The sequence below is a fragment of the Coregonus clupeaformis genome, chromosome 37 (genome assembly GCF_020615455.1).
Source record: "Coregonus clupeaformis isolate EN_2021a chromosome 37, ASM2061545v1, whole genome shotgun sequence".
NCBI classification, from domain to species: Eukaryota; Metazoa; Chordata; class Actinopteri; order Salmoniformes; family Salmonidae; genus Coregonus; species Coregonus clupeaformis.
In genome coordinates, this window is record NC_059228.1 from 17573768 (window position 1) to 17632916 (window position 59149).

General features: G+C 43.1%; 2 protein-coding genes across 6 annotated transcripts; both read left to right on the forward strand.

Moving 5' to 3' along the window:
• Positions 1–19657: 19657 nt before the first annotated feature.
• Positions 19658–43800, forward strand: nphp1 (nephronophthisis 1). 5 transcript variants are annotated; one of them, XR_005997553.1, is made up of 20 exons: positions 19658–19852; positions 19981–20045; positions 20161–20224; positions 20377–20507; positions 20796–20994; positions 21100–21201; positions 21298–21386; positions 21610–21646; positions 21781–21865; positions 23352–23446; positions 26138–26266; positions 26457–26531; positions 26663–26776; positions 26980–27062; positions 27512–27588; positions 27734–27836; positions 27946–28058; positions 28567–28660; positions 42843–42916; positions 43090–43134. XR_005997553.1 is itself a non-coding variant. In XM_041866908.2 (20 exons), the coding sequence occupies exons 1-20, from the start codon at positions 19787–19789 to the stop codon at positions 43683–43685; spliced, it is 2004 nt and encodes a 667-aa protein (XP_041722842.2). In that variant the 5' UTR covers positions 19658–19786; the 3' UTR covers positions 43686–43800. The 5 variants fall into 5 exon arrangements, 4 of the variants coding, with proteins under 4 accessions (XP_041722842.2, XP_041722843.2, XP_041722844.2 ...); XM_041866908.2 differs by lacking the exon at positions 28567–28660 and adding an exon at positions 43428–43800; XM_041866909.2 differs by lacking the exon at positions 28567–28660 and adding an exon at positions 43428–43800 and having other exon boundaries at positions 26666–26776.
• Positions 43801–55666: 11866 nt separating this feature from the next.
• LOC121553455 (myelin and lymphocyte protein) lies at positions 55667–58595 on the forward strand. The gene is made up of 4 exons (XM_041866569.2): positions 55667–55915; positions 57052–57216; positions 57702–57833; positions 58314–58595. The coding sequence occupies exons 1-4, from the start codon at positions 55838–55840 to the stop codon at positions 58389–58391; spliced, it is 453 nt and encodes a 150-aa protein (XP_041722503.1). The 5' UTR covers positions 55667–55837; the 3' UTR covers positions 58392–58595.
• Positions 58596–59149: the final 554 nt, after the last annotated feature.

Below are 59149 nucleotides of genomic sequence, written 5' to 3' on the forward strand. Positions count from 1 at the left end.
AATACTTGGTTACAACAAACTACCAATAGTGTGTTAACACACTAAACAGATAATTCGTGTCCGTGTCTAGTTCCTTTCATAACGCGGCAATAATTAAACGTTGGCTAACTAGCACAAATATATTGTATTTAGCTGCTACAGTACAGCTAGCTGGTCGTGTTGGCTAGCTAGCAATGGCTGCTGTGTTGACTTTGTTTGAAAAACGGCGGCGCTGCGAACAAATGTAGTTGGCTAAAAGGATATTGTATTTAGTTGCTACCGTTGCTAATAGCTACTCGCCAGCTAGTCCAGGAGGTGAGTTAGCTAGCTAGATAGCTTCGTGCTACACCCGGCACCGCCGAATACAATGCTAACTTACAATAACTACCCACAACAGCCCACGATGCCTACCTATAATACCTAATAATATACAGTCCACGATGCCTACCTATAATACCTAACTACAATCTAAATACATAGTTTAAGCCTTACTCGACAAAGCCCAAGCTATGTATAAAGCCAAACTTACCCGACGCCAGCTGTCTGGGGGTCTTCTGCAATCAGTAGCTGTAATTAAGTACAGTAGCTACTAACTACCTAACGTTAATGCCTCGGATAATGAGGTTAGAAAAACTGTCTCTCCTCTCTTCTCCTCTCCTCTCTGATGCCATTCGATTTGTTTTGTCCATCGTCACACTCACTCACAGGGAACCTTAATCAGCATGAGTGAAGGGACAGAGAGGGACGGCACTCTCTCTATCTCTAAAAATTGTGCACACACAGATCATCCTTATCGTTGTACGTTGTACTGACATGAATGTACTGATAATGTAACCTGAACAACACCAACAAATCCCACAAAGATCCAAAGGGAGTTCTTAAAACAGAAATACCTCAAATGTTAGGAATGTGAATCCCCCCACTTTGTATCTGAAATCCCCATCACCCACTGATTAACATGTAATTTTAGCAGATACTTTTTCTGGGAGCTAGTACTATGTCTTGGATGGAAAATTGCTGAGGATAATAGCGGAAGATATTGCCACTCCTATTTGCCATATCTTCAATTTAAGCCTACTAGAAAGTGTGTGCCCTCAGGCCTGGAGGGAAGCAAAAGTTATTCCCCTACCTAAGAATAGTAAAGACCCCTTAACTGGCTCAAATAGCCGACCAATCAGCCTGTTACCAACCCTTAGTAAACTTTTGGGAAAAGTTGTGTTTGACCAGATAAAATGCTATTTTACAGTAAACTAATTGACAACAGACTTTCAGCACGCTTATAGGGAAGGACATTCAACAAGCACAGCACTTACACAAATGACTGATGATTGGCTGAGAGAAATTGATGATAAAAAGATTGTGGGGGCTGTTTTGTTAGACTTCAGTGTGGCTTTTGACATTATCGATCATAGTCTGTTGCTATCTAACGGAACACATAGGGTGTTCTTTAATAGAAGCCTCTCCAACAAAATCCAGGTAGAATCAGGAATTCCCCAGGGCAGCTGTCTAGGCCCCTTACTTTTTTCAATCTTTACATGACTCAACACTATACACGTCAGCTACCACAGCGACTGAAATGACAGCAACACTTAACAAAGAGCTGCAGTTAGTTTCAGAATGGGTGGCAAGGAATAATTTAGTCCTAAATATTTCAAAAACAAAAAGCATTGTATTTGGGACAAATCATTTACTAAACCATAAACCTCTACTAAATCTTGTAATGAATAATGTGGACATTGAGCAAGTTGAGGAGACTACATTTCTTGGAGTAACCCTGGATTGTAAACTGTCATGGTCAAAACATGTTGATACAACAGTAGCTAGGATGGGGAGAAGTATGTCTATAATAAAACGCTGCTCTGCATTCTTAACAGCACTATCAACAAGACAGGTCCTACAGGCCCTAGTTTTGTCGCACCTGGACTACTGTTCAGTCGTGTGGTCAGGTGCCACAAAGAGGGACTTAGGAAAATGGCAATTGGCTCAGAACAGGGCAGCACAGCTGGCTCTTGGATGTACACAGAGAGCTAACGTTAATAATATGCATGTCAATCTTTCCTGGCTCAAAGTGGAGGAGAGATTGACTTCATCACTACTTGTATTTGTGAGAGGTATTGACATGTTGATCGAGGGAGATTATCAGTGGTCTTGTATGTCTTCCATTTCCTAATAATTGCTCCCACAGTTGATTTCTTCAAACCAAGCTGCTTACCTATTGCAGATTCAGTCTTCCCAGCCTGGTGCAGGTCTACAATTTTGTTTCTGGTGTCCTTTGACAGCTCTTTGGTCTTGGCCATAGTGGAGTTTGGAGTGTGACTGTTTGAGGTTGTGGACAGGTGTCTTTTATACTGATAACAAGTTCGAACAGGTGCCATTAATACAGGTAACGAGTGGAGGACAGAGGAGCCTCTTAAAGAAGAAGTTACAGGTATGTGAGAGCCAGAAATTTTGCTTGTTTGTAGGTGACCATATACTTATTTTCCACCATAATTTGCAAATAAATTCATTAAAAACCCTACAATGTGATTTTCTGGAAAAAAAATTCTCAATTTGTCTGTCATAGTTGACATGTACCTATGATGAAAATTACAGGCCTCTCTCATCTTTTTAAGTGGGAGAACTTGCACAATTGGTGGATGACTAAATACTTTTTCCCCCACTGTATATGAATAATAAAATAAATAAAAATTCAAGTATTAATTACTAAAATTACCATAGATTGCCATAGATTACTGGTTAATTACCTAAATTAACTTTGGTAAATTAATGGTAGCTTTGCAACCATAGTTACCATATAAACAACAAACATAGACATACCCAGCTGGCCATTTATAAAAGGAACTGCCCTTATTGTCACGTTCGTTGAATGACGGGTCAGACCAAGGCGCAGCGTGATATACGTACATGTTTATTAACTATTAAACACAACGACAAAACAACAACGGGCACGGGCCGTGCCGGACTGGACAAACGCACCACTGGTCTGGTGCGAGGAGCAGGCACGGGCCGGACCGGACTAGGAACACGCACCACTGGCTTGGTGCGAGGGGCAGGAACGGGCCGGGCCGGACTGGTGACGCGCACCACTGGCTTGGTGCGAGGAGCAGGAACGGGCTGGGCCGGACTGGCGACGCGCACCACTGGCCTGGTGCGAGGAGCAGGAACAGGCCGGGCCGGACTGGCGACGCACACCACTGGCTTGGTGCGAGGAGCAGGAACAGGCCGGGCCGGACTATGGAGGCGGACTGGAGGTCTGGAGCGGAGAGCTGGCACAACCCGTCCTGGCTCGATGCCTACTTCCGCACAGTATGTGTGAGGCATCAGCACAGGACGCACTGGGCTGTGCACGCGCACTGGCGATACAGTTCGTAGAACTGGCGCAGGATATGCGGGACCGAGGAGGCGTAATGGAGACCAGGAGCGTTGAGCCGGCACACCCCGTCCTGGCTGGATGCCCATCTTCGCACGGCACGTGCGTGGTGCAAGCACAGGACGTACAGGACTGTGCCGGCGCAGTACGTAGCTCTGCATAACACGGAGCCTGCCCAGTCATACGCTTCCTCGCGTGAGTACGGGGAGTTGGCTCTGCTCTGACACTAGGCTCCGCCAACCACCCCGTGTGCCCCCCCAAATGTTTTTATTGGGGCTGCTTCTCGGGCTTCCTCCTCGACTGGCCTCCTCCGTGTTGCCGTTGCTCCTCTCCTGCCTGGGCATCTACCTTAGCCCATGGTCCTCTCCCCGCAAATATCTCTTCCCATGACCACAAATTGCCCACCTGTGACATGGCTACTCGCTCCACCTGGGCACACTGCTTGGTCCTCTTTTGGTGGGATCTTCTGTCACGTTCGTTGAATGACAGGTCAGACCAAGGCGCAGCGTGATATACGTACATGTTTATGAACTATTAAACACAACGACAAAACAACAACCGAAACGTGAAGTCCAATGTAGAACACACAACATACCTTACAAGGAACAAGATCCCACAACTAGACAGTGCCAATAGGCTGCCCTAAGTATGATCCCCCAATCAGAGACAACGAGCGACAGCTGCCTCTGATTGGGAACCACACCGGCCAACATAGAACTATACATACTAGATCCCACACATAGAAAAAGCACAACAAGGAATATACACACCCTGACTCAACACATAAGCGTCCCCTGAGTCAGGGCGTGACACTTATGGGCATGCCTCTGTCAGATAGATATGGAAACAGTCCACCGAGAAAAAGGTCCTCTGTCAGAGTTTTGTCTTGCAATGGTTCCCAGGGAGTGTTGTTTAAAGCCATGTTCGCTATGGATACAACACAATACAACTCCATTATCCTCAGGTTACTGGCTCTGTTCTCTATTGTAGAGATATTTGTCAACTGTACTGTACTGTACTGTACTGTACTGTACACACACACACGCACACACCTGTACACTTTTTTTTTTTTTTTTTTTTTTTTTTGGGGGAATGGATCAGCTTAATATTGCAGATAGATTGTATCTTCTATCAATGTAATTGTCTGCATCACTTCCAATCCCCCATTTTTTTTTTTTTTTTTTTTTTTATATATATACTCCCCTTTATTACTTTTCAACCCCACCATCCTTTCCCTACTTGGAGTAAATTAGTGAACAACAATGCCCAGGTCTCTACTTCCGGTCTATACTTACTATCTACACCTTATGGACACAGTTAATTTTACAATAATTCTATTATATATATACATATATATATACATATACATACATACATATATATCATTATTATTCTTATTATTATTTATTAATTTTTTGCTCCTGAACTACTTCTACTCTCAACCTCTCCGATCGTTTTCATGATGTCCATCCGGTTTGCTTCTATATGCCATATCTTTCTAACTGTGCTCTTTCCCCAAAGCTCCCAACATACAGCCTATATACTTATTATGGACACAGTATGCTTTACATTATTAGCTATCTTTGTTATTATTTGTTGTTATTTGTTATTAGTCCCATCCTTCAACTCTATTCAATACCTCCCATCTATCTCTTAACACCATCCATATCGGATTTCTATTTGCCATATATATTTCAACCGTGCTGTGATGTTTTACAATAATTCTGAACCTTTCTATTCTCATTGCTTCTACAGATTGAGAGTTAAAAATAAATAGCTTTGCTAAAAGTATTATTATATTATTGATTGATTGACTATGACTTTTCAGATCACCCAGTAATGCTATCTGCAAGGTTAGTTCCAGGTAAATATTGCAATCCTTTAGCCATTCCTGGACCAGTGTCCAAAAACAAGCTACAAATGGACAGAACCAAAACAAATGGTCCAATGATTCCGTCTCTTCACAGCAAAATCTGCAGAGCTGGGAAGATTGTATCCCCATATAAATAACATTCTATTGGTAGCAAGGATTTTATATAGTAATTTAAATTGAAAGATTCTAATTTTTGAATCCGGTGTCGTTTTGCGTGTCAGTTCATAAACACTATGCCATGGGATCGGTACATCAAAGATCTCTTCCCAACTATTTTGCAATCTATATGGGACGGCTGTCAATCCTTTGGTCCTTAAGTGAAACTGATATATTTTTTTATTTATCACAGTTTTCCTTAACCAATTATGTTCTTTAATGCAAGGCCGACAGACAAGTTCCTTACTTTCTCCCCCTTCCACTTTCCTCTTCCATTTTTGCGGTAATGCTGCCATTATTTGGTTGTAATTTTGGGTAGAGCAGACATTTCCATATGTTTTTGTTAGCTGCATGTGCGTCATAACTCCACCAGTCCTACCGATGATATCATTTACAAAGATTATACCTTTTTTAAACATTCTGTCAAAAAAATAAAGGTTTTTGTCAATTAGTATATTTGAATTTAACCACAATATTTGTTGCATTATTTGTTCTGTCGTTTCTGGAGGATTAAATTGAAATTGCAACCAACTTTCTATGGCTTGTTTTAGAAATAGTGACATTTGGGAGATTATTTCCTTTTCAAATAACTGAAAGTGTGAGGTTGTAATCTGAATAAAGGGAAAAAGGCCTTTCTTGAACATTGGGTGAGACAATCTTACTAATTTGCTTGAGAACCAGTTCGGATTTAAGTATAACTTTTGTAAGACTGAAGCTTTTAGTGATAGGTCTAATGCTTTAATATTTAATAATTTCTGTCCTCCGAATTCATATTCATTATATAAATATGCTCTTTTAATTTTGTCTGGCTTGCCGTTCCAAATAAAATTGAATATTTTTTTCTCATATAATTTAAAAAACTGTTCGCTAGGCGTAGGCAAGACCATAAGCAAATAGGTAAACTGTGATAATACTAATGAGTTAATCAGGGTGATTTTTCCACAAATTGACAGGTATTTTCCTTTCCATGGTAGTAAGATCTTATCTATTTTTGCTAATTTTCTATTAAAATTTATTGAAGTGAGTTCATTTATTTCCTTTGGGATATGTATTCGAGTATATCCACATCACCATCAGACCATTTTATTGGTAAACTACATGGTAATGTAAAAATTGTATTTTTAGTGATCCAATACGTAATATAGTACATTTGTCATAATTTGGTTGTAATCCAGAGAGGTTAGAAAATGTATCTAGATCCTCTATGAGGCTGTGGAGGGATTCTAGTTGTGGATTTAAAAAAAAACATGAATCATCAGCGTACAATGCCACCTTTGTTTTTAAGGTCTTTATTTCTAATCCTCTGATATTATTATTAGATCTGATTTTAATCGCTAACATCTCGATGGCCACAATAAATAGATATGCCGATAGTGGACAACCTTGTTTCACTCCTCTTGACAGTTTAAAACTTTCTGAGAAATAGCCATTATTTACTATTTTACACCTAGGGTTACTATACATGATTTTGACCCATTTTATAAGAGATTCTCCAAAATTGAAATGCTCCAGGCATTTATATATAAACCCCAGTCGAACTTTATCAAATGCCTTTTCGAAGTCTGCTATGAATAGCAGGCCTGGTTTCCCATATTTTCCATAGTGTTCTAATGTTTCCAATACTTGCCTTATATTATCTCCAATGTATCTTCCATGTAAAAAACCTGTCTGATTAGAATGAATAATATCCGGCAATACCTTTTTAATTCTATGCGCTATACATTTTGCTAGGATTTTTGCATCACAACACTGAAGTGTAAGGGGCCTCCAATTTTGTAAATGGACTGGATCTTTATATTTTCCACTTGTATCCTGTTTCAGTAATAATGAGATCAGTCCTTCTTCTTGAGTGTCAGATAATCTACCATTTACATAGGAGTGGTTAAAACATGCTAATAACGGTCCTCTTAGTATATCAAAAAAGGTTTGGTATACCTCGACTGGTATGCCATCCAACCCTGGAGTTTTCCCAGACTTAAAGTCTTTAATTGCATCCAGAAGTTCCTCCTCTGTAATTTCACCTTCACATGAGTCTTTCTGTGTGGCTGTTAATTTGACATTATCAATAGAAAAAAAATCTCTACAATTAGCTTCAGTTAGAGGAGATGGAGGTGACTGAAAAGAAAACATATGCTTAAAGTACTTTGTTTCTTCCTTCAAAATGTCATTTGGTGAATCATGGGTGACTCCGTCAATTGTAACCAGTTTCATTAAGTTCTTTTTGGTAGCATTCCTATGTTGAAGATTAAAAAAGAATTTTGTGCATTTTTCCCCATATTCCATCCAGTTTGCTTTATTTTTATAATATGTTACACTTGATCTTTCTTGAATAAGTTTCTCCATTTCTTTTTGTTTTTCCTCTAATTTATTCTGAGCCTCTATGTTACAGTTTTTATTGCCATCTATCTGTTCTGTTAGACTTTCTATTTCCTTTCTTAGTATAAACTCTTTTGACCTAAATTGCTTTTGTTTTCGAGATGAGTACTGAATTGCATAGCCTCTAAAGGCACATTTAAAGGTGTCCCATACAATAAGGGGATTCGCTGTACCTCTGTTATGTTGGAAAAAATCAGTTATAAATTCCTTTGTTCTAATTATAAATAAATTATCATCCAATAGGCTTTGATTAAATTTCCAATATCCTCGCCCACGTGGAAATTCAGTAAGAGTAATATATATGCCTATTACATGATGGTCTGACCGCATTCTGTCCCCTATCAACACTTTTTTTACTTTTGGTGCCAACGAGAATGAGATAAGAAAGAAGTCAAGACGACTAGCTTGATTCAGTCTCCGCCATGCACACCTGTACACTTGGTGAGAATTGTAACGTGGCTCATATTAGCGAGGATAGCTACAAAAGCTAGATTTTGTCCCACCAACGTAAGCTGTTCTACCACAGTGCACACACAGATCATCCTTATCGTTGTACGTTGTACTGACATGAATGTACTGATAATGTAACCTGAACAACACCAACAAATCCCACAAAGATCCAAAGTGAGTTCTTAAAACAGAAATACCTCAAATGTTAGGGATGTGAATCCCCCCACTTTGTATCTGAAATCCCCATCACCCACTGATTAGCATGTAATTTTAGCAGATACTTTTTCTGGGAGCTAGTACTATGTCTTGGATGGAAAATTGCTGAGGATAATAGCGGAAGATATTGCCACTCCTATTTGCCATATCTTCAATTTAAGCCTACTAGAAAGTGTGTGCCCTCAGGCCTGGAGGGAAGCAAAAGTTATTCCCCTACCTAAGAATAGTAAAGACCCCTTAACTGGCTCAAATAGCCGACCAATCAGCCTGTTACCAACCCTTAGTAAACTTTTGGGAAAAATTGTGTTTGACCAGATAAAATGCTATTTTACAGTAAACTAATTGACAACAGACTTTCAGCACGCTTATAGGGAAGGACATTCAACAAGCACAGCACTTACACAAATGACTGATGATTGGCTGAGAGAAATTGATGATAAAAAGATTGTGGGGGCTGTTTTGTTAGACTTCAGTGTGGCTTTTGACATTATCGATCATAGTCTGTTGCTATCTAACGGAACACATAGGGTGTTCTTTAATAGAAGCCTCTCCAACAAAATCCAGGTAGAATCAGGAATTTCCCAGGGCAGCTGTCTAGGCCCCTTACTTTTTTAAATCTTTACATGACTCAACACTATACACGTCAGCTACCACAGCGACTGAAATGACAGCAACACTTAACAAAGAGCTGCAGTTAGTTTCAGAATGGGTGGCAAGGAATAATTTAGTCCTAAATATTTCAAAAACAAAAAGCATTGTATTTGGGACAAATCATTTACTAAACCGTAAACCTCTACTAAATCTTGTAATGAATAATGTGGACATTGAGCAAGTTGAGGAGACTACATTTCTTGGAGTAACCCTGGATTGTAAACTGTCATGGTCAAAACATGTTGATACAACAGTAGCTAGGATGGGGAGAAGTATGTCTATAATAAAGCGCTGCTCTGCATTCTTAACAGCACTATCAACAAGACAGGTCCTACAGGCCCTAGTTTTGTCGCACCTGGACTACTGTTCAGTCGTGTGGTCAGGTGCCACAAAGAGGGACTTAGGAAAATGACAATTGGCTCAGAACAGGGCAGCACAGCTGGCTCTTGGATGTACACAGAGAGCTAACGTTAATAATATGTATGTCAATCTTTCCTGGCTCAAAGTGGAGGAGAGATTGACTTCATCACTACTTGTATTTGTGAGAGGTATTGACATGTTGAATGCACCGAGCTGTCTGTTTGAACTACTGGCACACAGCTCGGACACCCATGCATACCCCACAAGACATGCCACTAAAGGTCTCTTCACAGTCCCCAAGTCAAGAACAGACTATGGGAGGCGCACAGTACTACATAGAACCATGACTACATGGAACTCTATTCCACATCAAGTAACTCATGCCAGCAGTAAAATTAGATTTAAAAAACAGACAAAAATACACCTTATGGAACAGCGGGGACTGTGAAGCAACACAAATATATACACATGCATACAAACACACGATAACATGCGCACTATACACACATGTACACATGGATTTTGTGTTATAGATATGTGGTAGTAGAGTAGAGGCCTGAGGGCACACTCCTAATATGTTGTGAAATCTGTTATTAATGTATTGTAGTGTTTTTTAAATGTATAACTGCCTTAATTTTGCTGGACCCCAGGAAGCGTAGCTGCTGCCTTGGCAGCAGCTAATGGGGATCCATAATAAATACCAATACAAATATTTATCTGTATGACTAGAGCCTGACCGATAGGGTTTATTTGGGTCCGATACCGTTTCCAATTTTTTGGGAGGACAAAACTTACTGATACTGATATATATATGCCGATATAATAACTGTTTTACAGTGGGAAATTAAAAAGTGACATTTTTCTACACCGAGTTCTCATAAATTGCCATACAACAGAGCAATTATCCAACAAATATGCTTAAAATGTGGATATCTTACATTGTGACAATAATGACAAATCAAGAGAAAAGCTGCAAGTGTTCAGATAAGTGTGAGATTCCCTTTTTTCACATTATTTATTGAGTATCGGTTATCGGTATGGAATTATCATCCTATATCGATGTAGCCTAAAAAGGCCAATATTGGCCGATAAAATTGTTGAAACTATACTAAACTATAAAGTTTATGGTATATCAATTGGTTGTTCAAACCACCTAAAACCAACTTGTGCGTAGAATGTAGATGATGGTAATAGTTCAAACATGCTGTAACGTCCTCTAGTTCCAAAATTCTAATACTTGTTTTTTTACTGTTTTGCGTGCTAAGGGTACTGCACGGCGCTTTGTGCCCTAGGGAAAAACTGTCATGAAAATACAGTAGGTCTGTTGAGAATATAGGTGATTCTGTTGGAACTTGCAGTGCCACTCCTCTGACTATCATTGTTATGATGCCAAGAATCATAATAACCTGTATTCAAAACAGCCATGGATTATTTCACAATTTCATGAACCAAATCAAATCACATGTTATTTGTCACATGCACCGAATACAACTGGTGTAGACTTTACAGGGAAATACTTGCTTACGAGCCCTTCCCAACGATGCAGCTTTAAAATAATAATACAAATAAAATAGTAACACAAAAGGAATAAACTAAATACACAAGAATGGAGCTATATCCAAGGAGTACCAGTACCAGATCAATGTGCAGAGGTACGAGGTATTTGAGGTAGATATGTACATGAAGGCAGGGTAATGTGACTAGGCTAGGATAATAATAAGAGTAAAATAAAGAACAGAGTAGCAGCAGCAAATGATGAGTGTAAAAGTGTGTTAGTGTGAGTGTGTAATGTGTATGTATGTGTGTTTGTGTTGTGTTGGTATGCGTGTGTGTGTTATGTGTGTGTGTGTGCATATGTAGTGTATGTGAATGTGTGTGGGTTTTGTATGGGACTGTCAATGTAGTGTGTTTGAGTAAGTGTGTATAAGGTGTGTATGTAAAGTCTAGTGAGTGTGCGTAGGGTCAGTGCAAGATAGAGTCAGTGCAGATAGTTTGGGTAGCATTAATTGCCTAGTTAGCAGTCTTATGGCATGGGGGTAGAGCCTGTTGGTCTTATGGAGAATAAACTATTTTCCTGACAGTTTTTCCAGAGCTAGCGGCATAGGTAATGGCATAGCAGAAGAAGAGCTGAGGGCCAGCATCAATCCACACCTAGGAACACCACATGATTGAACACACATGAACACACAAACACACCCAAACCCACACACAGATTCAGACAACATGAACACAAACATGCACACACAGTCAAATAATAACCCCTGGGTTTTACGGGATAACACTGCTGCTGTGCAGTCACTCCTTCATGGCTCTATGACATATAAACTTGACTTGACTGTGCTAGTTTACAGCTCAGTTCTCTTCCCTGAAGCACATGCAGATTTGGAACCAGGCTAGGTCTGTGAGAGGTTTTGTTGAGAAAGTGACTTCCCGCTATTCTGTGGTAACCTCGTATTTGAGCCTCCTAACCGTAATGATAAAGTTGAGAAAAAAATAACATATTTACCTTTTCTAATTCTATTTATCGAATATCGGTGGAATGAATTATCGGCCGATATCGATATATCGGTAAAATACCAATATCGGCCAATAATATCGGAAACGATATATCGGTCGGTGTCACGCCCTGGCTCTAGGGACTCTTTTATGTTGAGCCAGGGTGTGTAGAGTCTATGTTTTGTGTTCATTGTTTTAGTTTCTAGTTCATGTGTTTCTATGTTGGCCGGGGTGGTTCTCAATCAGAGGCAACGTGAATCAGCTGTTGCTTGTTGTCTCTGATTGGGAACCATACTTAGGCAGCCGTTTGGCACTTGTGTTTTGGGGGATCTTGTTCCGTGTTGGTTTGTGTATGTACCCAAGGACTTCACGTATCGTTTTGTTGTTTTTGTTCGTGTGGTGAATAATAATAAAAGATGTTCGCATTCCACGCTGCGCATTGGTCCACTCCTTTTGACGATCGTGACAGAAGATCCCACCATAACAGGACCAAGCAGCGTGTCCAGGAGCAGACAGCCTGGACTTGGGAGGAGATATTGGACGGGAAAGGGTCCTGGACTTGGGAGGAGATCCAGGCCGGTATGGATCGCCGTCCGTGGGAGGAGACGGTGGAGGCGCGCCGTAGAGAGGAGCAGCGGCGCCAACCGGGCCGACGTCGGACACGCAAGAGGCAACCCCAAGAAATTTTTAGGGGGGGGCACACGGCATGGACGACGGGGCTGCTGGAGGCAGCTACAGGGCGAGTTTGGGGATTGGGAGAGGAGGCCACCGGGTTTGGGGGGCCGGAAGGGAGGTTGGCGGAGCCTAGAGGTAGAGCAGAGCCAACTCCCCGTACTCAGGCTAGGCAGCGTGAGACTGGGCAGGTTCCGAGATATGCGGAGCTGCGTACTGTGCCGCGAGTGGTCCGGCACAGTCGGTATGTCCTGTGTTAGCACCACGCACGTGTCGTGCTAAGGTGGGCATGCAGCCAGGACGGAGTGTGCCGGCTCAACGCTCGTGGCCTCCAGTACCCCTCCTCGGTCCCGGATATCCTGCGCCAGTGTCACGTGCTGTTGTGCCAGTACGTGTACACAGCCCTGTACGTCCTGTGCTGATGCCTCACACAGAGTGTGTTAAGATAGGCATTCAGCCAGGACGGGTTGTGTCAGCTCTTCGCTCCAGACCTCCAGTCCGTCTCCACAGCCTGGTCCGGCCTGTTCCTGCCCCTCGCACCAAGCCAATGGTGCGCGTCGCCAGCCCGGTCCGGCCTGTTCCTGCCCCTCGCACCAAGCCAATGGTGCGCGTCGCCAGCCCGGCCCGGCCTGTTCCTGCTCCCCGCACCAAGCCAATGGTGCGCGTTGCCAGCCCGGCCCGGCCTGTTCCTGCTCCCCGCACCAAGCCAGTGGTGCGCTTCGTCAGCCCGGCCCGGCCCGTTCCTGCTCCCCGCACCAAGCCTGTGGTGCGCATCGTCAGCCCGGTCCGGCCCGTTCCTGCTCCCCGCACCAAGCCAGGGGTGCGCGTCGTCAGCCCGGTCCGCCCATTCCTGCTCCCGCACCAAGCCTATGGTGCGCATCACCAGCCCGGTCCGGCCCGTTCCTGCTCCCCGCACCAAGCCAGGGGTGCGCGTCGTCAGCCCGGTCCGGCCCATTCCTGCTCCCCGCACCAAGCCTGTGGTGCGCGTCATCAGTCCGGCACAGCCCGTGCCCGTTTCACCGGTGCCTGGTCAGGTACCGGTCAGCTGCTCCACACCGGAGCCTAAGCAATCCGCTCCACCGATGTCCAGTCCAGCTCCAGCCAGCGGGACCAGACCAGGGGCACTACGGGGGGGTTATTAGAGGGTGGTGGTCACGCCCGGAGCCGGATCCGCCTCCGAGGAGGAATGCCCACCCGGCCCTCCCCTGTTCGGTTTATGTTGGCGCGGTCACAGTCCGCGCCTTTGGGGGGTACTGTCACGCCCTGGCTCTAGGGACTCTTTTATGTTGAGCCAGGGTGTGTAGAGTCTATGTTTTGTGTTCATTGTTTCAGTTTCTAGTTCATGTGTTTCTATGTTGGCCGGGGTGGTTCTCAATCAGAGGCAACGTGAATCAGCTGTTGCTTGTTGTCTCTGATTGGGAACCATACTTAGGCAGCCGTTTGGCACTTGTGTTTTGTGGGATCTTGTTCCGTGTTGGTTTGTGTATGTACCCAAGGACTTCACGTATCGTTTTGTTGTTTTTGTTCGTGTGGTGAATAATAATAAAAGATGTTCGCATTCCACGCTGCGCATTGGTCCACTCCTTTTGACAATCGTGACAGTCGGGCTCTAGCTATGACATAGACATTTATTATTGGACAGCTTTGTATTTCAAAAGCTTAGAATTTTCCCCTCTCAAAAGTCAACATTCTCTGATGACTGGACCTCCAACCATCTTTATGATGCCATTGGAAAGTTGAATTCCCATTTTGGTACATTTATCAACCAAAACAGGACACTCACCCTGTATTCAAGAGCATGTGATGTCTAAACCGATGGCGGGCACAACACAAAAACCTTAGATGATGTAAAATAGGGTCTAAGCTACAACATACAGTACCAGTCAAAAGTTTGGACACACCTACTCATTCCAGGGTTTTTCTTTATTTTTACTATTTTCTACATTGTAGAATAATAGTGAAGACATCAAAACTATGAAATAACACATATGGAATCATGTAGTAACCAAAAAAGTGTTAAAAATAATCAAAATATATTTTATATTTGAGATTCTTCAAAGTAGCCACCCTTTGCCTTGATGACACCTTTGCAAACTCTTGGCATTCTCTCAACCAACTTCACCTGGAATGCTTTTCAAACAGAGTTCCCACATATGCTGAGCACTTGTTGGCTGCTTTTCCTTCACTCTGCGGTCCAACTCATCCCAAACCATCTCAATTGGGTTGAGGTCAGGTGATTGTCGAGGCCAGGTCATCTGATGCAGCACTCCATCACTCTCCTTATTGGTCAAATAGCCCTTACACAGCCTGGAGGTGTGTTGGGTCATTGTCCTGTTGAAAAACAAATGATAGTCCCACTAAGCGCAAACCAGATGGGATGGCGTATCGCTGCAGAATGCTTAGACTACAGTGCAGCACACAGTGTGTATATTTCAAATATTTAAATATTACATTTCAAGACAGACTAGAGAGGCAATGATTATATTGCATTCTACTGTATTATATTATATTCTACTGTATTATATTGTGTTTTACTGTATTGTACAGTATTCTATTGTATTCTATTCACTTATGAATGAGAAGGAATAGAAGTAGGCTACAGGTCTGATGTCATTGGTCAGGGTGACAAAGAAACTTGTGGAATGTTGCCTGCCCAACATTCTCTCTGAAAGTAGTTTATGGCCCCTGTTCAGTAACTGAGTTTATAGGTTTAACTCTTCTTTAGCCTACTCTTACCGTTTGTCTGGCTCTTCAGGTACGCTACACATTCACGGTTTATTTGGGGTAAATTTGAGGAGGACCCAAATGAGACAGGTACGGAGTTTACTGATAACCTTTCTCTTTGTGTTTACAAAGGTAGACTATGAACAGGATGACAGCAAACACCAACACAGAGAGTAAGAGACCAGGCTGGATTTACAGACAAAATGGCTGCATTTACACAGGCAGCCAAATTCTGATCTTATTTCCACTAATGGTCTTTTGACCAATCACATCAGATATTTTCTAATACTACATTTTTCAGAGCTGATCTGATTGGTCAAAAGACCAATTAGTTAAAAAAACTAAACTGAATTAGGCTTCCTGTGTAAACGCATCCAGTGATGACCACAGAGGTACTGTCAGGGCGACGTGTATGCGGTGAGCGAAGTCAAGCGCAGGACACCGAGCTACTGGCAGACAAACTTTACTAGCACAGTAATATAAATACAAACAAACCTCCAAACAGGGAGGAAACAAAATACGCATACACCCGAACACTGCCGACCTCACGGAAAACAATCACACACAATAACCAATGAGAGACAGGGGGTTATAAAGGGAATACAATATAACATAATGGGAAACAGGTGAAAACAATCATGACAAACTAGACAAACACCGAAACATAGATCGGTGGCAGCTAGTACTCCGGGGACGACGAACGCCGAAGCCTGCCCGAGCAAGGAGGAGGGGCAGCCTCGGCTGATTCCGTGACAGGTACCTGAAACACACACACACACACCACACAGAGCAGACCACATCCACATTGCATACAGTCCTTCCAGTGTAACTTAGTGAATCAATAAGCAGTGGACCAAACTTTGAGACTGGAAGTCAAACTATTTTCCTAAAGAAATTGTAACTCCTATGTAGGCTTATTGGCAAGCTATTAAGAAGAGAACCCAATTTACTTATGCCACTTGTATCTTATCTGTACCATCCCATGTAAGAGCCAATCGCTGACCATTTACACATAGCTCAAATGGGCTACTCCACTTCTCTGAAGGCTTTGCCCAAACTTAATTAATTAAATTAATTATTTTATTAATTAATTAAACAATGTAAAATCGAATTCCATAGCGAATGCCTTAGGAATAATTCACACTGAAATGATTCTATCTGTTTAGCAGCAGCAGCACGTGTTCCACTTCAGAAAGTATAGGCATTACCTAGTTGGTAAACAGTTCTTATTCAAAATGAATCCCTTACATCACCTAGCAGTGTTAAAGAAACTATTAAGTCCAGTTTTTAGACGTTAACCCCCCTCTCCATATAAAAATCTAATATGGATGCCAATGTTATGAATTGCCTAGTTTGGGCAATCTGTAGGCTGCTCACTGTGCCTTCTATTTCTGTACGGGATGAATCTATCTTACCTGTTTATTATACTTTGTCTTGTGTCCTTCTTCTGTATATTTCTAAGGTTTTAATAATCACACTCTACTAGCCTACACACCAGTAGCGGTGCGTGGGTAAAATCACTGGGGAATCCAAGCAAATCCAGTAATAAAAGCCATATTACAACCTATGTTATGATAATTGCAGTGTTTGCTATATAACCCATTCGTTCATACGCCACCATGATATACAGTCGTGGTCAAAAGTTTTGAGAATGACACAAATACTAATTTTCACAAAGTCTGCTGCCTCAGTTTTGATGATGGCAATTTGCATATACTCCAGAATGTCATGAAGAGTGATCAGATTAATTGCAATTAATTGCAAAGTCCCTCTTTGCCATGAAAATGAACTTAATCCCAAAAAAACATTTCCACTGCATTTCAGCCCTGCCACAAAAGGACCAGCTGCCATCATGTCAGTGATTCTCTCGTTAACACAGGTGAGAGTGTTGATGAGGACAAGGCTGGAGATCACTCTGTCATGCTGATTGAGTTAGAATAACAGACTGGAAGCTTAAAAGGAAGGTGGTGCTTGAAATCATTGTTCTTCCTCTGTTAACCATGGTTACCTGCAAGGAAACACATGCCGTCATCATTGCTTTGCACAAAAAGGGCTTCACAGGCAAGGATATTGCTGCTAGTAAGATTGCACCTAAATCAACCATTTATCGGATCATCAAGAACTTCAAGGAGAGAGGTTCAATTGTTGTGAAGAAGGCGTCAGGGCGCCCAAGAAAGTCCAGCAAGCGCCAGGACCATCTCCTAAAGTTGATTCAGCTGCGGGATCGGGGCACCACCAGTGCAGAGCTTGCTCAGGAATGGCAGCAGGCAGGTGTGAGTGCATCTGCACGCACAGTGAGGCGAAGACTTTTGGAGGATGGCCTGGTGTCAAGAAGGGCAGCAAAGAAGCCACTTCTCTCCAGGAAAAACATCAGGGACAGACTGATATTCTGCAAAAGGTACAGAGATTGGACTGCTGAGGACAGGGGTAAAGTCATTTTCTCTGATGAATCCCCTTTCCGATTGTTTGGGGCATCCGGAAAACACCTTGTCCAGAGAAGACAAGGTGAGCGCTACCATCAGTCCTGTGTCATGCCAACAGTAAAGCATCCTGAGACCATTCATGTGTGGGGTTGCTTCTCAGCCAAGGGAGTGGGCTCACTCACAATTTTGCCTAAGAACACGGCCATGAATAAAGAATGGTACCAACACATCCTCCGAGAGCAACTTCTCCCAACCATCCAAGAACAGTTTGGGGACGACCAATGCCTTTTCCAGCATGATGGAGCACCTTGCCATAAGGCAAAAGTTATAACTAAGTGGCTCGGGGAACAAAACATCGACATTTTGGGTCCATGGCCAGGAAACTCCCCAGACCTTAATCCCATTGAGAACTTGTGGTCGATCCTCAAGAGGCGGGTGGACAAACAAAACCCCACAAATTCTGACAAACTCCAAGCATTGATTATGCAAGAATGGGCTGCCATCAGTCAGGATGTGGCCCAGAAGTTAATTGACAGCATGCCAGGGCGGATTGCAGAGGTCTTGAAAAAGAAGGATCAACACTGCAAATCTTGTCTCTTTGCATAAACTTAATGTAATTGTCAATTTGGACACTTATGGAATGCTTGTAATTATACTTCAGTATACCATAGTAACATCTGACAAAAATATCTCATAACACTGAAGCAGCAAACTTTGTGAAGACCAATACTTGTGTAGTTCTCAAAACTTTTGACCACGACTGTACAATAAGGCAGAGACAACAAAAAGAGAACAGTCACACAGTGGTGGAATAACTTAAACTACACATTCCTTTGTTTTATCACAAAACCGGAGATTAACATCTGTCCGGTGAAGTCCACAAAGCAAATATTGCATGCAACAAACAGTTACATGACCTACAGCATGGTCCAGCTAGTTAATGTTTTCTACAGTTTACTAAACAACTACTGATTTAGAACCACAGAGTTACCACAAGTCAGCACAATGACAAAAGGAGCACTGCCTCCGCTATTCCAGCACCATTTCAACTTAAATATTTAAACATCATAAAATCAACTAGGCTATAATACAGTGAAAACAAACTTAAAGATAGCAACAACAAAAATTGTCCTATCAATGTTGCTAAATATCATGTGGCTGTCCATGGTCCTGATTTCTGTCTGTCTCTGTGTGTGTGTGCGTGTGTGCGTGTGTGTGTGTGTGTGTGCACGCACAAGTAAAAAAGACTAGTTGACTAGTTGAACGCCAATGCCATTCTCCCCTCTTTCCTGTTGGCAAAACGATCTATGGCTCTGTCATGCAGTAGGCTTTTAGTTTTTGTTGTCATAGGCTACCTAGCTAAAATACTTGCTAGCCTAACTTCCTCGCAAAGGCAACAATGCACCAGCTAAGTTAGCTAGTTAGTTAACGTTAGCCTACTAGGCTATATCTATCTATATCAATCGTCTCAGGCGCGTTCCACAATATATTAATTTATGGTTAGATCAGAATCGCCGTCATAATCATTGCCCTGTACAATTAAGTCAAAACCACAACTCCAAATTCACATCTCCATCCATGGCTTACCCTTCCGAAAACATATTGCAGTCAGAGTGCAGTATAACTGCAGTATGCTGCAAATGCTGCATCCAAAATAATACCGTTTTTTACCCCCGCAGTTATTTTGCAGTTGAACTGCAGTTACAGTGCAGTATAAATGCAGTTCAACTGCAGTACACTGCAGTTATTCTGCAATGACTGCTTCCAAAACACCATGAATACACGCCACTGCTACACACTACTCAACGTTGTTGTCTTCCAGTTCCAGTGCATAATTTAATTTCACACTTTTATTTTGAAATCAGTTACAGTGGCTATCGTACCTTTTTTTTTTTTGTGGGGGAACGGAAGTCGCTGCTTAGCGACCGCTGAAAGCGTCTGATAAGTGCGAACTTGCAGTTACTAGCGGCTTAATTAAAAAAAATATATAATATTTTAATTAGAAACAAACATTTATATATTATATATATATAGCTAGCTATGCCACCAAAAAGAAAAGGGCCTTTGCAAACAGTGCAAAGAGAGACGGATGATATCAAAAAACAGGTGAGCCTGCTAGCTTAGCTAATGTTAGCTAGCTAACTTGAATGCAATGCATGGTGGTTTTTCCTGTGTTGCTTGCAGTCATCCTAGGCTACGATCCATCACATGTGTGATCTATTTTACTTCCCTAGGTTGACAGTCTGATAAAAGATGCACGGCAGTCAGATGTGTCAGGGCGCACAGAGGCATACCAGAGGTAGCTAACCCCCTTCACTTATTCAAATCTGCTAAACGTTACTAGTTATAGCTAGCTAGCTGCTAACGTATGGATATTATAACTAGCTAACTTAAAACGTTGCCTTTTCTTCCAGCAGATGCATACATCTACAAAACCTAATGGAGGAGACAACCAGGAAGCTCAAGAAGTTAACCAAGGTGTGTATATAAAGCATTTCTAAAGCTAGCTAGCTACATTATTTTCCCCCCATTCATTTTCATCGTTGTTTTGTCTTTCAAATGCTGCTCCATACTTTTGTTGTTTTAGCTAGCTACTTAGCTACACATTTTTCATTTGCTCCCCACTAAAGGCTGATGAGCCAGCCCCAGTGGGGAATTACGACCAGAGGAAGATGGAGGAGGAGAGCCGTCTGCGGGGGATTGAGGAGCAGCTGCTGGTCTTGGTCCTGGAGCTCTCTCCGCCTCAGAAACATGAGGGAGGGTGAGGAACATAACAATGTTTCTTAATAAACACATTCAAGACTATGGTCCTTGTGTAATGTTGTGTACGTTCTGATCCATGACTTGTGAGGATTGTTTCTGTCTCCCAGTCCTCATATGTGAGCTGTAGGCCCTTGTACATGGCCCTTTGTTTCAACCAAAATACTTGCTTGGCTTCTGCTAGTGTGTGGAGGTTGCTATCTACCATTTAGCTATGTGTTAAATTAAGACAAGTTCTTGAAACTTACAGTCTCCAAAGAGAAAGACCATCTGTCATTTTTTCCCCCAGGTCATCCCAAGCCCAGGAAGATGAAGAGGAGGAAGACAGTGAGGAAGACAGTGAGGAAGACGAGAGTGAAGAGGAGAAAGTAGAAGATGAGGAAGATGTAGTCACAAAGACCACGGAACAAATCCCAGAGTCAGGCACTGCCACGTATATGGTTATCAGTGCCTTTAAAGGAGAGCAGGAGGGAGATCTTACCATTCAGGTGAAAATACTGCTCAGACAAATTCACTAGCATACGAAGATCATATCCTGCCTGTTTGTCATAATGTAGTTAAACAGTGGTGATCTTTTTTGCTTATTGTTTCAGATGGGTGAGGTCCTGACAATTCTCAGTAAGAATGAGGATGGATGGTGGCTTGCTCAGGACTCGAAGGGCAATAAGGGACTAGTCCCCAAAACCTACTTGAAGGTACCATCAGTTTATCAATTATTTGATGCTGATTGCTGTAGTTCCAATTACAACAAAAATAATAAATGTTATGTATGTTGTGTTTTTATGTTTTAGAGATATTCAGACCAGGATGATGAGGATTATGAGGATGATGAAGCATCAGAGGATGAGGATGAGGAGCTTGAGTCCAAAAGGATGCATAGGTGAGGTTCTCTTCATAACCACTAGATGGCAATGTTTACAAAGGCATCGCTCGAAGACTATCACTCCCTCAACAAAGTGATTATGAATCTTTCTGACTGCTAGTCAATCAAGTTTGTTGTTGTTGATCTATAATTGATAACACATACATTTGCAATGCTGATGATGATATTCTAGTGTTAGTTCCCAATGACTGTCACAGTGAATATCTTCTCCCATAAACAGCTCGAACTGGGACAGTGTGAGGAGAGCCATCACTGAGGTAAGATGAGCTAGTGGTGGATCAGTTCAACTAGATTCTAGAAAATCATCTACTACTTGTGTGTGTGTGTGTGTGTGTGTGTGTATGCACATGTACATTTGTGTGTGTCTATTCCTGTGTGAAATCTTTTTCAGATTGATGCTACTGATGTTCTGTCTGCCATGGGTGCCATCCCTGCTGGGTTTAGGTCATCCACCCTCTCTAAACTACTAGATGAAGGTAAGCCTCTGAGCTTAGATAAGCCTTGTCTCACAGAGGCATGACATTCTGCCGGAACAGAAAGACTCTCCTGATCAACAGAAAGTGCATGTAGATAGTTCTCCCGAATAATATTGAATCATGTATCATCAGCTTGTGTACTGTGGGCCAGATTGGATGTCATTGATAAAGAACAACTGCGTCATCTTTTAGTACCCAGTGTTCTGATGACCCATTATCTTCATCAAATACACACATTTACCCTAACCCTCTGGGCTACAGACACACACACACACGCGCGCACACACACACACACACTCACAGCTAATATGTCACAGCAGGCATGCATGCACACAAAGACATAGACACTTTCTGCCATGTCGGTCACCCATCCCAGAGGCTGTATGCTTTTTATGCTCTGCATAATTCTTCAATAGTGGACAGGGTCACACCCAATGTTCCCTCTAGGCTGCGTGTGTGGGCAGCCGTGCACATTCTCCAGGACTGCCGCACAGAAGAAATGCCAGGCAGCGCAGAGACGCAAGAGATTAAACTTCACTGAGTTCACCCCATTAATTTGCACTATATAGATCAATGTTTTTTCTGTGATTGAATCAACATTATATCGGCCCCTTTTCAATGCAACAAGCCAAAACAAATCTAACTTTGCAAGATTGAGCCTGTGATTTTGTTGTAGGCAGAGCCAGAGCACAAAGGAGTATAATTATATTGGCGGTCTTTCAATCACCCACGAGTGAAAGCGCTTTTCAGATCAGAGTGCAGTGCCACGTGTTTGCACATTTGTTGATATTCTTTGCTAGTTAGCAAGTTATTAGCCCAGTTATAGATAAGTATAGGTCATCAATGGGGAGTTACTGCTTCGTTCAAGAGCACAAAACATGTAGGCTACATTTCAAGCTGTCTTTGAAAAGCCAGTCAGGTAAAAAGCTTATGTCTTAATTAAAAGGGAAGTGTTGTATTTTGAGACAGGCTTGAATATGCAAATACACCAATAGGCAGAGGGGTTGCCTACATTGTCTAATTCTCTGTATGGTAATAATAACTTTTATTTTGTAAAGTGGTTTCTTGCATCATACAACACAATACAATGCAATTTACGGTCACGTATTTGGCCCATGGTGTTACACACCAAGTAAAAAATCATTAATTAATGTCAAGCCCTTCATAATGTAAAAAAAAATGTTTTTAAAAGTCTCATGCAATGTAGGCCTGCATTGAACACCACATATAGGCTACTCATAGAAATCAAAAGCGATTTCAATGTGAAAATGTTATGGGATTTTCTCCATTGGTTTTGTTGGTAGGCTCAAATATCCACAATAGCCTATTGGCTACTGTCTAATACTGTAAGTGTACAGTCTCAGTGTTCACTGTAAATGCACGCCAGAAGTTGCACAAAATTCTCACAATGTTGAAGTTTCTGCTCATAAGACCTAAAAATTGCTTGTATGTTTTCATAAGGGTGTGTGGCCTGTGTGTTTTACAGGGATCACCTACAGAAGAAGTCACTACATCCAGCCAGAGTTGAGCCAATCCAAACTGTCCTTCAAAGACCTCTTCCGGGACCCAGACACTGGAAAAGTAAGCATTTAGACTGAGATGACGTTAAAGTAGTTATGGCCAACTTGCAAAGGTCACATCACACAAATAGGTCTTCCTTTAGCATGGTGTCAGTTAGGTCTGAGGCGGCCATGACATTTTGTCAGCCGGTGATTGTCAAGCAAATAACTGCCGGTCTCATGGTAATTGACCGTTAATTAACATCAACACGTTTAGCATCTCCTGGCTTCCACCATAGCCTATAAGCCACTGATACAGACCGTAGGAACTTCTACATTTGAAAAAGTCTAATAAATCAATTTAATATAACCTACACCGTCACAATAAATCCATTATTTATTTTAGACCGGCCTAAAAAAACATGAATATTTCAGAAGAACAGAATAGCATACTCTGAGTTGTCCTTGTTAGGTCCTGATATGGCTACAGTGTGAGGAAAAAAGTATTTGATCCCCTGCTGATTTTGTACGTTTGCCCACTGACAAAGAAATGATCAGTCTATAATTTTAATGGTAGGTTTATTTGAACAGATAGAGACAGAATAACAACAAAAAAATCCAGAAAAACGCATGTCAAAAATGTTATAAATTGATTTGCATTTTAATGAGGGAAATAAGTATTTGACCCCCTCTCAATCAGAAAGATTTCTGGCTCCCAGGTGTCTTTTATACAGGTAACGAGTTGAGATTAGGAACACACTCTTAAAGGGAGTGCTCCTAATCTCAGCTTGTTACCTGTATAAAAGACACCTGTCCACAGAAGCAATCAATCAATCAGATTCCAAACTCTCCACCATGGCCAAGACCAAAGAGCTCTCCAAAGATGTCAGGGACAAGATTGTAGACCTACACAAGGCTGGAATGGGCTACAAGACCATCGCCAAGCAGCTTGGTGAGAAGGTGACAACAGTTGGTGCGATTATTCACAAATGGAAGAAACACAAAAGAACTGTCAATCTCCCTTGGCCTGGGGCTCCATGCAAGATCTCACCTCGTGGACTTGCAATGATCATGAGAACGGTGAGGAATCAGCCCAGAACTACACGGCAGGATCTTGTCAATGATCTCAAGGCAGCTGGGACCATAGTCAACAAGAAAACAATTGGTAACACACTATGCCGTGAAGGACTGAAATCCTGTAGCGCCTGCAAGGTCTCCCTGCTCAAGAAAGCACATATACAGGCCCGTCTGAAGTTTGCCAATGAACATCTGAATGATTCAGAGGAGAACTGGGTGAAAGTGTTGTGGTCAGATGAGACCAAAATCAAGCTCTTTGGCATCAGCTCAACTCGCCATGTTTGGAGGAGGAGGAATGCTGCCTATGACCCCAAGAACACCATCCCCACCGTCAAACGTGGAGGTGGAAACATTATGCTTTGGGGGTGTTTTTCTGCTAAAGGGACAGGACAACTTCACCGCATCAAAGGGACGATGGACGTGGCCATGTACCGTCATATCTTGCCAGGGCATTGAAAATGGGTCGTGGATGGGTATTCCAGCATGACAATGACCCCAAAAACACGGCCAAGGCAACAAAGGAGTGGCTCAAGAAGAAGCACATTAAGGTCCTGGAGTGGCCTAGCAAGTCTCTAGACTTTAATCCCATAGAAAATCTGAGGGAGCTGAAGGTTCGAGTTGCCAAACGTCAGGCTCGAAACCTTAATGACTTGGAGAAGATCTGCAAAGAGGAGTGGGACAAAATCGTTCCTGAGATGTGTGAAAACCTGGTGGCCAACTACAAGAAACGTCTGACCTCTGATTGCCAACAAGGGTTTTGCAGAGGGGTCAAATACTTATTTCCCTCTTTAAAATGCAAATCAATTTATAACATTTTTGACATGCGTTTTTCTGGATTTCTTTTGTTGTTATTCTGTCTCTCACTGTTCAAATAAACCTACCATTAAAATTATAGACTGATCATGTCTTTGTCAGTGGGCAAACGTACAAAATCAGCAGGGGATCAAATACTTTTTTCCCTCACTTGCCATTTGCCACATAGAAGCTAAATATTTTTAGAATGTAATTATAGGTAGCACTTCTTCTTTTATTCCAGGCTTTATCTAAATATTCCACGAACGGAAATACACAATGGACAAAAAAACATTTCAATTTCTCCTCATCGCTCAGCCACATAATAACAGGGTATATCGGGTGGGCTTTCTGAAATAAGAGCAAGTGTATATCGTGGTACAAAGGGCAATAGAGGATACTAATGACCATCAGCAGCATCTCCGCAACAGCCCTAGTTTTTAGAAGGTCAAGAGCTGTGCGTCCTCCGAAACACAACACAACCGAGCCGCACTGCTTCTTGACACAATGCCCACTTAACCCGGAATGAGTGTGGATCCCGCACCAATGTGTTGGAGGAAACACTGTACACCAGGCGACCGTGTCAGCGTGCACTGCGCCCGCCACAGGAGTTACTAGTGCGCGATGGGACAAGAACATCCCTGCTGGCCAAACCCTCCCCTAACCTGGGTGACGCTGGGCCAATTGTGCGCTGCTCCATGGTCGCGGCCGGCTGCTTAGACCACTGCACCACTCGGGAGGCCCTCAGCTATTGTGTGTGTGTTGGTGACAATTGTTAATAGTGTGTGCTGTTTTGTTTGACTCAACCATTGTGAGTCAGGGCTTCATCTTTATTAGTTTGGTATAGGTTTGACTCTAGTGTGCATGTATTAGGAGTGCGAAGAAACCCTCTCGTCCCCCGTAGGTTCGTCAGAGGACAGCGAGGACGTCCCTCACTCTGACTCTGTGGAGCTGCAAGAGTATCCCCACCCCAGGGGTCGGAGTTCAAGTCCTCAGTCGGCACATCCGCCTCTGCGCCTTCGACGGCACTCAGGTGGGACACCTCTACACTGCCGTGCTCACCCATGATGCCTTTTTGACTGGATTGTGTCTTTCTACACTCTTCTCTTGCCCAACATTTGTTTCTTTCAACATACCTCTTTTTTTAATAATGTCAGTGTGGCTGTTGTGGATGTTGTGAGTGAGGGTCAATAGTTTCGTTGTTGACCGTCTTCTCTTTTTAGGTTCTTAGTAACATCCATACCATCCGAGCCACTTGCAATGCAAACAACGTCAAGACCTGGTCCTTTTCTCCCCGGGTACTGCATCATTTCGACATCACTGAACACTCAAGCTATTGAAATGGAGCAGAGCGTACCATGCTGTATAGTCTGAATGTATTTCTGTAAAGCTAATAGTTTAGTTTAAATGCTTGTTTGGTTTGGTTTAGCAGATGACTGGGAATCTACCCAGCCTTTTGGACAGGGACTGTTTTCTGAGGTGCAACTTGGACACTCCTGAGCTGGGAATATTATTTGAACTTGGCGTCACATACATCCGAAATGTAAGCATTTCTTATACCATTCCTGAGAAAGACTACTCAAGTCTACAGCAAAGTTGTCTCTTTCAGTGTGCTAGCCATGTCTGTAGACTAACCCCTCTAGCAATGTCCTATGGGGTAGCTGTTATTTCTCCAACAGTATCTATAACATGATTTTTGAGTGATTCTTGGTTTGCATTGATTTATATTGAGCTCTTGCTCTCCAGTCTACCGGTGAGAGAGGAGACCTGAGCTGTGGCTGGGCCTTCCTGAAGCTCTTTGATGCCAATGGAGCTCCTGTCCCACACAGGTACTGTATTACTCCTTTGCTGGTCCGGAGCCAAAAAGACTCGCATTTCGATGTTGCCATCAACACAGATGCCCTAAGAGATATCATAATCTGATTTCATTGATCAGGCCATGTACTGTAGTGTACATGAGGGTGTTGTAGAACAGAAAGGTCATCTAGTCAGATTGGTGTTGCCCCTGTTTCACCTGTGTTGATGATCAGATACAGAGAACACCAGACTGCTTTTCCTACAGTAGTACAATACAGTATGTGTTTCAGTAGCTGTTTGTTAGTAATGAGGACTGCTCTCGGGCCGATGTTGTTCCGTCTCATTTCTCCCCAACACATCTGTCCCAAAGCCAAAAATGACTCGCAGCCCAGTATCGTCATCAACACATACAGTATGTCAGAAGAGATTTCATCGTCTGGGAGTGAATCTCATGCCTGTGTCTGTCTGTCTCTGTCTGTAGGACATATGAATTGCTTGTGCATGGAGGCACACCGTATGAAAAGGACATAGAGGTAGATCCGTCTTTAACAAGAGGAGGTATGAACGCGCAAAAAGTGCATATTAATTACATGTTAATAAATGAAGTTGTATTGAATTGATAGAGGTCATTATTACTAATATTATGTTGAGAATGAGAGTTTCTGAGGTTCTCATCGTCCATGTGATCTCTCTCTGGTCACAGCCACAGGAACAGGCATGTTCCAGCAGATGATGTTTTCCAGGAAACTCCCTAAACTCTTCCTCAAACTGAAATCGCCAAATGCTCGCACAAGGTCACAGCTGAGGTGAGTGTGGATTTTGGAATGGAAGCTACAGCACCTCTTGTCATGTTGGAGATCTCATAGTAGTTTGGATGTTCCTGTAGCTAGCTAACTCCTCTCCCTGCGTTGTCAGTGCTCTTCCAGACACTCTGGTGGGCAGTCTCTCCAGTATACACCTGCTGGTTCTACACAGACAACTACTGGCAGATGCTCTGCTAATGAACAGGGCTACCATGCAGAATGCAGGTAACACATGCAAGCACACTCCAACACATCCATGGACAGGATAATGGGTTGACTTCTGTTAGGTTCTGAAAAACAGAGTTAAAAACTCAAACGGATGACTAGAAAACGCTAAAACCAAGTTTATTCACCCACTGGGTCAAACAGCTGAAAAGACAAAGACATGTTTACACAAGGACATATATGTATACCCTCTACTGGGCAGAGTCAACTCCTTGCACATCTAGATATTTCAAGTTAGAAGTTCGAATCCAACAGTCCCCCCTATTTAACAGTAACTCCGTACTGTTCAAAATGATATAAACTTGGAAATTACTTATAAATGAACAAAAAAAATGAACATTAACAAAAAATTAAACATGATTAACATTCACAGTTGATTTGTCTATTTACACCTCCGAGACTTATGTCCTCTGATCTATAATCACACTATGCACACTCTGATTTCCATCTCTCGTCGGACAACTGATAATGACATTTCAGCTGGTGCTTTTGACTTCCTCCATTTCAGCTGGAGCTTTTGACTGTCTCCATTTCCTCCTTGGGGTTCCTAAGAGTGTGATTGCACAAGACTTGAAAAGCAAAAGAGACACAAAACATAACAGGTATTAATGATGCGTTAAGCTATGCATAATTATATATGCAAAGAAAAACCGAAGTTTGATAACATGACGATTCCCACTCTCTCTTCGCCTGACTATGCCTTCGGGATACTTTTCTGCTGGGTTCCACAAACATGAAGGCCCTAAAATACTTCATTTTTTAATTTTTTTATTTCACCTTTATTTAACCAGGTAGGCCAGTTGAGAACAAGTTCTCATTTACAACTGCGACCTGGCCAAGATAAAGCAAAGCAGTGTGATAAAAACAACAACATCACAGAGTTACACATGGGATAAACAAAACATACAGTCAATAATACAATAGAAAATCTATATACAGTGTGTGCAAATGTAGTAAGTTATGGAGGTAAGGCAATAAATAGGCCATAGTGCAAAATAATTACAATTTAGTATTAACACTGGAATGATATATGTGCAAATAGAGATACTGGGGTGCAAATGAGCAAAATAAATAACAATATGGGGATGAAGTAGTTGGGTGGGCTAATTACAGATTGGCTGTGTACAGGTGCAGGGATCGGTAAGCTGCTCTGACAACTGATGCTTAAAGTTAGTGAGGGAGATAAGTCTCCAGCTTCAGAGATTTTTGCAGTTTGTTCTAGTCATTAGCAGCAGAGAACTGGAAGGAATGGCAGCCAAAGGAGGTGTTGGCTTTGGGGATGACCAGTGAGATATACCTGCTGGAGCGCATACTACGGAGGGGTGTTGCTATGGTGACCAATGAGCTAAGATAAGGCAGGGCTTTGCCTAGCAGAGATTTATAGACGACCTGGAGCCAGTGGGTTTGGCGACGAATATGTAGTGAGGGCCAGCCAACGAGAGCGTACAGGTCACAAGGGTGGGTAGTATATGGGGCTTTGGTGACAAAACGGATGGCAGTGTGATAGACTACATCCAATTTGCTGAGTAGAGTGTTGGAGGCTATTTTGTAAATGACATCGCCGAAGTCAAGGATCGGTAGGATAGTCAGTTTTACGAGGGCATGTTTGGCGGCATGAGTGAAGGAGGCTTTGTTGCGAAATAGGAAGCCGATTCTAGATTTAACTTTGGATTGGAGATGCTTAATGTGAGTCTGGAAGGAGAGTTTACGGTCTAACCAGACACCTAGGTATTTGTAGTTGTCCACATATTCTAAGTCAGACCCGCCGAGAGTAGTGATTCTAGTCGCGGGTGCCAGCAGCGTTCGATTGAAGAGCATGCATTTAGTTTGACTAGCGTTTAAGAGCAGTTGGAGGCTACGGAAGGAGTGTTGTATGACATTGAAGCTCGTTTGGAGGTTTGTTAACACAGTGTCCAATGAAGGGCCAGATGTATACAAAATGGTGTCGTCTTCGTATAGGTGGATCTGAGAGTCACCAGCAGCAAGAGCGACGTCATTGATATACACAGAAAATAGAGTCGGCCCGAGAATTGAACCCTGTAGCACCCCCATAGAGACTGCCAGAGGTCCAGACAACAGGCCCTCCGATTTGACACATTGAACTCTATCTGAGAAGTAGTTGGTGAACCAGGCGAGGCAGTCATTTGAGAAACCAAGGCTATTTAGTCTGCCAATAAGAATGCGGTGATTGACAGAGTCGATGAAGACGGCTGCACAGTACTGTCTATTATCGATCGCGGTTATAATATCGTTTAGGACCTTAAGCGTGGCTGATGCTTTCACCCAGTCTTCCCACGTTAAGCCACAGGTTAGAAAAAGTGTGATAACGCCATCATTTTCACTTCGCTCCCCATCTCCTTCTTCCTCCATGGCCACACGATATACAGCACCCAATGTCACAGGAAGGCCAAAAAGATCATCAAGGACATCAACCACCCGAGCTGCTGCCTGTTCACCCCACCCCTTTGTGAACACCCTCGTTACAGTGTAAACTTTGGGTCCCAACGGTTGATACGCAGCCACCTTCTGACACCTTCCTGCTGGCGGTTAGGAATGAGGGAGAAATTAGTGCTGTTGGAAGAGTACCCAACCTTTCAAAACTCTGAGTCACATGTTTCTTAATCACACTCTACAGGAGATGTGATGCTATTATTACAGCGAACTTCCCTTCCGGTGAAGTGGCCTCCTGTATACAGGGATCTGTGGCTATTCTTTCAAGCGTTGTACCTTCTTTGATGAACCCCTCACTGAAAGTTGACAATAGTGTCTGAAATGACAACAATCAATCAATCATCAAATTTGATTTATAAAGCCCTTTTTACATCAGCAGATGTCACAAAGTGCTATACAGAAACCCAGCGTAAAACCCCAAACAGCAAGCAATGCAGATGTAGAAGCACGGTGGCTAGGAAAAACTCCCTAGAAAGGCAGAAACCTAGGAAGAAACCTAGAGAGGAACCAGGCTCTGAGGGGTGGCCATTGCCCTTCTGGATGTGCCGGGTGGAGATTATACAGTGGGGAAAAAAGTATTTAGTCAGCCACCAATTGTGCAAGTTCTCCCACTTAAAAAGATGAGAGAGGCCTGTAATTTTCATCATAGGTACACGTCAAATATGACAGACAAAATGAGAAAACAAATCCAGAAAATCACATTAGTAGGATTTTTTATGAATTTATTTGCAAATTATGGTGGAAAATAAGTATTTGGTCACCTACAAACAAGCAAGATTTCTGGCTCTCACAGACCTGTAACTTCTTATTTAAGAGGCTCCTCTGTCCTCCACTCGTTACCTGTATTAATGGCACCTGTTTGAACTTGTTATCAGTATAAAAGACACCTGTCCACAACCTCAAACAGTCACACTCCAAACTCCACTATGGCCAAGACCAAAGAGCTGTCAAAGGACACCAGAAACAAAATTGTAGACCTGCACCAGGCTGGGAAGACTGAATCTGCAATAGGTAAGCAGCTTGGTTTGAAGAAATCAACTGTGGGAGCAATTATTAGGAAATGGAAGACATACAAGACCACTGATAATCTCCCTCGATCTGGGGCTCCACGCAAGATCTCACCCTGTGGGGTCAAAATGATCACAAGAACGGTGAGCAAAAATCCCAGAACCACACGGGGGACCTAGTGAATGACCTGCAGAGAGCTAGGACCAAAGTAACAAAGCCTACCATCAGTAACACACTACGCGCCAGGGACTCAAATCCTGCAGTGCCAGACGTGTCCCCCTGCTTAAGCCAGTACATGTCCAGGCCCGTCTGAAGTTTGCTAGAGTGCATTTGGATGATCCAGAAGAGGATTGGGAGAATGTCATATGGTCAGATGAAACCAAAATAGAACTTTTTGGTAAAAACTCAACTCGTCGTGTTTGGAGGACAAAGAATGCTGAGTTGCATCCAAAGAACACCATACCTACTATGAAGCATGGGGGTGGAAACATCATGCTTTGGGGCTGTTTTTCTGCAAAGGGACCAGGACGACTGATCCGTGTAAAGGAAAGAATGAATGGGGCCATGTATCATGAGATTTTGAGTGAAAACCTCCTTCCATCAGCAAGGGCATTGAAGATGAAACGTGGCTGGGTCTTTTACAGTGTAGACCTCCAAAATCAACCTGATACCCCAAATAAACAGTTTAGGGCAATCCTAAATAAATGTACGGGTACAGTTGACCACCCCCCTCCTTCCCGGTACTCATCTTTTGGCGTATCTTCATTTTCTTCTTCAGATAGCGTTACAGTTCATCCTCCCAGGACACATATGTAACTCATGCCTGTCAAAGTGGATGGCCCTTGATAATGTCCCGATTTCAATATCTGGGGGATTATCCGATTTTCCCAAGCACACAAATCTCTCACCTGAGCCGCCATCACCATTCTGTACAGACCATTCTGTCTGGTCCATTTTCCCACCAGTGCACCAGCAGCAGGAGAGGAGTTTGAACATAATCTCTCTCCATGCTCACTCCACATGCACGGTCTCAGGACTCATGCCGTGCTTCTGCTGCTTGTACTCAGGTTGCTGGCTCGGACTCAGGTCACAGGTAGGAGTGGTGAAAGACAGGGCCGTAGTGAACACCATTTCCGCCATTACTTCAGCCGGTTGCGGGGGAGGGGGGGGGTGAGGGTGAGCTCACACTGTTCTCGTTGTATTATTCCCTTCATGCATATAGATACCATCGGTAATCACTATCGCCACAACTTCGAGAAAGGACAGACCAAAACAACAGTTTAAGGCATTTCTGATTCAGAGAATCCAAACAACTATTTACCGTATGACAAATTATTACCAATATTCCCAATTTCCTTAATACAAAATTCCTGAGACAAATGTCCAAGAGCATAACAACACACTGTTGAAACCATTTTCCAAATTGGCTTCTACTCCCTTATCATACTGGCGACCTCACCGCAGAGTTACCGGGTCTGGGAGTTAGAGCGCTAACCCTTAGGGAGAAACCCCGACCATACAACAGACCCAATCTAGTGAGATTTGTATTGAAACAAAGACAAAAACAAAACAACAAAAACCTTAAACAGCTATACACTTCTTCATATTATACTTAAATCTCACCCAATGTCTCTATCCTTTCTAGTGAGGTGGATCAGGCCTCACTAGGAAGTCAGGACAAAGGTCATTCAACACCATTAAGTATTTTCTTTCCCTTTTCTTTCCCTGTACTTCAGAAACCATTTAAAAACATTTCAAACATTTCCATCAATCTGCGTACCCAGTTTACAACCAAATTAAAAACACCCCACACAGTAAATCAAACACAGTATTAACACCACTAACAAATATTCATAACCGGTGGGTTGTGTGTGCTGGTGTGTGTGGTAAAATGTAGGGCAAAAACAAACAAATGGCCAGGCCTTACTTATCTGGGAGCTCCCTTTACGGTCGGATCCGGATACCTTTATACTTTATAAAACTGCAGAATTTGCACATCTAGACAGCCAATACATCTATGTTGCTAGGCAGGAACTTAAGTGGTTCCTCTCATTGGTGTAGTCATGGCCCTGCCTCCTATGTGTGTATGTCATAGGAATGTTCCTTCTCCGTTCATCTGACCTGACCTCCGCCCACATTCCTCACTCCTCCCTAATCCACAGCTAGACAACCTTATCAGTGACTGAAACCAGACCGTTGCCCTTCTCCTCTCCATTGTCACGTTCGTCGTATTGAACAGACCAAGGCGCAGCGTGATGAACGAACATGTTTAACTTTATTATCTTTAGTGATAATAGAACACAATCAACAAAACAAGAAACGACTCGTGAAGTCCACGGTAACAATGACCGAACACGGAACAAGAACCCACAAACACAAAGGGAAAATAGACAGTATAAATATGGCTCCCAATCAGAGACAACCAACGACAGCTGACACTCGTTGCCTCTGATTGGGAGTCACTCTAGCCAACATAGAAATAAACACAACAGAATTACCAACATAGAAATAAACACATAGAATGAACACACCCTGGCTCAACATATAGAGTCCCAGAGCCAGGGTGTGACATCCATAGGATACATGAGACTTAACCCTAACATGTTCTGACAGAATGTAAACTTTCTGCACTCCCCTTTCTCACTCAGTAGATTTCCATTCACTCAGTTCTAATAGTGTAAGATATTTGAAGTTAGAAGTTTGAATCCAACACTACATATGATATGTTGGATACAGCATCCCCACCATTGATCAGGTCACATAGTAGTCTACATGATGGTGTCTTCCACATAGAACAGAGTCCGGTTTCCCGATAGCGATGGAATTTTGGCTTATGAGTGTTTTTAACAATGCATCGTTCCTATAATGGCCGAAGATAAACACCACGCATAGAGAACATCCAATACGTGTGTTGTTGGAGCACTTGTCGATACTGAGAGGATCGAAAGAAAGGCAGCGCTGCTCCTGGATCAGCTTTCTCCATTCAAATTTTACCTCAACATTAGAATTATTCCACAATACTGATGATGGATCAGCATCTAGAGATCAGCAGCAGCTGTAAGCGGCGGTCGTGTCGCAAAACTAAGGCCGTTGCTGAAATAAAGACGGTTCTCCTAGTTATTTTTCGATGATCTCATTTTGCTCTTTTGTAGCTTTGGCAGCTATGTGTGTGTTTTCTATACCTGTTCACTCATTTTACATTTACATTTGAGTCATTTAGCAGACGCTCTCATCCAGAGCGACTTACAGTTAGTGAGTGCATACATTATTTTTTTCATACTGGGAATCGAACCCACAACCCTGGCGTTGCAAACGCCATGCTCTACCAACTGAGCTACATCCCTGCCGGCCATTCCCTCCCCTACCCTGGACGACGCCGGGCCAATTGTGCGCCGCCCCATGGGACTCCCGGTCACGGCCGGCTACGACAGAGCCTGGATTCGAACCAGGATCTCTAGTGGCGCAGCTAGCACTGCGATGCAGCGCCTTAGCCTTAGACCACTGCGCCACTTCCTGTAGGCTTTACAGATGCTCCCCTCCCCTTGGTTGCAACCCTTCTAATTTAGTGTACCCTGCACGCCCAACCCATGTGGAATTCCTGGTCTCTGGCAGCATTTGGAGGTGCCGATCTGCGGTCAAGAACGCCGAGTTCATCTCAGCCTATGCCTCCCTTCAGTCCCTTGACTTTTTGGCCCTGACGGAGACATGGGTCACCCCAGAGAACCCTGCTACTCCAGCTGCTCTTTCTTCATCTGACTACGTTTTCTCTCATAGTCCAAGAGCATCTGGTCATCGCGGTGGTGGCACAGGGCTACTCATTTCTCCTCAATTGAGATTTTATATTTTCTCCCTAACTCACCTGTCCATCTCCTCATTTGAATACCGTCACTTGTCCACTCAAGCTTAACATTGTTGTCATCTACCGCCCACCAGGTGCTCTTAGAGAGTTCCTCAATGAGCTTGACACCTTGATAAGCTAATTTCCTGACAATGGCTCACCGCTCTTTGTACTTTGCGACTTCAACCTCCCGACGTCTGCCTTCGTTTAATTTCTTTCCAACTCTCTTTCCCCTCTTTGCCTCTTTTAACCTCACCCTTTCCCAATCCCCTCCAACTCACAAGGCAGGAAATACGCTTGACCTCATCTTTACTAGAGGCTGTTCACCTACTAATCTCACTGCAACCCCCCTCCAGGACTATGATCACTACTTTGTTTCCTTTTCTGTCTCCCTCTCCTCCAACCCTAGCCACTCAGCCCCTACCCAGATGGTAATGTGCCGTCACAGTCTTCACTATCTCTCTCCTCTTCTATCCTATCCTCTCTCCCTTCTGCTAAATCCTTCTCCCTCCTGTCTCCTGGTTCTGCCTCTTCAACCCTAGTCGCATCCTATGACTCGCACTGTCCCCTTTCCTCTGAGCCGGCTCGGGCACTGCCCGCTCAAAGACCTCTCCATCAGGGTTGACAACTCCACGTTGTCCCCGTCCCAGAGTAAATATTTCCACAGCACCCCCCTCGCTCCCTCTTCCCCTGTACTTACTATGACTGTGATATGTGGTTGTCCCACTTAGCTATCTTAAGATGAATGCACTAACTGTAAATCGCTCTGCATATGAGTGTCTGCTAAATGACTCAAATGTAAAATGTAAATATTACCACCTAAATGGCTGCTTATCCTAATGGTTACCCAATAATAATGCACTAAATCACAGATTGCACATCATTGCACACTCATCACTAAGCTAAGGACCCTGGGACTGAACACCTCCCTCTGTAGCTGGATCCTGGACTTCCTGACAGGCCGCCCCCAGGTGATGAGGGTAGGCAACAACACCTCCATCATTAAGTTTGCAAATGACACGACGGTGGTAGGCCTGATCACCAACAACGATGAGACAGCCTATAGGGAGGAGGTCAGAGGCCTGGCATTGTGGTGCCAGGACAACAACCTTTCCCTCAGCGTGAGCAAGACAAAGGAGCTTATCATGGACTACAGGAAACGGAGGGCTGAACACGCCCCCATTCACATCGACGGAGCTGTAGTGGAGCGGGTTGAGAGATTCAAGTTCCTCCTCACTAACGACCTATCATGGTCCAAAAACACGACAACGCCTCTTCCCCCTCAGGAGGCTGAAAAGATTTGTCATGAGCCCTCAGGTCCTCAAAAAGTTATACAGCTGCACCATTGAGAGCATCTTGACTGGTTGCATCACCGCTTGGTATGGCAACTGCTCTGCATCCGAACGCAAGGCGCTACAGAGGGTAGTGCGTACGGCCAAGTACATCACTGGGGCTGAACTCCCTGCCGTCTAGAGAGAGAGAGGGAGCGAGAGAGAGCTAGCTATATTTCGTAGTATATATATTTTTCACTTTCACTTACTTAGCTAGCATCGAATGCAGCTAGCTAGTTTGGCTTACCCAAACACCCGGCTCAAACAGAGAGGGTTGCTATGTTAGCTAGCTGACTATGGCTATCCAATACTGGAACTTTTCCAAGTCAAGGTAAGCTTTTGGTTTTATTAGTCTATTGTCACCGGGGCCCACCGGTGTATCTGCTAAACTGCTTGCTGCTGACTGTACGCTGTACTGCAGTGGTTCCCAACCTTTTTCGGTTATTGTACCACCAACGGAATTACCCCGAGTACCCCGAGGAGTCCTAGTACTTCTGGTTAGGAACCACTGCCGTACTGCATGATTGAAGCAGGTTTAGTAACGCGTTAGTGTCGTAGAAATATTTGACTCAAAAGTAGTCAACTCAAAAATATCTCTCAAGAAACTGGAGCCTGTGAATCCAAAAATTATACTTTTATTATCTAATAACAAAAGCCGAGCAGTTCCATGGAACTGGCTCAAAGATTGGCTCAAAGATCTCATTTTATACAAATACAAGTGCATAGTCATGTTTACATAGCATATACAGCTACTTCCCTTAAGATAACTGATTAACATCTTTAACTGCCACGCCACCATTATCTTTCGAAGTCCAATAACACATGTTGTTTACTCTTACAAGGGCTACATGCGCTTTCCAATTGAAGCCTCTTTCCCTTATCTCTTTATATTGGTGGCGTGACTCAGACACTTTCTTAAAAATAATATGCATACATTGATTAAAGCATGGTTACACACTGTATTGGCTATATTCCTTATTTAAACATGCATCTGGATTATATAATGTCAATCATGTTTACTATATTTTACTTTTGACATTTCCCAACATTTGCCTTAATGATACATAAAATATTACCATATTAGTTATAGTAGCTATGTTGACTATGACCTGACAACAATGTAGGCTGTGTGTAGCGGTTATGATATGTTTTTTTAGATGGTCACAGACAGCTGATGTATTGTACACTGAAGTCCACAAGCGAAGGGAAAAGATGAGAGGACAGCACATAGATAGATGCGAGAAGGAATGATATATACAACAAGCTGTTTGTATGTGGCTGCTATGAAAGTGAACTGTGTTTGCGTGTGATCAGGAGTGTATTCATTATGCCGATTCTGTTGAAAAACGTTTCTTAAACAAAAGCAAACGGAACGAAACAGGGATAAACATACCTGAATTTGTCCAATAGAAACTCTTGTGTGAAACTGTTGGACTAATGATTACACCCTAGATCAGCAAGATGCAGGCAAGAGTGTGCAACGCGGTATTGAATGTGTCACTGTCTGTCACCTTGATTACTCAAAATTCTCTCGACCTTTGCACCTACGTTGTAAACTTTCAATTCATAGGCTAGGTTGTAGCAACCTCATAATGGGTACGTGGAAAATTTGAGTATCATGTAGTAGCCTAAACCTATCAATGTTACATTGAGCTGGGTGAATGGAATATGAATGACATTCATCCAACATGCTGTAATAGAAATAAGGCCATGTTGATCAAAAAATGTTTTATCATCCTCCCTCATCTTAAACGGCACCGACTGCCACTGATACACACACTACATATTTCCATTTTTTATTATTAGTAAATGTGTCATTATGTGGTATTGTGGGTAGATTGATGAGAAGAAAAACATTTATTTAATCCATTTTAGAATAAGGCTGTATAGTTTTTTATTTATTTATCAAATATTTGTCTTTTTAACTCTGCAATGTTAGGATTGGGCTCATAAGCATATCACTGTAAAGTCTACACCTGTTCTATTCGGCACATGTGACCAATAAAATTGGATTTGATTTGAGTCTTTTTGGGTAATTCTCTTAAGACCTTTCCACACCTGGATTGTATAATATTTGCCCATTATTCTTTTTTTAATTTTTCAAGCTCTGTCAGTTGATTGTTGATCATTGCTAGACAGCCATTTTCAAGTCTTGCCATAGATTTTTAAGTCAAAACTGTAACTAGGCCACTCAGGAACATTCAATGTCATCTTGGTAAGCAACGCCAGTGTAGAAGTGCCTTGTTGCAAACAGGATGCATATTTTGGAATATTTGAATTATGTACAGGTTTCCTTCTTTTCACTGTCATTTAGGTTAGTATTGTGGAGTAACTACAATGTTGTTCATCCATCCTCAGTTTTCTCATATCACAACCATTCAACTCTGTAACTCTTTTAAAGTCACCATTGGCCTCATGGTGAAATCCCTGAGCAGTTTCCTTCCTCTCTGGCAACTGAGTTAGGAAGGACGCCTTTATCTTTGTAGTGACTGGGTGTATTGATACACTATCCAAAGGCCTAATTGATAACTTCACCATGCTCAAAGGGATATTCAATGTCTGCTCTTTTTATTTTTACACATCTACCAATCGGTGCCCGTCTTTGCAAGGCATTGAAAAACCACCCTGTTCTTTGTGGTTGAATCTGTGCTTGAAATGTACTACCCAATGGAGGGACCTTACAGATAATTGTATGTGTGGGGTACAGAGATGGGGTAGTCATTAAAAAAATAATGTTAACCACTATTATTGAAGACGTAATGAGTCCATGCAACTTATTATGCGATTTGTTAAGCACATTTTTACTCCTGAACTTATTTAGGCTAACAAAGGGGTTGAACACTTATTGACTCAAGACATTTCAGCTTAAATCTTTGTATTAATTTTGAAAAATGTCTACAAACAGAATTCCAATTTGACATTATGGGGTATTGTGTGTAGATCAGTGACACAAAATCTCAATTTAATCCATTTTAGATTCAGGCTGTTACACAACAAAATGTGGAAAAAGTAAAGGTGTGAATACTTTCTGAAGGCACTGTATTGGCCCATGTAGCCTATTTATGTTTTACTGCAGTCATCTTTCGATTTTCATTTGAAGCATTTTTTTATCCTTCACTTGTTGGTAACAATTGCAAAGACATTGGCAACATTTGTTTGTAGTCAACTTTGTTCTCAAGTTATCAGTGGTTACAGAGAGACAGATAAACATCTTGATTCTACACTGAGTGTACAAAACATTAGGAACTCTTTCCATGACATAGACTGACCAGGTGAATCCAGGTGACAGCTATGATCCCTTATTGATGTCACCTGTTAAATCCACTTCAATCAAATCAAATTGTATTGGTCACTACACATATTTAGCAGATGTTATTGCGGGTGTAACTAAATGCTTGTGTTCCTAGCTCCAACAGTGCAGTAGTATCTAAAAATTCACAACAATACATACAAATCTAAAAGTAAAAGAATGGAATTAAGAAATATGTAAATATTAGGATAAGCAATGTCAGAGTGGCATTGACTAGAATACAGTAGAATACAGTATATACATATGAAATGAGTAAAACAGTATGCAAACATTATTAAAGTGACCAGTGTTCCATTATTAAAGTGACCAGTGATCCATGTCTATGTACATAGGGCAGCAGCCTCTAAGGTGCAGGGACGAGTAACTGGGTGGTAGCCAGCTAGTGACAGTGACTAAGTTCAAGGCAGGGTACTGGGTGGAGGCAGACCGGTTAAAGAAGGAATTTTAAGCCTTGAGATAATTGAGACATGGATTGTTTATGTGTGCCATTCAGAGGGTGAATGGGCAAGACAAAGGATTTATGTGCCTTTGAATGGGATGTGGTGCCAGGCACACCGGTTTGAGTGTGTCAAGAACTGCAACACTGCTGGGTTTTTTCACGTTCAACAGTTTCCCGTGTGTATCAAGAATGGTGCTCCACCCAAAGGGTATCCAGCTAACTTGACACAACTGTGTGAAGCATTGAAGTCAACATGGGCCAGCATCCCTGTTGAACGCTTTCAACACCTTGTAGAGTCCATGCCCCGACAAATTGAGGCTGTTCTGTGGGCAAAAAGGGGTGCAACTCAATATCAGCTAAGTGTTCCTAATGTTTTGTACACTCAGTGTATGTTTAGCTGAGATCTTCTGTGTATAAAGTGACACGGAAGGGCAAAAAAGAATCTAACGATTCACTTAGTTGTTCTACGAGTGGTCTGAGGCAGTTGGTAAATAACAAGCGTTTTCAAGTGCAACTTTAGTAATGATGGTTTTGGGAAACAGCTCAGAGATTTAACGATGCTCCTATGAAGGTTCTAATGATGAACTTACAGTGAGGGAAAAAAGTATTTGATCCCCTGCTGATTTTGTACGTTTGCCCACTGACAAAGAAATGAACAGTCTATAATTTTAATGGTAGGTTTATTTGAACAGTGAGAGACAGAATAACAACAAAATAATCCAGAAAAACGCATGTCAAAAATGTTATAAATTGATTTGCATTTTAATGAGGGAAATAAGTATTTGACCCCCTCTCAATCAGAAAGATTTCTGGCTCCCAGGTGTCTTTTATACAGGTAACGAGCTGAGATTAGGAGCACACTCTTAAAGGAGTGCTCCTAATGTCAGCTTGTTACCTGTATAAAAGACACCTGTCCACGAAGCAATCAATCAATCAGATTCCAAACTCTCCACCATGGCCAAGACCACAGAGCTCTCCAAGGATGTCAGGGACAAGATTGTAGACCTACACAAGGCTGGAATGGGCTACAAGACCATCGCCAAGCAGCTTGGTGAGAAGGTGACAACAGTTGGTGTGATTATTCGCAAATGGAAGAAACACAAAAGAACTGTCAATCTCCCTCGGCCTGGGGCTCCATGCAAGATCTCACCTCGTGGAGTTGCAATGATCATGAGAACGGTGAGGAATCAGCCCAGAACTACACGGGAGGATCTTGTCAATGATCTCAAGGCAGCTGGGACCATAGTCACCAAGAAAACAATTGGTAACACACTACGCCATGAAGGACTGAAATCCTGCAGCACCCGCAAGGTCCCCCTGCTCAAGAAAGCACATATACAGGGCTGTCTGAAGTTTGCCAATGAACATCTGAATGATTCAGAGGAGAACTGGGTGAAAGTGTTGTGGTCAGATGAGACCAAAATCGAGCTCTTTGGCATCAACTCAACTCGCTGTGTTTGGAGGAGGAGGAATGCTGCCTATGACCCGAAGAACACCATCCCCACTGTCGAACATGGAGGTGGAAACATTATGCTTTGGGGGTGTTTTCTGCTATGGGGACAGGACAACTTCACCGCATCAAAGGGACGATGGACGGGGCCATGTACCGTCAAATCTTGGGTGAGAACCTCCTTCCCTCAGCCAGGGCATTGAAAATGGGTCGTGGATGGGTATTCCAGCATGACAATGACCCAAAACACACGGCCAAGGCAACAAAGGAGTGGCTCAAGAAGAAGCACATTAAGGTCCTGGAGTGGCCTAGCCAGTCTCCAGACCTTAATCCCATAGACAATCTGTGGAGGGAGCTGAAGGCTCGAGTTGCCAAACGTCAGCCTCGAAACCTTAATGACTTGGAGAAGATCTGCAAAGAGGAGTGGAACAAAATCCCTCCTGAGATGTGTGCAAACCTGGTGGCCAACTACAAGAAACGTCTGACCTCTGTGATTGCCAACAAGGGTTTTGCCACCAAGTACTAAGTCATGTTTTGCAGATGGGTCAAATACTTATTTCCCTCATTAAAATGCAAATCAATTTATAACATTTTTTACATGCGTTTTTCTGGATTTCTTTTGTTGTTATTCTGTCTCTCACTGTTCAAATAAACCTACCATTAAAAATTATAGACTGATCATGTCTTTGTCAGTGGGCAAACGTACAAAATCAGCAGGGGATCAAATACTTTTTTCCCTCACTGTAGCCTTAAGATGCTTTTGGGAAACCGGGCCCAGGAAGGTCATCTAGTCAGATTGGTGTTGTCCTTGTTTCACCTGTGTTGATGATCAGATACAGAGAACACCAAACTGCTTTTCCTACAGTAGTACAGTACAGTATGTGTTGCAGTAGCTGTTTGTCACCAATGAGGAATGCTCTCGGGCCGATGCCATTCCGTCTCATTTCTCCCCAACAGATCTGATCTGTAGTCCTCTGCTGGCCACCTTCCCAGAGATCATGGACCAAACGGACCTGCTGGATGCCCTGAGGGTAAATTCCGTAGCCGGATCGAGGCTAGCTCATCTCACCACACCCTGAAAACCCAATGCAATTCATCTGCTGTTTTCAGGAAGCAGTGGGCTCTTTTATAGACTGATGGCTAGCTACAGTGTATTTACTAATATGTTGCAACATCCCCCTGACTGAATTGTTTGTCTGTTCAGAAGTCTTGGTTGGAGGCTGAGAACAATATGAAGAGATCTGAAAAGGTAAGCAAATCCTTAGAGCAGAACGCACAATACAAAAGATACCTAGGTTTTCCTCTTTTGTTTGTGACAAACTTTCACAACATTCAGACACAGATTAAGCCTAGTCCTGGACTGTAGCATTTTTTATTGGGATTCTCCATTTAAAGTGCTTTTTAGTGTGCAGGAATCCGGCCCTTACATATATTTGTAGTGAATTGTGAAGCAATTTTTTGTGGCACTGTTGAAGTGGCTTGTTCTGTGGGTATGTGTTTTGTGTGATGGTGGTTTTACGTGTGTGTGTGTGTGTTTTTCAGAGGGACCTACCCCTGCTGAAGAGGATGTTTGTGAGGGTGTACATGGACAACATATATCCTCTCCTCTACTCGGCTGACCTGCCCCCTCCTCGCTGGGCTGATGAAATGGTGGAGAACCAGCGGGCACGAGTCATCTTCGCCAGCCTACAGACCACCAGTACCCAGGAACACTTCCATACACACACAGACAGCCCCCCTCGCCACCAAGCCTTTGACATCTCACAGCTCACCTTTGACCTCCTCTGCATGGCCCAATAGCAACTGCATCAACCCTTCTGTTTCCAGAGTTATTTATTAGAAATTATAAACTGGGTGGTTCGAGCCCTGAATGCTGATTAGCTGACAGCTGTGGTATATCAGACCGTATACCATGGGTAAGACAGAACCGTTGGTAACCAGTTTATAATAGCAATAAGGAACCTCAGGGGTTTGTGGTATATGGCCAATATACCACGGCTAATGGCTGTATACAGGCACTCCATGTTGCGTCATGCATAAGAACAGCCCTTAGCCGTGGTATGTTGGCCATTTACCACACCCCCTCTGGCCTTATTGCTTAATTATATGTCACTATTTAGTTTTTGTATTTTTCTATATTTATAGTAAACTACTTGAGGCAATGACATTGCTCGTCACCCTTTTTAATTTTTTACTCAGATGTTTAAAATACAGTCACAGAAAGAAACAGGGCTTTGTGTAGAGTGCATTATTGCCAAACATCCACTAGGGAGTGATGGCGTTTACACACACACACCTTCACTCTTATGAAACTCTACAATAACCAATGTACTGTATGGAAGGTGTCAGAGCCTGAGATTAGACACGACAGGCTGTGATATTCACTCTCATTGATATGGTTAGGTAAATAGTTGGCTCCAAGAAAAGGAAAAACATTTCCCATTGTGCAGTTGCTCTGGAATGTGTGGTTATAACTGATACAACACATTTCCCATAAGGCATTATGAACAGTTTCATTATGTGGGTGTGGTTATAAGGTTTGGATTTTTTTCTTTCCGTGGGAAATTTAGGCTCACAGCCTAACCCTTTGCCTTGCCTAGCTGAGTAAGAGGTCATTACGACAGCCACAAGTGAGATACATACCTCTCCCTCTTAGTCATAATGGTGTACAAAACATAATGGTGTACAAAACAAAAGGAAAAATAGTGTGACTCTCCCAAATTTCCTCTTGGATGTAGGCCATGTGAAATGAACTTGCAAAACAGGTGAAGGACATATTGTGCCTTCGGAAGTATTCAGACCGCTTTACTTTTTCCACATTTTGTTACGTTACAGCCTTATTCTAAAATGTATTAAATCGTTTTTCCCCCCCTCATACATCTACACAAAATACCCCATAATGACAAAGCAAAAATAGGTTTTTATAAATTTTAGCAAATTTATTAAAAATAAAAAACTGAAAAATGACGATTATGTAAGTATTCAGACCTTTAACTCATTACTTTGTTGTAGCACCTTTGGCAGCGATTACAGCAATGAGTCTTCTTGGGAATGACGCAACAAGCTTGGCACACCTGTATTTGGGGAGTTTCTCCCATTCATCTCTGCAGATCCTCTCAAGCTCTGTCAGGTTGGATGGTCTCTCCAGAGATATTCGATCGGGTTCAAGTCTGGGCTCTGGCTGGGCCACTCAAGGACATTCAGAGACTTGTCCCGAAGCCACTCCTGCGTTGTCTTGGCTGTGTGCTTAGGGTCATATTCCTATTGGAAGGTGAACCTTCTCCCCAGTCTGAGGTCCTGAGCACTCTGGAGCAGGTTTTCATCAAGGATCTCTCTGTACTTTGTTCTGTTAATATTTTCCTCTATCCTGACTAGTCTCCCAGTCCCTGCCGATGAAAAACATCCCCACAGCATGATGCTGCCACCACCATGCTTCACCGTAGGGATGGTGCCAGGTTTCCTCCAGATGTGATTCTTGGCATTCAGGCCAAAGAGTTCAATCTTGGTTTCATCAGACCAGAGAATCTTGTTTCTCATGGTCTGAGAGTCTTTAGGTGCCTTTTGGCAAACTCCAAGCGGGCTGTCATGTGCCTTTTACTGAGGAGTGGCTTCTGTGTGGCCACTGATTGGTGGTGCTGCAGAGATGGTTGTCCTTCTGGAAGGTTCTCCCATCTCCACAGAGGAACTCTGGAGCTCTGTCAGAGTGACCATCGAGTTCTTGGTCACCTCCCTGACCAAGGCCCTTCTCCCCCGATAGCTCAGTTTTGCCGGGCGGCCAGCTCTTGGAAGAGTCTTAGTGGTTCCAAACGTCTTCCATTTATGAATGATGGAGGCCGATGGGTTCTTGGGGACCTTCAATGCTGCAGAAATGTTTTGGTACCCTTCCCCAGATCTGTGTCTCAACACAATCCTGTCTCGGAGCTCTATGCGTAATTCCTTCTGACATGCACTGTCAACTGTGGGACCTTAAATAGACAGGTGTGTGCTTTTCCAAATAATGTCCAATCAATTGAATTTACCACAGGTGGACTCCAATAAAGTTGTAGAAACATCTCAAGAATGATCAATGGAAACAGGATGCACCTGAGCTCAATTTTGTGTCTCTTATCAAAGGGTCTGAAAACTTATCTAGATAAGGTGTTTCTGTTTTTAATTTGTACAAAATTTGCAAACATTTCTAAAAACCTGTTTTTGCTTCGTCATTATGGGGTATTATGTGTAGATTGATTAGGAAAATGCTCGTCGGATGTGGCAGGGTTTGCAAACTATTACAGACTACAAAGGGAAACACAGCCGCGAGCTGCCCAGTGACACGAGCCTACCAGACGAGCTAAATTACTTCTACAGTGAGGGAAAAAAGTATTTGATCCCTTGCTGATTTTGTACGTTTGCCCACTGACAAAGACATGATCAGTCTATAATTTTAATGGTAGGTTTATTTGAACAGTGAGAGACAGAACAACAACAAAAAAATCCAGAGAAACGCATGTCAAAAATGTTATAAATTGATTTGCATTTTAATGAGGGAAATAAGTATTTGACCCCCTCTCAATCAGAAAGATTTCTGGCTCCCAGGTGTCTTTTATACAGGTAACGAGCTGAGATTAGGAGCACACTCTTAAAGGGAATGCTCCTAATCTCAGCTTGTTACCTGTATAAAAGACACCTGTCCACAGATCAATCAGCAATCAATCAATCAGATTCCAAACTCTCCACCATGGCCAAGACCATAGAGCTCTCCAAGGATGTCAGGGACAAGATTGTAGACCTACCCAAGGCTGGAATGGGCTACAAGACCATCGCCAAGCAGCTTGGTGAGAAGGTGACAACAGTTGGTGCGATTATTCGCAAATGGAAGAAACACAAAATAACTGTCCATCTCCCTCGGCCTGGTGCTCCATGCAAGATCTCACCTCGTGGAGTTGCAATGATCATGAGAACGGTGAGGAATAAGCCCAGAACTACACGGGAGGATCTTGTCAATGATCTCAAGGCAGCTGGGACCATAGTCACCAAGAAAACAATTGGTAACACACTACACCGTGAAGGACAGAAATCCTGCAGCGCCCGCAAGGTCCCCCTGGTCAAGAAAGCACATATACAGGCCCGTCTGAAGTTTGCCAATAACAAACGAAACGTGAAATTCTAGGTTAATAACACAAACCTTAACGGAACAAGATCCCACAACGTAACATGCCAACAGGCTGCCTAAGTTTGGTCCCCAATCAGAGACAACGAGCTACAGCTGTCTCTGATTGGGAACAACCCTGGCCAACATAGAAATACACGATCTAGAACAACAAACCTAGAAAACTAAACAAGGAAAAATCCACACCCTGGCTCAACATTTAAGAGTCCCCAGAGCCAGGGCGTGACAGTACCCCCCCCCAAAGGCGCGGACTGCGACCGCGCCAAGCAAACACAAGAGGGTAGGGGCCGGGTGGGCATTCTGCCTCGGCGGCGGATCCGGCTCCGGGCGTGACCACCACACTCTCTCTACCCCCCCGTTGCGCCCCTGGTCTGGTCTGGCCCCTCTGGCCGGAGCTGGACTGAACACCGGTGGAGCGGATTGCTCTGGCTCCGGCGTGGAGCAGCTGACTGGTGCCGGACCAGGCACCGGTGGAACAGGCACGGACCGTGCCGGACTGACGACGCGCACCACTGGCTTGGTGCGGGGAGCAGGAACGGGCCGGACCGGGCTGACGACGCGCACCACTGGCTTGGTGCGGGGAGCAGGAACGGGCCGGACTGGGCTGACGACGTGCACCACTGGCTTGGTGTGGGGAGCAGGAACAGGCCGGACCGGGCTGGCGACGCGCACCACTGGCTTGGTGCGGGGAGCAGGAACGGGCCGGACCGGGCTGACGACGCGCACCATTGGCTTGGTGTGGGGAGCAGGAACAGGCCGGACCGGGCTGGCGACGCGCACCACTGGCTTGGTGCGGGGAGCAGGAACGGGCCGGACCGGGCTGACGACGCGCACCATTGTCTTGGTGCGGGGAGCAGGAACAGGCCGGACCGGGCTGGCGACGCGCACCACAGGCTTAGTGCGGGGAGCAGGAACGGGCCTGAGCGTACTGGGAACACACACCACTGGCCTTGTGCGGGAATCAGGAACGGGCCGGACCGGACTGGTGACACACACCACTTGCTTGGTGCGAGGAGCGGAACTGGGTTTCCTCATAAACCTCCGCTCCCTCTGCTGCCTAACCAGTTCCTCTCGCCGTGCCTCCACACTCTCCTTCTCCCTCGTGACCAGTGGCCCCCGTAACCTGCCGGCCTCCTCTGCTAACCTGCTGAACCGCTCTATCGCGGCCTTCTGCTGCCTCGTCGTCCACGGCGTGAGCCCCCCCCTAAATTTTTTTGGGGCTTGTCTATCCCCCGTGAACATGGCCTCCATGGCTCTCGCCAGACTCTCACTCTTCTCCTCCCAAGACCATCCTCTCTCCTCTTCACGCTGCTTGATCCAGTCGTGGTGGGATCTTCTGTCACGATCGTCGACAGATGCGGACCAAGGCGCAGCGTGATAAGCGTACATTCTTTTATTAAGTGTACACAACATGAACCAAAACAACAAACGAAACGTGAAGTCCTAGGTTAATAACACAAACCTTAACGGAACAAGATCCCACAACGTAACATGCCAACAGGCTGCCTAAGTATGGTCCCCAATCAGAGACAACGAGCTACAGCTGTCTCTGATTGGGAACCACCCTGGCCAACATAGAAATACACGATCTAGAACGACAAACCTAGAAAACTAAACAAGGAAAAATCCACACCTGTGGGCAGCTCACCCTGTGGTGTGTAATGAGAAGCAGCCAGACGCTGCACTTGACACATTGTCACGCCCTGGCTCTGGGGACTCTTAAATGTTGAGCCAGGGCGTGACAATGTGTCAAGTGCAGCGTCTGGCTGCTTCTCATTACACACCACAGACAAGCAAATATTATTTACATCATCAACGTAAGAATCACTACAAAACTTTTTGTATGAAGTCTTATACACTATATTAGCCCCAGCCTTTGGAACTTTGGTTTTCCTAGATATGGCTACTATATTGTGATCACTACATCCAATGGATTTGGATACTGCTTTAAAGCAAATTTCTGCAGCATTAGTAAAGATGTGATCAATACATGTTGATTATTTCATTCCTGTGCTGTTTGTAACTACACTGATAGGTTGACTGATAACCTGAACCAGGTTGCAGGTGCTGGTTACAGTTTGAAGCTTTTTCTTGAGTGGGCAGCTTGATGAATTCCATTCAATATTGAAATCACCCAGAACATATACCTCTCTGTTGACATCACATACATTATCAAGCATTTCACACATATTATCCAGATACTGACTGTTAGCACTTGGTGGTCTATAGCAGCTTCCCACAAGAATGGGCTTTAGGTGAGGCATATGAACCTGTAGCCATATTACTTCAACAGTATTTAACATGAGATCCTCTCTAAGCTTTACAGGAATGTGGTTGTTAATATAGACCGCAACACCACCCCCATTGACATTTCTGTATTTTCTGTAAATGGTATAACCATGTATTGCTACCACTGTATCATCAAAGGTCAGTTTCAGAGATAGTCAGAATATGAATGTCATCTGTTTCTAGCAAGTTATTGACTTCATGAACCTTCTTAGGCTACATATGTTAACGTGGGCTATTTAAGCACTTTCCTGGGATACTTGATTGTTTTCATTGCTTTACTGGGAAGCTTAGCAGAAGTAGACATGCTCATGCTATTTATGTTAGTGCAGGGTGAGCTGCCCACAGTGGATTTCCTACTAGGACACACCGCCTCAGTGCTAACAGTTGAACTGGTTCATAGGCACATGATTACTGCATACAATAGCTGTGAGATCCGCAGAGGCATTCAGGGCAGTTAGAGGGACATACATTAAATGACACTGTGTCTTCCAACGTCACTGGGATAATGTACATTTGCTGAAGCATTATGATAACTCAGTGACACAATGCTAGGGATTAAGTTAGCTGGGCTTGGGTCATTGATAAGTCATTGTCTCAACGCAGCCTTATAATGCTGTGAAAGGATCCAGGAACCCAAATGATTTGGGTGGATCCCATCCTCCTTATAAAATGGGCGGCAGGTAGCTTAGTGGGTAAGAGCGTTGTGCCAGTAACCGAAAGGTCGCTGGTTCTAATCCCCGAGCCGACTAGGTGAAAAATCTGTCGATGTGCCCTTAAGCAAGGCACTTAACCCTAATTGCTCCTGTAAGTCGCTCTGGATAAGAGCGTCTGCTAAATGACTAAAATGTAAAATGAGCATTGTTTCCAGAAGGTATCAAAATTGTCAATAAATGTTACACCCATATAGCTGCAATAGTCTCGTAGACAGTTATGGATGGCTAAAAGTCTGCTGAAATGTTCAATGCCACTATTTAGGGAAGGGGCCAGATATTGTGGGGGGTTTATTGGTCTCAAGCAGGGACCCAATCAGTTCTTTAAAATCCATCTTCAGCTGTTCTGAGCTGCCTTTCATAATGAACTATGATAGACTCAATTTCCTGATGCTGGTTTAAAATGTTTGTGAGCAGCTTATTGATGTCCTGTACTCGTGCTCCTGGATAGCGCAACGTTTTTGCTCCAGGGATTGAGACATTTCTCACCATTGAACTTCCCAATACAGCAGCCAGAGAGGGGAATGGAGAAATCCGCCCATTCCTACCCCTCACACAAATTGTTGAACCTTTCACGGGTCCACGAGAAGCAGGATAGCGTATGTACACTGCTCCCGGCGATAGGTCCAGTCCTCCCACAGCAGGCAGTGCTCCGTCTGATCCAGAGAGAGGGAAAGGAGCCGAACCCGACGACAAAGCCGCTGCTGGAGTCAGTGTAGTTGGTGTCAGCAGACACAGGCAATCCCACTGATGAAGGTGCAGGTAGATCATACAGATATACGTTTTTACCGCCTTTCTGATTTTCTCTATTTTTGATACTGAATGTTATGAGATCTTCAACCAAAACCTGATATTAGATAAAGGGAACCTGAGTTTATAATAACAAATGGTTTTGCCAGACAAATGGCTTTGCCAGACATAATGGGGGGCAGAGGGAACACTTATACATGTACTGATGAGAGGATATGAACCAGGTGTGTGTAATAAACAAGACAAAACAAATGGAATTATGAGATGATGAGCGGCAGTGGCTAGAAAGCCAGTGACGACGAACGCCGAAGCCTGCCCGAACAAGGAGAGGAGGCAGCTTTGGAGGAAGTCGTGACATAATGGGACCCATCTCGTCCAAAGAGTTGACTCAAGTTTGCCAAAAAGCCCCTGGAAGCACCTGGATGATCATCAAGACTCTTGGAAGAATGTTCTATGGATAGATGAGTCAAAAGTAAAACTTTTTGGACAACATGGGTCCCATTATGCCTGGCGAAAACCAAACACTTCATTCCACAGTAAGAACCAACGGTCAAGCATGGTGGTGGTAGTGTGATGGTTTGGGGATGCTTTGCTGCCTCGGGACCTGGACGACTTGCCTTAATAGAAGGAACCATGAATTTTGCTCTGTATCAGAGAATTCTACAAGAGAATGTCAGGCCATCCGTCTGTGAGCAGAAGCTGAAGCGCAGCTGGGTCAGGCAGCAAGACAATGATCCAAAACACACAATCAAGTCTACATGAAAATGGTTAAAAAGCTCAACCTAACCTTAACCCTTTAACCTAACGCCTAAACTTAACCCTAACCCTAACCCCTAGCCTAGCTAACGTTTTCCAGCTAGCTAACGTTAGCCACCTAGCCAGAATTCGTAAAATATCATATGTTTTGCAAATTTGCAACATAAAGAACTTTTGGCAAATTCGGAACATATAATACGAATTGTAATAAATAAAATATCATAAGAAATGGGTGATGGACATCCACAAATTAATACAGACCATACGAAACGTAACAGTGTCCTCAGATTTACGTACAGAATAATACGAAATGCTCTGAGACCAGGTTGATATACCAATATGGTTTCACACAGAGATCAATCAATCGGAGATCCCCATAATGTGTAATTAATTTATTGTTTCATCCCTTTTATGCCTTCATCTCACTGATTACTTACTACGATGAGCACACACATCCACTCACACACCCACTACACTACTGTAAATCTCACTGGCCCCAGTTGTTTCACCCAGTTGTTTCATCCAGTCGTTTTAAGGGTTTCAAAGTGTTACTTTTTCCTGGGTCTTTGTTTAGGAGTAAGTTCCATTACTCCCAGAACTGTGCTTTTAATGATAGAGCATAGAAGTCTAACATACAAGCACATTTTCGTCCACTTTCCCTCTCCTACCTGCCTCTCCTTGACTACCTTTGAACATTTTCAAAAGGAGGCCAGAGAGGATGGAGGACGCAGGAGTTGAGCAAATCTAATTGAGAAAAGGCCTATGAAATGAGAGCCTCCACTCGTGCGTCATCAGGCAAATAACGTCTCCAGGAGTGGATCCCAAAATAGAACAAAACGTTTAAGATCTCCTAAGCCTGTGTTTACCACAGACCTTATTTTCGGCATTTATCCAAAAACCCTACAAAAACTCCATTAATTTTCCCACAGGCTTTGTTCAAGAAACCATGGCGGAGTTAGTGCCTACAAAAAGACTCTATTACTACTGCTTTCTATAGAGTACCACAGCATGAGTCATTATTCCTATAAAACCTAGCAGTCGAACATGCAAATGGTTCAAATAATTTTTCCACCATTCATTTTTTCCATAGTGGATTTGAGAAAATAAGGGCTGTGTTTCGTGTAGACTTAAGGTGACTTTTATCAAAGTTATTCACCTGTATTACCCCCCAAAAATGAAACGCTAATTAGATAGCTATCATACAGAACTACAAATCTTCAGGTCACTCACCAGGGCCATGATGATTTGGACGAGACTGACGAATCAAGGCAAAGCTAACAATATCTGGATTAACTATTTTATGGATTCCGATATTATATTGATACTTTGTCTCGAGATATCAATTTGTAAATAATAATTAATAAATCAAAAACATATTTTTGGGAGTTGCTAGATGGCATTAGCTAGCGCTAGTCGGCTGTACCTGCGCCAAAACGCCGGAATTGTTCATCCTATATCTTGTTCTCCATTAGCTCTCAAAAACTCTAGGGGGCATTCTGCCTTCTCTCTACAGTTTTCAGTCATTAGCTTAACCCACAAACTACAATCCCAACGCTGTGTTTTAATGTTTAGAAACGTCAATAATCATCGCTTGCAATTCGGCTTTCGAAACATATGGTCCTTATCTTTCATCATCGAGAAAGAATCCTTCAAATAAAAAAATGTACACTTACTGTAGCAGTTTTGAACAGATCCATACAGCTCTGGGTGCCTCCATCTGATGAAACTACACTTCCGTTACACTTCCCGAGTTACGCTTACACAGATGTTCGGAGCATGCTGGATAGCTAATTAGCACAGGTGGTCTCATCTTGTCTTCTGTCTGTTTTCCGTAAATAAACGCTGTAACATGGAGATATGGCCGTGTGGGAACACTAACCCAATAAAGGTGTGTATCAATTTAACCTATTGTTTTTTGAAAATTATTTCTCGCTGATATGAAAGATAAGGTGATATGCTCCTAAAACCGTACCACAAGCGACGTGTGTAAATGTTCAGATTGAGCGTTGCTGCTCTTAACCGTACAGAAGATGCCTTAGTCCAATGACTCTTATGCGTAATGTAATGGAACTGAGAGTCATGATCAAGGGCTTGTTCTCCATCTTCTTTTTAAATAGTGAGCCGACATGTTTTCAGCACTTTTATTTTCATGACTGATCAAAACTCATTTTCTCATGCTCTCTCTCGTCTCTCTGCAGAAGACGTATAGTGAGCAATATGTTTGGAACTTCAAAACAATAAAATCGCAGTATGGAATCGCAATACATATAGAATTGTGAGAATCGCAATACATATCGTATCGGCACCTAAGTATCGTGATAATATTGTATCGTGAGGTCCTTGGCAATTCCCAGTCCTAGTAGGCAAGGTTATGCAACCTTATTTAGTCCTACCTGCTATGGTAGGTTTTAAATTAATTGCTTTTCACGTGTTTGTTTTTGAGGTAGAATTACTGTCATGTTATTGATGCCAAATTGCAAACCTTATTTGCACCTTCTCTATTCCAGAGCAAATGGGTGTGTCTGGGCCTTAAGCCACCATATGCAGCTTTTACAGCGAACTCAGGATATCTCCGCAAACGCAGGAATTTCAATCGCGCTATAGCGCTGAACTTCCGCAATACGGATTGAATCGAGCTCCTAAGTTATTCTTGCATCTCGTCGCTTTCACCTATTTACAAGCTGAATGGAAATAGCAGACTGAAAGAAAAGAATGAGAAGCATCCATCCAAGTTAATCATTTGTTCAATCTGTTTCTCTGCCTGGGAGACCAGTGGAATGTCTTATCAGTGAGACTCCATCGTCCCAGTTCAAAGGCTGTGGATACTCTAGTAGGTTTATGGGAAAGCTCTTTGATCTCTAGTCCTCCTCCCCGCCCCGTCTTTAGGTCTGTATGACACAGGCCTTTAAACATGCTTGGTTGAACTTCATTACTCTAGGCATAGGGTCACAGGTTTGCGCTGGGCATTCACAGAGAAGATATGTTGTCCTACCGCCATGACAAAGGCCTCACTGAGCAGGGTTCAGGGAGTAGCCTACTCTCTGCTCAAACACACCAGAGGAGTGATCTCTGGGCCAAGAACAGGCCCTCTGAAAGAACATTTATTGTCCAATATGAACAATACACTCTTAGAAGAAAAGGTGCTATCTAGAACCTAAAATGGTTGTTCGGCTGTCCCCATAGGAGAAGCCCTTTGAATAACCTTTTTTGGTTCCAGGTCGAACTTTTTTTGTTCCAGTTAGAACCCTTTTGGGTTCCAAGTAAAACCCTTCCCACAGATGGTTCTACATGGAACCCAAAATAGTTCTACCTGGAATCCAAAAAGTGTTCTACCTGGAACCAAAAAGGGTTCTCCTATGGGGACAGCCGAATAACCATTTTGGAACCCTTTTTTCTAGGAGTGTAGACATGACATGTAACTATATGACTCAGGATATTGCAATCAAATTTTTAAAAAGTACAATGAGGAAGATGTTTACCAAACATGAACGGAAAAATACTTATTCCCATGTCCATACGTGTGTGTGTGTAAGCTTGGGTTGTCCCAGTTATAGCGCTCATGCTGCAGTTTCTGGGATTGGCCCTCCCCCCTCTCTCTCTGGTTTGTTCTCTACGAACTGTAATGTTGACAGGTGACAAACTGAATGGAAATGGGGAGGCAACACTCCTGGCAAACATTCCTGCCCACCACACACAATGGGCCTCCTGTCTGAAGTCAATGGCACACCTTATCCATTTTCATCAAGGGTGTGGCAAGTGATAGATGATGACAGTTACTTTTGAGATGTGATGTGGGCCACATTGGGCCTCTCGCTTACATACAGATGAAGGATCTTAATTTGATCCAGTTTGCTACAGAATAAAAAATAATCCTACAGCAACAGGAAATGTGGATTATAATTAATGGACATTTTTGTAGGGGTTGATATATTTTTTGTTAGGGTAAATCAAGTCTGAAATTTCAAAGTGGAAATTACAAACTTTAGAAGCCTTTTTTAAAACTCAAATACACTACAAGTTTTCATTTCCTGCTTTTCTCAACAACAAAAGAGTGATCAAATTAAGATCCTACATCTGTACACGAGCTGACACAACCAACTGGTATTTCAATGTAGTGAAGAAATAAACCGTCAAGAGAAAGACAGGAGGAGGAGGAACAGGTGTGGGTTAAGGGAAGCAAGGCTTTAAAAGGCAGAATTTGTTAGCTCACAGGTCTCAATCTAGATAAAACTGTCTTGGGCACACACCCACATTAACACCCACGACAACACACAGATAGGCCTAGACACTTTGGGAATATGGCTTCCAGCAACCCTCTGCCCAGTGGCACCAGTGTGTTCACCACTATTCCAGACATCTTCTTCATCCCTGAGTTTGTGAGTACAGACAAATCAAATAAGTGTTCTGCTCTCAGCTGTGACTGGACTACTGCTCTTGACTCTAGAAATATGATTTACTCTAATGCTCTTTACTCAAGAAATTGGAATGAATGCCCTTCACATTTATCAGAGGGAGACAAATGTGATTGTTTAATGTAATATTTGGGTATGCATGAAGTATTTCAGAGTGCACTGACAGGAGTATTACTTTAGAATGGCAGACACTGTGTGTAGACTCATACCATGCACTTTTTTGATTGGTGCAGCCTTCATGGTCAGGTATCCCTTGCGATAGAGACTATGTGTAACAATGGGCTTTTCCTGGTTAAATAAAGGTACAAATTCAAATAAATGGTGGTGCATTTCTGCTGGTAATTGTTACCATAGTACTTGAAAATATGTTGGGCCATGGTGATTTCTGGTTTGTGAATATCAGTTAAATCCTTATCTGAAACCAAACTATGGAGATCACATGTTCCGTACTGTATCAAAACGCCATTAATCCAATTTTTATTGCCGTGTTTGTTGAAGGAGGGGGCAGAATGTGTGTGTGAGTTTGGAAATGACTGTGTATGAAGCAGTATCAGCTTCTCTATGGAGAAATTGTGGCATTTGTATCTAGTAACTAATCAAATAGCATATGATTATGAACAAGTGTTCATTTGGATGTTTTTGACAGAGGTAAAGATAACATAGAAACCTTAACTGTTTATTGTTACATGCCCTAGCTGTCACAGCCATTACTTGGTGAAATGTTCTATGCAAATGGTTGAACCCCTGACTAAAGTAGGTTTAGTAAGACAGAGCTGTCAGACCTTGCCTAGAGGTGCATGTTTACTTACCTTGTTACTGTGGCCTGCTCTCTGTGGTCTTACCACAACACATGGAGTGACACTATTGGGGTGACATTAAGAAGTGGATGGCTGATTGAACCATCAAATCCCTTGACCAACAACTTGTCAACTAAACGCATTGATGTTAACTTTATGACTGTATGTGTTCTGTGTTCTCTCTCTCTCTCCTGTGTGTGTGTGTGTGTGTGTGTGTGTGTGTGTGTGTGTGTGTGTGTGTGTGTGTGTGTGTGTGTGTGTGTGTGTGTGTGTGTGTGTGTTTGCATGTGTGCTTGTTGGCAGATATTCGGGGGTCTGGTGTGGACCCTAGTGGCCTCCACAAAGGTGCTGATTGCGAACCCTCAGGGCTGGGTGATGTTTGTCTCTGTGTTCTGCTTCATCTTCACTACACTGTGGTTCCTCATCTTCATCAGTGGAGCCAATAAGAGCAGCATCTGGCCCACACTGGTGAGTCTGAGAGCCATTCATACAGCCATCTTTGATCAAAGTGATTTACTCAAAATGGATGAAAATGACGATGATACGGATTTTCTTCCCATCCTAAATGTGTAATGAAAAATAATGTTAATCTCTCTCTCTCTCTCTCTCTCTCTCTCTCTCTCTCTCTCTCTCTCTCTCTCTCTCTCTCTCTCTCTCTCTCTCTCTCTCTCTCTCTCTCTCTCTCCTCTCTCTCTCTCTCTCTCTCTCTCTCTCTCTCTCTCTCTCTCTCTCTCTCTCTCTCTCTCTCTCTCTCTCTCTCTCTCTCTCTCTCTCTCTCTCTCTCTCTCTCTCTCTCTCTCTCTCTCTCTCTCTCCCTCTCTCTCTCTCTCTCTCTCTCTCTCTCTCTCTCTCTCTCTCTCTCTCTCTCTCTCTCTCTCTCTCTCTCTCTCTCTCTCTCTCTCTCTCTCTCTCTCTCTCTCTCTCTCTCTCTCTCTCTCTCTCTCTCTCTCTAGGATGTTGCGTATCATGCCCTTGCAGCCTTCTTCTACCTCAGTGCAGCAGTGGTACAGGCCAATGTCACCCTTGGTCTACAACAATTCACCACTGTATTCTTCAAAGAATACCAATTGGACATTGCTGCAGTGGTATGTTCCATCACTCCTGTGATTCAAACAAAGTGTACTTCAACTGAACCCTACTGCATGTTCCCCAAGAAGAACCATGTTGAATATTGTAGTATCCTAAATAGTAGCCTAAATAGGTTACACTGCAGTGCAGGGGTTCTTAAACCTTTTCAGCCTTGGACACGAATAAGAAATGTAGTGTTTTCCTGGGACCCAAACTCATGAAAACATGCCTCCTTTTGGGGACCCTAAGCAAGATTTGGTTGGGGGCTATATTTCCTGCAATTCTACACATTTTCCCATGACTTATACCATGTTAATATGATATCTGAGTGAGAGTGAGTAACAAGATCAATTAACATGTCCACTTTGGGTCGCAACCCACCATTAACATGTCCACTTTGGGTTGGCTGCTGTAGTGTTCAACTTCACATAACCAAGTGAGAGAACTAGTGGTCGATCCCACTCCTCACCTTTCTGTATCTTGTATTTTTCCTGTAGGTGATGTGTTATCTGGTGACTCTGCTCTACACTATCCATGCCATCTTTTCTGCGATGAGATGGAAGAATTCCTCATGAAGACCAGCATCTACAAGACAACAGACAATGGGACAATAGACATTAGACAAGGCTTTGATATGACATCAATTGTAATCTGTACATATTACAATATTTTTCTAAATGATTTTCTTCCTGCAAATACCAGAAACCAATCTGGAGTGAAATGCATGTACAATAATAAAACAAATAAAATAAAAAAATATATGTTTTATATTTAACCAAGTTTGTGCCTGTTTCAGTTGCTGAGATAAAATTCGATAGAAGAAATAGATTATGTAAGACTATGTCCAGGTGTAGCAAAAACGTATACAACGGTGTTAAATAAAAATGCTGATGTGAGGCAATGCATTTTGTTATGGTAGTTTAGACCTATTAGATGAATATAGGAACTGAAGAGGTCGCAGTGAAAAAATGTATCAGCATAACTTAGTGGCAAACAAAGGACTGAATTCCTCAGCAATGCAGCTTGCACACTCCGTTTTCTTTAGACATTTTCTTGGACAAAAAGGTCAACAAGTAATCTTATTTGTGTAGGGTAGGGTGTGTCCAGTTGGCGAAAGGTAGACTGCCTAAGACAATTCCGCAGCAGGTTTTGCAAGTCGTCTTTCTTATAAGGGAACACCTGTCACTCCGTTAGTTCACTGTAGTAGTCGATAGCGGATAGTAGTCGATAGCGGATAGTAGTCGATAGCGGATAGTAGTCGATAGCGGATAGTAGTCGATAGCGGATAGTAGTCGATAGCGGATAGTAGTTGATAGCGGATAGTAGTCGATAG

Bases quoted from the DNA above. Each gene is read 5' to 3' on its own strand.
- nphp1 (XM_041866908.2), top strand. From the start codon at position 19,787: ATGCCACCAAAAAGAAAAGGGCCTTTGCAAACAGTGCAAAGAGAGACG. The intron at 21,647-21,780 runs GTAAGATGAGCT...AATCTTTTTCAG, and splicing joins TGAGGAGAGCCATCACTGAG to ATTGATGCTACTGATGTTCT. The intron at 43,135-43,427 runs GTAAGCAAATCC...TGTGTTTTTCAG, and splicing joins ATATGAAGAGATCTGAAAAG to AGGGACCTACCCCTGCTGAA.
- LOC121553455 (XM_041866569.2), top strand. From the start codon at position 55,838: ATGGCTTCCAGCAACCCTCTGCCCAGTGGCACCAGTGTGTTCACCACT. The intron at 57,217-57,701 runs GTGAGTCTGAGA...CTCTCTCTCTAG, and splicing joins GCAGCATCTGGCCCACACTG to GATGTTGCGTATCATGCCCT. The intron at 57,834-58,313 runs GTATGTTCCATC...TTTTTCCTGTAG, and splicing joins AATTGGACATTGCTGCAGTG to GTGATGTGTTATCTGGTGAC.